Source organism: Neoarius graeffei, chromosome 20, assembly GCF_027579695.1.
Source record: "Neoarius graeffei isolate fNeoGra1 chromosome 20, fNeoGra1.pri, whole genome shotgun sequence".
NCBI lineage: Eukaryota > Metazoa > Chordata > Actinopteri > Siluriformes > Ariidae > Neoarius > Neoarius graeffei.
This window is the reverse complement of record NC_083588.1, coordinates 36128829-36200917: the sequence shown is the minus strand read 5'-3', so window position 1 is coordinate 36200917 and position 72089 is coordinate 36128829. Positions and strand designations below refer to the sequence as shown.

The window sequence follows — 72089 nt, the reverse complement described above, 5'->3', positions numbered from 1 at the left end:
AAGAATGAAGCAGTAGCCTGCCCAAACACCCAAATGTTAACATGCTTAAGTTTTTTTTTTTCTAATGTTAACTAATGCAGTAAATAATGTTAGTTTAGAGAAGAAGAAAGGTTGGGGATTTTTTTTCAATGGATTTATGGAAAATGAAGTTTATCTACCTGTTGATCCATCACACATATATAAGAAGAAAGAATGAAGCAGTAGCCTGCCCAAACATCCAAATGTTAACATGTGTAAGTTTTTTTTTCTAATGTTAACTAATGCAGTAAATAATTAGAGAAGAAGAAAGGTTGGGGTTATTTTTTTTTCAATGGATTTATGGAAAATGAAGTTTATCTACCTGTTGATCCATCACACATATATAAGAAGAAAGAATGAAGCAGTAGCCTGCCCAAACATCCAAATGTTAACATGTGTAAGTTTTTTTTTTCTAACGTTAACTAATGCAGTAAATAATGTTAGTTTAGAGAAGAAGAAAGGTTGGGGTTATTTTTTTTTCAATGGATTTATGGAAAATGAAGTTTATCTACCTGTTGATCCATCACACATATATAAGAAGAAAGAATGAAGCAGTAGCCTGCCCAAACATCCAAATGTTAACATGCTTAAGTTTTAACTAATGCAGTAAATAATGTTAGTTTAGAGAAGAAGAAAGGTTGGGGTTATTTTTTTTCAATGGATTTATGGAAAATGAAGTTTATCTACCTGCTGATCCATCACACATATATATAAGAAGAAAGAATGAAGCAGTAGCCTGCCCAAACATCCAAATGTTAACATGTGTAAGTTTTTTTTTTCTAATGTTAATTAATGCAGTAAATAATCAGAGAAGAAGAAAGGTTGGGGTTATTTTTTTTTTCAATGGATTTATGGAAAATGAAGTTTATCTACCTGTTGATCCATCACACATATATAAGAAGAAAGAATGAAGCAGTAGCCTGCCCAAATATTCAAATGTTAACATGTGTAAGTTTTTTTTTTCTAACGTTAACTAATGCAGTAAATAATGTTAGTTTAGAGAAGAAGAAAGGTTGGGTTTTTTTTTTCAATGGATTCATGGAAAATGAAGTTTATCTACCTGTTGATCCATCACACATATATATAAGAAGAAAGAATGAAGCAGTAGCCTGCCCAAACATCCAAATGTTAACATGCTTAAGTTTTAACTAATGCAGTAAATAATGTTAGTTTAGAGAAGAAGAAAGGTTGGGGTTATTTTTTTTCAATGGATTTATGGAAAATGAAGTTTATCTACCTGTTGATCCATCACACATATATAAGAAGAAAGAATGAAGCAGTAGCCTGCCCAAACATCCAAATGTTAACATGCTTAAGTTTTAACTAATGCAGTAAATAATGTTAGTTTAGAGAAGAAGAAAGGTTGGGGTTATTTTTTTTCAATGGATTTATGGAAAATGAAGTTTATCTACCTGTTGATCCATCACACATATATAAGAAGAAAGAATGAAGCAGTAGCCTGCCCAAACATCCAAATGTTAACATGCTTAAGTTTTAACTAATGCAGTAAATAATGTTAGTTTAGAGAAGAAGAAAGGTTGGGGTTATTTTTTTTCAATGGATTTATGGAAAATGAAGTTTATCTACCTGTTGATCCATCACACATATATAAGAAGAAAGAATGAAGCAGTAGCCTGCCCAAACATCCAAATGTTAACATGCTTAAGTTTTAACTAATGCAGTAAATAATGTTAGTTTAGAGAAGAAGAAAGTTTGGGGTAATTTTTTTTTCAATGGATTTATGGAAAATGAAGTTTATCTACCTGCTGATCCATCACACACATATATATATATATAAGAAGAAAGAATGAAGCAGTAGCCTGCCCAAACATCCAAATGTTAACATGTGTAAGTTTTTTTTTCTAATGTTAATTAATGCAGTAAATAATCAGAGAAGAAGAAAGGTTGGGGTTATTTTTTTTCAATGGATTTATGGAAAATGAAGTTTATCTACCTGTTGATCCATCACACATATATAAGAAGAAAGAATGAAGCAGTAGCCTGCCCAAACATCCAAATGTTAACATGCTTAAGTTTTAACTAATGCAGTAAATAATGTTAGTTTAGAGAAGAAGAAAGTTTGGGGTTATTTTTTTTTCAATGGATTTATGGAAAATGAAGTTTATCTACCTGCTGATCCATCACACATATATATAAGAAGAAAGAATGAAGCAGTAGCCTGCCCAAACATCCAAATGTTAACATGTGTAAGTTTTTTTTCTAATGTTAATTAATGCAGTAAATAATCAGAGAAGAAGAAAGGTTGGGGTTATTTTTTTTTTCAATGGATTTATGGAAAATGAAGTTTATCTACCTGTTGATCCATCACACATATATAAGAAGAAAGAATGAAGCAGTAGCCTGCCCAAACACCCAAATGTTAACATGCTTAAGTTTTTTTTTTTTCTAATGTTAACTAATGCAGTAAATAATGTTAGTTTAGAGAAGAAGAAAGGTTGGGGATTTTTTTTCAATGGATTTATGGAAAATGAAGTTTATCTACCTGTTGATTCATCACACATATATAAGAAGAAAGAATGAAGCAGTAGCCTGCCCAAACATCCAAATGTTAACATGCTTAAGTTTTAACTAATGCAGTAAATAATGTTAGTTTAGAGAAGAAGAAAGGTTGGGGTTATTTTTTTTTTCAATGGATTTATGGAAAATGAAGTTTATCTACCTGTTGATCCATCACACATATATAAGAAGAAAGAATGAAGCAGTAGCCTGCCCAAACATCCAAATGTTAACATGCTTAAGTTTTAACTAATGCAGTAAATAATGTTAGTTTAGAGAAGAAGAAAGGTTGGGGTTATTTTTTTTTTCAATGGATTTATGGAAAATGAAGTTTATCTACCTGCTGATCCATCACACATATATATAAGAAGAAAGAATGAAGCAGTAGCCTGCCCAAACATCCAAATGTTAACATGTGTAAGTTTTTTTTTCTAATGTTAATTAATGCAGTAAATAATCAGAGAAGAAGAAAGGTTGGGGTTATTTTTTTGCAATGGATTTATGGAAAATGAAGTTTATCTGTTGATCCATCACACATATATAAGAAGAAAGAATGAAGCAGTAGCCTGCCCAAACATCCAAATGTTAACACATGTAAGTTTTTTTTCTAATGTTAACTAATGCAGTAAATAATGTTAGTTTAGAGAAGAAGAAAGGTTGGGGTTATTTTTTTTTTCAATGGATTTATGGAAAATGAAGTTTATGTACCTGCTGATCCATCACACACATATATATAAGAAGAAAGAATGAAGCAGTAGCCTGCCCAAACATCCAAATGTTAACATGCTTAAGTTTTAACTAATGCAGTAAATAATGTTAGTTTAGAGAAGAAGAAAGGTTGGGGTTATTTTTTTTTCAATGGATTTATGGAAAATGAAGTTTATCTACCTGTTGATCCATCACACATATAAGAAGAAAGAATGAAGCAGTAGCCTGCCCAAACATCCAAATGTTAACATGCTTAAGTTTTAACTAATGCAGTAAATAATGTTAGTTTAGAGAAGAAGAAAGGTTGGGGTTATTTTTTTTTCAATGGATTTATGGAAAATGAAGTTTATCTACCTGCTGATCCATCACACATATATATAAGAAGAAAGAATGAAGCAGTAGCCTGCCCAAACATCCAAATGTTAACATGTGTAAGTTTTTTTTTTCTAATGTTAATTAATGCAGTAAATAATTAGAGAAGAAGAAAGGTTGGGGTTATTTTTTTTTCAATGGATTTATGGAAAATGAAGTTTATCTACCTGTTGATCCATCACACATATATATATATAAGAAGAAAGAACGAAGCAGTAGCCTGCCCAAACATCCAAATGTTAACATGTGTAAGTTTTTTTTTTTCTAATGTTAATTAATGCAGTAAATAATTAGAGAAGAAGAAAGGTTGGGGTTATTTTTTTTTCAATGGATTTATGGAAAATGAAGTTTATCTACCTGTTGATCCATCACACATATATATATAAGAAGAAAGAACGAAGCAGTAGCCTGCCCAAACATCCAAATGTTAACATGTGTAAGTTTTTTTTTCTAATGTTAATTAATGCAGTAAATAATTAGAGAAGAAGAAAGGTTGGGGTTATTTTTTTTTTCAATGGATTTATGGAAAATGAAGTTTATCTACCTGTTGATCCATCACACATATATAAGAAGAAAGAATGAAGCAGTAGCCTGCCCAAACATCCAAATGTTAACATGCTTAAGTTTTAACTAATGCAGTAAATAATGTTAGTTTAGAGAAGAAGAAAGGTTGGGGTTATTTTTTTGTCAATGGATTTATGGAAAATGAAGTTTATCTACCTGCTGATCCATCACACATATATATAAGAAGAAAGAATGAAGCAGTAGCCTGCCCAAACATCCAAATGTTAACATGCTTAAGTTTTAACTAATGCAGTAAATAATGTTAGTTTAGAGAAGAAGAAAGGTTGGGGTTATTTTTTTTTCAATGGATTTATGGAAAATCAAGTTTATCTACCTGCTGATCCATCACACATATATAAGAAGAAAGAATGAAGCAGTAGCCTGTCCAAACATCCAAATGTTAACATGTGTAAGTTTTTTTTTTCTAATGTTAACTAATGCAGTAAATAATTAGAGAAGAAGAAAGGTTGGGGTTATTTTTTTCAATGGATTTATGGAAAATGAAGTTTATCTACCTGTTGATCCATCACACATACATAAGAAGAAAGAATGAAGCAGTAGCCTGCCCAAACATCCAAATGTTAACATGCTTAAGTTTTAACTAATGCAGTAAATAATGTTAGTTTAGAGAAGAAGAAAGGTTGGGGTTATTTTTTTCAATGGATTTATGGAAAATGAAGTTTATCTACCTGTTGATCCATCACACATACATAAGAAGAAAGAATGAAGCAGTAGCCTGCCCAAACACCCAAATGTTAACATGCTTAAGTTTTAACTAATGCAGTAAATAATGTTAGTTTAGAGAAGAAGAAAGGTTGGGGTTATTTTTTTGTCAATGGATTTATGGAAAATGAAGTTTATCTACCTGCTGATCCATCACACATATATATAAGAAGAAAGAATGAAGCAGTAGCCTGCCCAAACATCCAAATGTTAACATGCTTAAGTTTTAACTAATGCAGTAAATAATGTTAGTTTAGAGAAGAAGAAAGGTTGGGGTTATTTTTTTTTCAATGGATTTATGGAAAATGAAGTTTATCTACCTGCTGATCCATCACACATATATAAGAAGAAAGAATGAAGCAGTAGCCTGTCCAAACATCCAAATGTTAACATGTGTAAGTTTTTTTTTTCTAATGTTAACTAATGCAGTAAATAATTAGAGAAGAAGAAAGGTTGGGGTTATTTTTTTCAATGGATTTATGGAAAATGAAGTTTATCTACCTGTTGATCCATCACACACAGGGGGTGATGGAAAAGGATGCAATTGACAAAATATGACACCAAAGTCAGTTGAGTGTGCATTATCTCGACTGAATGATGTTAAAGTGCAGCGCATTCAGGATGAGTCGCTCCACAGACACAACATGCACATTTTGGCAGTGAGAGCGCGTGCTGCGATTGAAAACTACACAGACTGAGCGCGTGCCACCGAACCCATCCTCACCTGATCTGACTGGCACTCGCGCATGCAGGTACTCATCGCGTCCACCCAGAGGTTCGGGTTCATCTCATTGGGGCACATCCCGGCGTGAGAGTACACCACCTTGGACACGGTCATTGCCCGGACCCGAAGATGCAAGCGCAAAACGCAGACGTGCCCAAGGACAAACCAGATCCATCGGGGAAACAACATCCACCACATCTTCCAGTGTTCAGATCAGCTGAGCCTTCCTCAAGTTCAACACGCACGCTGTGGGAAACAAGCGACGAAAGGACTCGATGTATAGTCACATATAGGTTTGCTCTGAATGGACACGAACGTGCAGGTCCGTGCACAGAGTTAGCGAGGTGGAGAGAAGTCAATGCACCACACCACCTTTAATAGTCCTTTGAGATTAAGTAGCGGTGCATGAACCCTGTTGCTTAAGATCTGGATTTTAGGCTTTAGAAAGGCTGTCTACAGATTACAGCAAATGCCAGGCACCAGTGAAGTTAATTTTGAAGCAGTTGCATGTACTTAATCTTGATTTACACAATGGACATAGTTGAAGTGGTACCCATGACGCTCAGAAACATGTTTTAACCCTTTAATAGCCTTGCATGTATTTGCACAAAGGACTTTATTGTTTAAAAAAAAAGTATGGTAAAACGTTTATTTCTTTCAGATTCTTCCATCATGGTGGTGTAGTGGTCAGCGCTGTTGCCTCACAGCAAGAAGGTTCTGGGTTCAAGCCCCGTGGCCGGCGAGGGCCTTTCTGTGCGGAGTTTGCATGTTCTCCCCGTGTCCACGTGGGTTTCCTCCGGGTGCTCCGGTTTCCTCCACAGTCCAAAGACATGCAGGTTAGGTTAACTGGTGACTCTAAATTGACTGTAGGTGTGAATGTGAGTGTGAATGGTTGTCTGTGTCTATGTGTCAGCCCTGTGATGACCTAGCAACTTGTCCAGGGTGTACCCCGCCTTTCACCCGTAGTCAGCTGGGATAGGCTCCAGCTTCCCTGCGACCCTGTAGAACAGGATAAAGCAGCTAGAGATAATGAGATGAGATTCTTCCATCAATGAATATTACAGAGTTTCTAAAGGTGATTATTTTAATCTCGTGCACACAAGCTAATTAGGGCTTGGTGGTATAGTGGTTAGCACTGTCACCTCACAGCAAGAAGGTTCTGGGTTTGATGCCGGCAAGGGCCTTTCTGTGTGGAGTTTGCATGCTCTCTGCATGGGTTTCCCGCAAAGGCATGCAGGTTAGGCTAATTGGTGGCTCTAAAATTGAGTGTGAATGGTTGTCTGTGTCTATGTGTCAGCCCTGTGATGACCTGGTGACTTGTCCAGGGTGTACCCCGCCTCTCGCCCATAGTCAGCTGGGATAGGCTTCAGCTTGCCTGTGACCCTGTAGGACAGGATAAGCAGCTACAGATGATGGTAAAATGTTTATTTCTTTCAAATTCTTCCCTCATGGAATATTACAGAGTTTCTGAAGGTGATTATTTTGATCTTGTGCACACAAGCCCTCTTGTTGTGCACAAGTCATTATCTTGTGCACACAAGGTAATTAGGGCTTGGTGGTGTAGTGGTTAGCACTGTCACCTCACAGCAAGAAGGTCTTGGATTCAATCCCAGCGGCCGGCAAGGGCCTTTCTGTGTGGAGTTTGCATGTTCTCCCTGTGTCTGCGTGGGTTTGCTCTGGTTTCCCCCACAATCCAAAGGCATGCAGGTTAGGCTAATTGGTGGCTCTAAAATTGACCATCGGTGTGAATGGGTGTCTATGTGTTAGTCCTGCGATGACCTGGCGACTTGTCCAGGGTGTACCCCGCCTCTCGCCCATAGTCAGCTGGGCTAGGCTCCAGCTTGCCTGCGACCCTGTAGGACAGGATAAGCGGCTACAGATAATGGATGGATGGTAAAATGTTTATTTCTTTCAAATTCTTCCATCAAGGAATATTACAGAGTTTCTAAAGGTGTTTATTTTAATCTTGTGCACACAAGCCCTCTTGTTGTGCACAAGTTATTATCTCGTGCACACAAGCTAATTAGGGCTTGGTGGTGTAGTGGTTAGCACTGTCACCTCACAGCAAGAAGGTTCTGGCTTTGAGCCCAGCAGCCGACAAGGGGGCCCTTTGTGTGTCGAGTTTGCATGAGGCATCTAACTCCCAACTGCTCCCTGGGTGCTGTTAGCATGGCTGCCCACTGCTCTGGGTATGTGTGCGCACTCATTGCTCATGTGTGTGTTCACTGCTTCAGATGGGTTAAATGCAGAGAGGAATTTCACAAGTGTGTGATGAATAAAGTTGTGCTTTCTTTTTCTTCCTGTGTCTGTGTGGGTTTCCTGCGGGTGCTCTGGTTTCCTCCAAAGACATGCAGGTTAAGTTAACATGGGGCAGCCGTGGCCTGAAAGTTGGGCTGAAGTGCCCTTGAGTAAGTGCTGTAACATACTGCTCTGGGTATGTGTGTGTGTGTTCACTGCTTGTGATAAATAACAGCTTCTTGTTCTAATTTACTATAAATTATATCTCTAGTTTATAATTAATAAATTAAAGCTACCATATCTTCTTCTGGGCAGCACGGTGGTGTAGTGGTTAGCGCTGTCACCTCACAGCAAGAAGGTCCGGGTTCGAGCCCCGTGGCCGACGAGGGCCTTTCTGTGCGGAGTTTGCATGTTCTCCCGGTGTCCGCGTGGGTTTCCTCCGGGTGCTCCGGTTTCCCCCACAGTCCAAAGACATGCAGGTTAGGTTAACTGGTAACTCTAAATTGAACGTAGGTGTGAATGGTTGTCTGTGTCTATGTGTCAGCCCTGTTATGGCCTGGCGACTTGTCCAGGGTGTACCCCGCCTTTCGCCCGTAGTCAGCTGGGATAGGCTCCAGCTTGCCTGCGACCCTGTAGAACAGGATAAAGTGGCTAGAGATAATGAGATGAGATCTTCTTCTTTTGGTTGCTCCCAATTAGGGGTTGCCACAGCGGATCTTTCGTCTCCATTGCTCCGTCTTCTGCATCCTTCTCTACCACATCTGCCACTTTCATGTCCTCTCTCACCACACCCATGTATATCCTCTTTGGCCTTCCTCATTTTCGTGTACTTGGCAGCTCCATCCTCAACCTTCTTCTTCCAACATGCTCTGCATCTCTTCTCAAGATGTGCCCATACCATCTCAGTCTCATCTCTCTTAGCTTAATTCCCAAGCTCTCCACATGTGCTGTCCCTCTGATTAAATTAAAGCTACCATATAATGGGGAGAATTCAGCTCAAGTTTTATTTTCACTTCAGTATGTCACACAGTGAAATTCTTGCTGCTTTTGCATGTACACATGGGATGGTTTGCTGTGCATACTGAAAGACAACAGGATCAGCAGACAGGAAGGACTACAAAGTGCATAACTTGTTCACACAAGATAATCAAGTTGTGTGCACAAGATATTTTAAAAACCTAAGTTTTCTTATAGAAGAAAGTAAAAGTACAAAAGGATTCAGAGTAGTAAAGAAGTCTCCCTGAACGCATACAGTTTAGTGATGGGTAAATTACTGCCCTTTCACCAAGAAACGTGGAAAAATGCTAGCTAAGGCTATCCAAGAACAGTCTTATTCCTAATCTCTCAAATGTTAGCTAGAATACAAACAATACAAACTACCTAAATGCTAGTGGCTAGCTTTAACAATGTAAACTACCTCGATAAATACAATGTGTATGATGCAACATGTATTTGGTCTCATTCTTGCTGTTATAAAGTTTAGATTTGTTAGGAGTTTTGATCAATTTCTTGAAGCTGTGTGATGCTAAAAAGTCACCGCATAACTATGATATTACAGTTGTGGTCAGAAGTTTACATACAGTGACATGAATGTCATCTTGGATATGAATGTCATGGCAATATTGGACTTTCAGTGAGGAGGTAGGAATCTGAACTGTTCGTTTTCTGTGGCGAAATGATTGTACAATATATTTCTTTAATAGAAAAAAAACCCCATGAATTTGGTGCAGAAGTTTTAATTTATTCTGGGTTTTCTAAACTCAACACAGGGTCAAAATTATACATACACTCAGATTATGAATTCAGAGGTGCTGGAACTTTCAAAATGTCTCTTATCTTGCCAAGGTCAAGGCCTCTTAACTTCCTGTTAGTAATTATGATTGACTAGAGCTGGTAGCTTATTTGTGCCTTCATAAAAAGGGTTTGTTTACAGCACTCATTGGATTGACCAACACACAGTAAAATGGGAAAGCCTAAGGAGCTCAGTGGAGATCTGAGAAAGAGGATCGCTGATATACACATTCAGATGTCAGAATGTCTCTTAGAGCCATTTCTAAACAACTGCAGATCCCAAGATCAGTTCAAACAATTGTATGTAAGTTACTGGGAGGTGTAGTCACTTTGCTTCAAGAAAACCCAAACTGTCACCCTCAGCTGAAAGGAAATTGGTTCGGATGGTCAGGAACAACCTAGGAACCATCATAGCACAGCCCTGCCATGAACTGGAAGCTGATGGATCACTGTCTACAGTTCAGTGAGTTTTATATCACCATGGACTAAGAGACTGCTATCCAAGAAATAACCCCCTGCTCCAAAATTGACACCTTCAAGCTTAACTAAAGTTTGCAACTGATCACATGGACAAAGAAAAAGCCTTCTAGAGGTTAGCTGTATGATCACATGAGACAAAGATTGAGTTGTTTGGCCACAATGAACAGAGGAACGCTGTACCAGCTGGTGGTGGTGGTAGGATCATTATGCTCTGGGGCTGTTTTACTGCCAGTGGAACTGGTTCATTGCACAAAGTGGATGGAATAATGAAGAAGGAAGACTACCTCAGAATTCTTCAGCATAAACCATCAGAAACTTGAACACGACTTGGGAGTTACAACAGGGCAATGAACCCAAACACGCATCAGAGCTGGTTGTGGAGGATAAAGCAGGCTAACATTAAGCTTAAAACAAGTCCTGACTTCAACCCTATTGAAAATATATGGACCGTGCTGATAAGTCGAGTCCATGCCAAGAAAAAAAAATTAATTGAACTCTAACAATTCTACCATGAAGAGTCATGAAATATCCAACCAGAATTCTGCCAGAAGCTTGTTCATGGTAAACAAAAAATGTTTGGTCAAGGTGAATCTTGCAAAGAGACATTTTACCCAAATATTAGGTGTGCTGTATGTAAATTTTTGACTCTGTATGTTTACTTTTGATCCTGTGTTGATTTCAGAAAACCCAAAGAAAATTGTGCACCGAATTCTAGGGTTTTTTTTAATTAAAGATGTTTGCTGTGTAATCATTCTGCCACAGAAAAAGAACAGTTTAGAGAAATCATTGAAAGCCCAAATATTGCCATGACATTCATATTCAAGATGACATTCATGTTACAATATGTAAACTTCTGACTACAACTGTATGTATTTATTGTTCTTTTTTGAACTGGCTATCGCCATACACATGGAGGAATGAGCTCCCAGCTCAGAGTATTGGGTTATCTGGTTAAAAGATACAAACAAAAGGATATTAGGGCTCATGAATTGGGTCTTTGCACAGTATTAGCCTTGACTTTCAAGCATTCAGGTGAGGCATATGTGCCTAAGAAAAGCACTACAGAAATATTTGTTTGTTCATTCAGTCATTCATTCATCTTTAGCAACTGCTTCATCCAGGTCAGGGTTTCAGTGAACACTGGGTGTGAGGGAGGAATACAGTTTTGAATGGGATGCCAGTCCATGATGGGGCACCATGTACATACACACTCACTCACACCTAAGAGGAATTTAGTGTCCTCAATCCATACCTGCATGTTTTGGAGGAAACCAGAGACTCTGGAGGAAACTGACATGGAGAGAAAATTCATAGAAACTCCACATAAACAGAGATCCTGGAGCTGTGAATCTTTATCTTAATTATATTCGTTCATACCATGTAATTCCTTATTCTTTTAATATAAAGAAGACATTAAGACACTGCTAAGTAAATACACTTTTACAGTTTTTTGGTAGGACTTGCATTTCAGGCACAGCCTTGTTAGACTTTTGTAGAAAATTTGTGACTTTCTATATGAAGAGAGCATTTGCCTTAAATCATCCCAAAGGAAACATTTGCAGTTAGTGAGGATACTATGCCCAGTATAATATATGTAAAACCTGTCTGCTCTTCCCAGGCTCAGCTCATGCTGGGTTACTGAGGCCCAGAGTCCCCTGTCCTTAACCTCTTTCAGAGACCCACTGTGTCTGCTCTCTGCACATGCACATACTTCCCTCAACACACAAACAGGGAGAGAAAGAGGCAGTGAAAGAGCACCAGATCTGAACACGCCACATCAACCAGAAACTAGTTTTAATTAATTTTCTTCCTTCTCTGAAAAAAATATGTTGAAAAATTGAAGATTTAAATGGTACACATAACAGATCACAGTACAGTTCTTATCTTACACACTGTTCACCATTAAATGAATCTATCTAAAGCTCTTGCCACTTTGGTTTCAATAGAGTGGCCCCTCAGCCTAAAGACCCTTCAGCCCTTTACCCCGAAAAGCTAAGAGCTAACATTCCTCATATACTGTAGCACTTAGACTATTGAATGTGTGTTAGATATTGTATGTGAGTGAGTGAGTGAGTGAGTGAGAGAGCTCTTACTACAAGTACTGTCTGCAGTCAGACCTTAACTTTCACCACTATCCTACCTCCACTTCTCAGTATCATTATAGTCATTTTCCTTTTTAACCAGGTGATACATCACCACAAAAACTTTTAATGAATTCTTTCATTATCTTTAGGAAATCTCGCTCGCTCTCTCCTTAACTTAAATAATTTTCCCTCTAAATATATACACATACTAAAAGTACAGTAAATCAAAATACACAAAATACATTTTAGTTTTAGAACCCATCATTAAGATAAAATGGATTACATTCAGAGTTCAAACTAGATGCCCTGTAGGAACCATCACATTCTTCAGATTAACCATTCTAGCTTTTTAAAGGGGATATATATATTTTTTAAAAAGGATCTTTAAGAACAAATAGAAACCTTTTGTTGTCAAGCTGACCCAAAGGGCCAAGACAAAAAAAAGTTTTTAGGGGGCGATGTTGAGTGTGGCGGCACAGTGGTATAGTGGTCAGCACTGTTGCCTCACAGCAAGAAGATCCTGGGTTCGAGCCCAGCAGCCAGCAAGAGCCTTTCTGTGTGGAGTTTGCATGTTCTCCCCGTGTCTGCATGGGTTTTCTCCGGGTGCTCTGGTTTCCCCAATAGTCCAAAGACATGCAGGTTAGGTTAACTGGTAGCTCTAAATTGACCATAGGTGTGAGTGTGAATGGTTGTCTGTTTCTATGGGTCAGCCCTGCGATGACCTGGTGACTTGTCCAGGGTGTACCCCACCTCTCGCCCATAGTCAGCTGGGATAGGCTCCAGCTTGCCTGCGACCCTGTACAGGATAAGTGGCTACAGATAATAGATAGAAGGATATTGAGTGCCCTAAGTACCAAGTAATAACTTACCATATACTGTGCAGTCCATTAAAACTTGTTTATTGACCGTGCAATTAGTTATGCACACAAATCAGCTGAATGTTCCACTTCCATATTGCTGATGTTCAGCTTCATATTTCCTCACTCAGAATCTTGGTGACAATAGCAGCACAGATTACTTCAAACAATGACTTGAATGGTCTCTTGTAGGAAAACCGAGAGACGATCCAGTATGGAGAAATGTTAAGAGACATTTAAAGAGTCAAAATTTAGTCACCAGCCTCCAGATCTTTTATAACATATATGAAAAGTGTTAAATGAAGAAAATTAAACAAATGCTATGAATAAAAATTTATTTTAAAAAGGTAGAAAACAGGGTGGCACGGTGGTGTAGTGGTTAGCGCCGTCGCCTCACAGCAAGAAAGTCCAGGTTCGAGCCCTGTGGCCAGCGAGGGCCTTTCTGTGCGGAGTTTGCATGTTCTCCCCATGTCCGCGTGGGTTTCCTCTGGGTGCTCCGGTTTCCCCCATAGTCCAAAGACATGCAGGTTAAGTTAACTGGTGACTCTAAATTGACCGTAGGTGTGAATGTGAGTGTGAATTGTTGTCTGTGTCTATGTGTCAGCCCTGTGATGGCCTGGCGACTTGTCCAGGGTGTACCCCGCCTTTCGCCCGTAGTCAGCTGGGATAGGCTCCAGCTTGCCTGCGAACCTGTAGAACAGGATAAAGCGGCTAGAGATAATGAGATGATGAGATGAGGTAGAAAACAGTAAAACAATGGGTACTGTGTCACACTCTTACACAGTGAGAAGTAGATGTTTGAACCAAAACGTTTACTTGAGTGAAAGTCAAGCTAGGATCCATCCATTATTTGTAGTTGCTTATCCTGTGCAGGGTCACAGGCAAGCTGGAGGCTATCCCAGCTGACTATGCGTGAGAGATGGGGTACACCTTGGACAAGTCACCAGGTCATCGCAGGGCTGACACATAGAGACAAACAACCATTCACACCTACAGTCAATTTATGGCCCTTTTCCACTACCCTTTTTCAGCTCACTTCAGCTCGCTTCAGCTCACTTCAGCCCGACACGGCTCGCGTTTCGACTACCAAAAACCAGCACGACTCAGCTCGTTTCAGCCCTGCTTAGCCCCTAAAACTCGCACCGTTTTGGAGTGGGGCTGAAGCGAGCCAAGCCGTGCCGAGTGAGGTTGGGGGCGTGAGCAGACACTCCCCTGTGCACTGATTGGTGAGGAGGAGTGTCCTCACATGCCCACACACGCCCCAAACACCGCAAACCCGGAAGAAGAAGAATTACGAATTACGAGAATTTCTGAAGCCTTATGCGCCTCGCCTCATCTATACGCTCTTGCCAGTATCTGTCCGCGTTGTCAGTGACAACAAGCCACAGAACCAAGACCAGCAACACTAACGACTCCATGTCCTCCATGTTTATTGTTTACTATTCGGGTCGTGAGACTACCGCTTAAAAGCTCACTGAATCAGTGACATACAGAGCATCGTGGACGAGTTCGCGGAGCGCAAGGCTCGTCGTATGCCCTTCAAATAATGCGCGCAGTAGGCTATTGATGTTTTATTATGAGCCATGTACAGTATGTCGCCTAATGTTTTTTTGTTTCTGAGTTACATGTTCGTTTGAAGGACTTAATGTACAAAATAACATAGTTGCACCCCGTAGTGTTGAAATTGGTAAACACAGTGCATTCAGTGAGGTTTGCACCGCCCTCCTTTTATTTCTGACTCTTCCTGTCACCGTTGCAACCTCTGAGCGCTCATTCGTATGCCCTTCAAATAATGTGCGCAGTATAGGCTATTGATGTTTTATTATGAGCCATGTACAGTATCCTAATGTTTTTTGTTTCTGAGTTACATGTTCGTTTGAAGGACTTGATGTACTAAATAACATAGTTGCACCCGGTAGTGTTGAAATTGGTAAACACCGCAGTTGCGGACATTTTGTAGCCTAAAATGATGTTATGATAAGCTTTAATAAAGGGCCCGGTCATTTGCCCCGCCCCCGGCCCGGCTCTGACTTGTTCCGCCACTGTCACTGATGTCACTGTTTGCGCTGCTTAACGACATCACGTGACGTCCACCCACTTTCGCTAACTCCACCCAATGTGTCCACCCACTTCCAGCCAGCGCGGTTCAGCGCGGTTGTAGTCGAAATGCAACTCCAACAGCCCCGCTCAGCCCGACTCAGCTCGACTCGGCACGGCACGGCTCAGCCGCGTTTGTAGTGGAAAAGCGGCATTAGAGCCACCAATTAACCTAACCTGAAACCGGAGCACCCAGAGGAAACCCATGCAGACACGGGGAGAACATGCAAACTCCACACAGAAAGGCTCTCGTCAGCTGCTGGGCTTGAATCCAGGACCTTCTTGCTGTGAGGCTACAGTGCTAACTACTATACCACCACTGCCCCAAGCTAGCATCAAGGATCAAAAATGTATCTACTGTATATTTAAACATACGCAAGTTGAACATTACTGACTGATCAAAAATGAAAAGTTTTGAAGAGAAATGGGTTTATTTACCTCTAACCTACCTGGAACTTTCTTACCTAACCTCTAAACTGGGATAACTTCTCAACTTGATTTTTTAGACTGACATTTTTTTGAAGTTCACTTTAATGCAGGAGGCAAAGAAGACCAATCATTCTGTTTGAATTACTGATCACTCCAGGGAAGAATATACCAGCTCAAAGAGCACAGTTGTGCAGTTTCATTTGACATTGATATGAATTTGAGTGGATGTGTATAAAGAAGTCTTAAATCAAATTTAAATAAAACAAAGTGAGAACCTGAAACACGTGGGCAAGAAAATCTCATTTTTAGCAAGCATTTTGAAGGTAAAAAACAAAACAAAAAAAAAACCATAAGCAATAGAAAGTATGCTTTTTGTCTTGTAAATTAACTTTTACAAATATTGAATTTTAATAATACTGGAGAAAAATTGAAAGAATCCAATATAGTATTTAAGTCCAGGAACGAAGTAAAGTTACTTAAGTATTTGCCACCCCTGTTAATTATTCAGAAATTAAAGTGTGCTAGAGAGCTGTATGGTAATAGCAATATTTAACAGTAACAGTTTTGATCACTCAGTTCTGTGGAAACCCTCAATATTGCACTTTTTGGAATTTAAGACATTTATACATATTTTGCTTAGTGGGCAGAACAATGGTACAGTGGTTAATACTGTTACCTACCCTCGCGGCCGCCTGGGGCCTTTCTGTGAGGAGTTTGCATGTTTTCCTCATGCCTGTGTGGGTTTCTGCTGGGTACTCTGGTTTCCTCCCACAGTCCAAAAACATGGATTAGGTCAACTGGCTACTCTGACGTACGCATTGGTGTGAACGTGAGTGTGAATGGTTGTTCGTCTCTGCGATAGATTGACGACCTGCCCGGGGTGTACCCAGCCTCTCATCTGAAGTCAACTGGGATTAGCTTCAGCTTACCCCTAACCTTGACAGATAAGCAATATAGATAATGGCTGGATGGATGGATTTTGCTGAATTTGAGCAAGTTTAACATCTCTAACAGCTCAATGAAATGTTTTAGCACCCTCTAAAATGGCAATTTTGCAATTGTTGACTTTAATCTAATGCATGTTAGCAAAAGCTTATGAGAGAGACAACTTTGCAGACTACTCTGAGACACAAGGAGCACTCTGTAGCCTAATTGCTAAATTCTGTCCAACATGGGAAGAATCAGCAGGTAGAGGCAAAAAGGCTTACAGGAGATAGAGTGGCCATGCATGGACCAGTGCATCCTGTTCCAGTGGGCTGTCCAGCTTTACTATTGGAAGAACCACAATAGGTAATAAGTTGATTTGGTATTGGAGAAAACATACACATACACCTTGCCAAACTTGTCCCAGATTTAGGACTCTACTTCTGTGTGTAGACCCCACTCTCCCAGGCATATGCTCTTCCCACATCACCACTGTACACTCTCAGTAGGTCAGTTGCTCTCTGTGAGAATAGCAGTAGTTTGACCCACCTGAGGAGCTTCCATGAAAGGTGAAGATAGCCATTTGACCTTGTTGGCCTTCATTATTGGTTCATCTGACTGTTGCAACATTGTCCGAGTGGACTAACACATGACCAATACCAATAAAAGGAATTTTAGGGTCAATTGGACTGCTTGTTGCGTTTTGAACTCACACTGGAGGGGGCCACACAACCCTTGTGCCCTTAGATGCTGGAAGCATAGAGCTGCAGCTTCCTAAAGCACCCATGCTGTGCAAAAAAAAAAACCAAGGACATACTTTTGAATCCAGTTGCAGGCTGATAACTAACACTGTAGATGCTATACTATATGGCCAAAAGTATCTGACCAATCATACTCATACTGTATGTGCTTGTTGAACTACTCTAGATTTAGTCCCGCTTTTTTGTTATTATTTATTATTATTATTATTATTATTATTATAACAACAGCAGCCACTCTTCTGGGAAGGCTTTCCATGAGGTTTTGGAACATGGCTGTGGGGATTTACCCATTCAGCCACAAGAGCATTCCTGAGATCAGGCACTGATATCAGACAAGGAGGCCTGGCAAACAGTCCAATAGGATCAATTCCACCAAAATATGTTAAGTGGGGTTGAGGTCACTGCTTTGTGCAGTTTGCTTGATTTCTTCCACACTAACCTTGGCAAATCATCACTTTATGAAGTTGCCTTTGTGCACATGGGCAGGGTCATGTTGGAACAGGTTTGCACCCCATAGTTGCAGTGAAGGGAAATCTTAAGACTACAGCATGCAAAGAAACTATAGGACAATTCTGTGTTTACAATTTTCAGGCAAATGTTTGGGGATAGATTATATATGGTTTTGATTATCAGATGGCCAATACTTTAGACTATATAGTGCATCAGCAATACTAGCAACCTCAGTACCACACAACAACCTGGCCGAATCAGAGTAGTGAATGCTAGCTTGGGTGATGAGTGCATGAGTGGCTAACATCTCATTCTCATCTCATTATCTCTAGCCGCTTTATCCTGTTCTACAGGGTTGCAGGCAAGCTGGAGCCTATCCCAGCTGACTACGGGCGAAAGGTGGGGTACACCCTGGACAAGTCGCCAGGTCATCACAGGGCTGACACATAGACACAGACAACCATTCACACTCACATTCACACCTACGGTCAATTTAGAGTCACCAGTTAACCTAACCTGCATGTCTTTGGACTGTGGGGGAAACCGGAGCACCCGGAGGAAACCCACGCGGACACGGGGAGAACATGCAAACTCTGCACAGAAAGGCCCTCGTCGGCCGCGGGGCTCGAACCCGGACCTTCTTGCTGTGAGGCGACAGTGCTAACCACTACACCACCGTGCCAGAGTGGCTAACATTCTTAATAAATCTCACTTCACACAATTAATTATGTGATAAGGTAGGACTATGTGAATTCTATCATGACAGCAAGGAGCACAGAGAGTAAAACAAATGAAGGCTGGTGATGTTTATGAAAAAAAAATGCACTCACTCTGGCAGAATTTAGGAGATGAAAGGAGTCTGCCAGCAGCTGTGGAGGACAGGATACCTGCCCAATCTGTTAAATGCAGAGATCACCATACGGTGTACATGTGGTCCAAAATGTGTACAAGACGAGAAGAAAGGGAGACTTGGCAAGGTCTCTGTACATATACTAGTATGTGCACATCTCAAACAATTAGAATATTGTGAAAAATTTCAATATTTTCCATCAGTTATTTAAGAAAGTGAAAATATATTCTAAACTCATTACACACAAACAAATGTTAAGCATTTTTCTGTTTTAATTTTGAGAATTATGGCCTACAACACAACCTCCCACCACAAAATTTAAAAATATGAGAATAATTAGGCGGCACGGTGGTGTAGTGGTTAGCACTGTCGCCTCACAGCAAGAAGGTTCTGGGTTCGAGCCCCGTGGCCGGCGAGGGCCTTTCTGTGCGGAGTTTGCATGTTCTCCCTGTGTCCACGTGGGTTTCCTCCGGGTGCTCCGGTTTCCCCCACAGTCCAAAGACATGCAGGTTAGGTTAACTGGTGACTCTAAATTGACCGTAGGTGTGAATGTGAATGGTTGTCTGTGTCTATGTGTCAGCCCTGTGATGACCTGGCGACTTGTCCAGGGTGTACCCTGCCTTTCGCCCATAGTCAGCTGGGATAGGCTCCAGCTTGCCTGCGACCCTGTAGAAGGATAAAGCGGCTAGAGATAATGAATGAATGAAAGTTTGAGTAAAATACAATATAAAAATACTGTGCATCTCTTGGTTGAGTTCAGAACATGCAACCACATTCATGGGGAAAACTGTTGACTTGACAGTTGTCCAGAAGATGATCATCGACACCCTCCACAAGGAGGGAAAGCCCCAGAAGGTCATTGTTGAAAAGGTTGGCTGGAAAAGGTGCACAAGCAACAAGGATGACCACAGCCTTGACAGAATTGTCAAGAAAAGTTGATTCAAGAACTTAGGAGAGCTTCACAAGGGGTGGACTGAAGCTGGCATCAATGCATCAAGAGCCACCACACACAGATGTCTTCAGCAAAGGGGCTACAACTATCACATTCCTAATGTCAAGCCACTCCTGAACCAGAGATGTCAGAAGTGTCTTAACTGGACTAAGGAGAGAAAGAACTGGACTGTTGCTCCATGGTCCAAAGTCCTGTTTTCAGATGAAAGTAAATTTTGCTTTTCATTTGGAAATCAAGGTCCTAGAGTCTGGAGGAAGAGTGGAGAGGCACAGAGTCCAAGGTGTTTGAAGTCCAGTGTGAAGTTTGTGCAGTCTGTGATGATTTGGGGTGCCATGTCATCTGCTGGCGTTGGTCCACTGTGTTTTATCAAGTCCAAAGTTAACGCAGCCGGAGATTTTAGAGCATTTCATGTTTCCATCTGCTGACAAGCTTTATGGAGAGGCTTTTTTCCTTTTCCAGCAGGATTTGGCACCTGCCCACAGTGCCAAAACTACTACCAAATGGTTTGCTGATCATGATATTACTGTGGTTGATTGGCCAGCCAACTCGCCTGACCTGATCCCGAGAGAGACTCTATGGGGGTATTGTCAAGGGGAAGATGAGAAACACCTGACCCAAAAATACAGACGAGCTGAAGGTCGCTATCAAAGCAACCTGGGCTTCAGTAACACTTTAGTGGTAGCACAGGCTGATCGCCTCCATGCCACACCACATTGATGCAGTAATTCTTGGTAAAGGAGCCCCAAACAAATATTGAGTGTATAAATGAACATACCTTTCAGATGTTGGACATTTCTGTATTGTAAATCCTTTTTTATTAACCTTGGAAAATATTCCAATAATTTGAGATATTGGATTTCTGATTTTGGAGCGGCACGGTGGTGTAGTGGTTAGCGCGGTCACCTCACAGCAAGAAGGTCCGGGTTCGATCCCCGTGGCCGGCGAGGGCCTTTCTGTGCGGAGTTTGCATGTTCTCCCCGTGTCCGCGTGGGTTTCTTCCGGGTGCTCCGGTTTCCCCCACAGTCCAAAGACATGCAGGTTAGGTTAACTGGTGACTCTAAATTGACCGTAGGTGTGAATGCGAGTGTGAATGGTTGTCTGTGTCTATGTGTCAGCCCTGTGATGACCTGGCGACTTGTCCAGGGTGTACCCCGCCTTTTGCCCGTAGTCAGCTGGGATAGGCGCCAGCTTGCCTGCGACCCTGTAAAGGATAAAGCGGCTAGAGATAATGAGATGAGATTTCTGATTTTCATGAGCTATAATCATCAAAATTAAAACAAAAAAAGCTTGATATATTTCACTTTACATGTAATGAATATAGAATATACTTTTTCCACAATATTCTAATTGTTTGAGATGCATTAGTGTGTGTGTACACAGTGGGGCAAAAAAGTATTTAGTCAGTCACCAATTGTGCAAGTTCTCCCACTTAAAAAGATGAGAGAGGCCTGTAATTTTCATCATAGGTATACCTCAATGTGGCAGCGGGGGCGTGGTCAAGCGCCGGTCTGTGACAGGAGGGCGGAGTCAGGGAAGGTAAGTGGCAGAATCACTACACCTGACGACAATTAACCTGTGTTTGTGTGCGTCTTCCCAGTGACCGCGCCCTATTTAAGGAGGGAGAGTGAGAGCGGAGGGGAGCTTTTTCCCAGACGAGAACACTACAGTGTGTGTGTGTCTCTATCCTTGAAAGTTGTCAGGCTGAAAAGTGCGTCAATAAAGCTCTTATTTACCCCTGATCTCTGTCCTGCCGTCCTCTGTGCTCCACCCACACGTAGGGAACGTTACGAGGGGATCATCGACCAGGTGGTGCTGGAACAATTCATTCATCGCCCGCTTACCAGCAGGAACCACGGAGTGGGTCCAGTGCCACCGCCCGGCGTCGCTGGATCAGGCAGTCGAGCTGGCGGAGGATCATTTGGCAGCTGTTCCGGCGGCAGGACAGCAGACGACGTCGACCCTTCTCTCCTCTTCTCTCTCTCCCCCTCCTTCTGTGTCCCGTCCTCGCCCCATTCCCCCACCACGGAGACGGGGGCCGGCTACACCCCAGCCGGCCCGCCGCACCCGCGGTGCCCTCCCGTTTCTCCCTTCTGTGTCTGTCTCTCCCCCCCCCCTCAGGTGAGTGAGCCCCAGAACACTGGTGCAGAGGGAAAGCCCGGGCTGGTTTGCTGGCACTGCGGGGAGCCGGGCCACCTTCAACAACAGTGCACGGCAATGGAAGTGGGCGCGGTGGTTCGGATCCCCGACACGCCAGAGGCCGCCCTCGATCGGGCCGGAGCGTATCGCATACCAGTGAGTATCCAAGGGGCTACATATCAGGCGTTGGTGGATTCTGGTTGTAATCAGACCTCAATCCGCCAAAGCCTGGTGCAAAACGAGGCATTGGGGGGAGCACAGGGGGTGAAGGTGTTGTGTGTGCATGGGGATGTTCATAGCTACCCTTTGGTGTCGGTCCACATTTTTTCCAGAGGGGAAAAATTTATAGTGAAGGCGGCGGTTAATCCTCGCCTTACCCACTCTTTAATTTTGGGGACTGATTGGCCGGGATTTCGGGGTTTAATGACATGCCTAGTAAAGAGTGGGTCCTGCCATTTGACAGGGGGAGGTCCCGGTGTCGCTTTGGCGGGAGTAGCTGTCACAGAGCTATCTATGTCATCTCCGCGTCAGAGTGAGGAGCCGCCGGCTCCTCCTCTCTCTATTGGGGAATCCCTCGCCGATTTCCCATTAGAACAATCGCGAGACGAGACTCTGCGACATGCGTTTGACCAAGTGAGAGTAATCGATGGTCAAATGCTCCAGCCGAACTCCACCCCATCCTTCCCCTACTTCGCGATTATGAAGGATAGATTATACCGAGTGACGCAGGACACTCAAACTAAAGAGCGAGTCACGCAGCTGTTGATTCCAAAGAGCCGCCGGGGATTGGTATTCCAGGCGGCTCACTTTAATCCCATGGCTGGACACTTAGAGCAGGATAAGACACTAGCCCGAATAATGGCCTGATTATATTGGACGGGGATTCGCGCGGCGATGTTCGTAGGTGGTGTACGGCGTGCCGCGAATGCCAGTTAGTAAATCCAGCGGCCATTCCAAAAGCGCCTTTGCGCCCTCTTCCTTTGATCGAGACCCAGTTTGAGAGAATTGGGATGGATCTCGTCGGGCCATTAGATCGGTCAGCACGAGGGTACCGCTTTATATTAGTTCTGGTGGACTATGCAACGCGATACCCGGAAGCAGTGCCTCTGCGCAATATCTCAGCCCGCAGTATTGCGGAGGCACTCTTCCGCGTCATCTCCCGAGTCGGAATCCCGAAAGAGATTCTGACTGATCAGGGCACTACATTTATGTCACGAACACTGCGCGAACTGTATGGGTTATTGGGGATTAAGCCGATCCACACCAGTGTGTATCACCCACAAATGGACGGTTTCGTAGAACAGTTCAACCGCACCCTCAAAAATATCATTAAAAAATTCATAAGTGAGGACGCACGTAATTGGGATAAGTGGTTCAAGCCCTTGTTGTTCTCAGTGCGAGAGGTTCCCCAAGCCTCCACCAGGTTCTCCCCGTTTGAATTATTATATGGGCGTAAGCCGCGCAGCATCCTAGACGTGCTGCGGGAAAATTGGGAGGAGGGACCTTCACAAAGCAAGAATGAAATTCAATACGTTATGGACCTGTGCGCAAAACTCCACACGCTCACCCACCTAACCCAGGAGAATTTGCGGTAGGCCCAGGAACGGCAAGCCCGCCTGTACAACAAGGGTACGGGCCTTAGGGAGTTCACACCGGGAGATAAAAGTACTCATACTGTTGCCCACGTCGAGCTCCAAATTGATCGCCAAGTGGCAAGGGCCCTTTGAGGGCACACGGCGAGTCGGGGACATCGACTGTGAGGTTAGGCGAACGGACAGGGGTGGGGCACTACAAATTTACCACCTCAACCTGCTTAAACTCTGGACTGAGGAGGTCCCCGTGGCGTTGGTGTCGGTGGTCCCGGAGAAGGCGGAGCTGGGACCGGAGGTTCAAAAGAGGGCATTAGCATCACGCACCTCTCCGGTCCCCTGTGGAGACCACCTCTCCCCGACCCAACTCACGGAGGTCGCCCAGTTGCAAGCCGAGTTTTCGGACGTGTTCTCGCCCCTGCCCAGTCGCACCAACCTCATAGAGCACCACATAGAGACGCCCCCGGGGGTGGTAGTGCATAGCCGCCCTTACAGGCTACCCGAACACAAAAAAAAGGTGGTTCGGGAAGAACTTGAGACCATGCTCGAAATGGGCATCATCGAGGAGTCCCACAGCAACTGGAGCAGCCCAGTGGTCTTGGTACCCAAGGCCGACAGGTCGGTCCGGTTCTGTGTGGACTATAGAAAAGTCAACGCGGTGTCTAAATTCGATGCGTACCCGATGCCTCGTATTGATGAGTTGCTCGATCGACTTGGCACTGCTCGCTTTTATTCGACGCTGGATTTGACAAAGGGATATTGGCAGATCCCCTTGACTCCACTGTCCCTAGAGAAAACGGCCTTTTCCACACCGTTTGGTTTACACCAGTTCGTCACCCTTCCGTTTGGGCCGTTTGGGGCGCCCGCTACGTTTCAGCGGCTGATGGACAGGGTCCTCCGCCCGCACGCCACTTACGCGGCCGCATATCTGGATGATATTATCATCTATAGTAATGACTGGCAGAGGCACCTCGAACATCTGAGGGCCGTCCTTAGGTCGCTGAGACGAGCGGGGCTCACAGCCCACCCAAAGAAGTGTGCGATTGGGCGGGTGGAAGTACGGTATCTGGGCTTCCACTTGGGCAATGGGCAGGTGCATCCCCAAATAAATAAGACCGCAGCGATTGTGGCCTGCCCGAGGCCCAAGACCAAAAAGGGGGTGAGACAGTTCCTGGGGCTGGCTGGCTATTACCGTAGGTTTATACCTAATTATTCAGACGTCACCAGCCCGCTGACTGATCTGACTAAAAAGGGGGCACCAGATCCGGTCCAGTGGACGGAGCAATGCCAGCGGGCTTTTTCTGAAGTGAAGGCTGCACTGTGTGGGGGGCCACTTTTACACTCCCCTGACTTTTCTCTCCCCTTTGTATTGCAGACCGACGCATCAGACAGGGGGATGGGGGCTGTTTTGTCCCAGGAGGTGGAGGGGGAGGACCGCCCCGTCCTGTACATTAGCAGGAAGCTGTCAGTGCATGAGGGGCGCTACAGCACGATTGAAAAGGAGTGTCTGGCAATCAAGTGGGTGGTCCTCGCTCTCCGTTACTACCTGCTGGGGCGCCCTTTCACCCTCTGTTCAGACCACGCGCCCCTCCAGTGGCTCCACTGCATGAAAGATGCCAACGCGCGGATCACCTGTTGGTATCTGGCACTCCAACCCTTCAATTTCAAGGTGATCCACAGGCCGGGGGCACAGATGGTCGTGGCAGACTTCCTCTCCCGTCAAGGGGGGGGGGAGTCGGCTGCAGGCCGGATGGCCGCCCGGCCTGAGTCGGGCGGTGGGGGTATGTGGCAGCGGGGGCATGGTCAGGGAAGGTAAGTGGCTGAATCACTACACCTGATGACAATTAGCCTGTGTTTGTATGTGTCTTCCCAGTGACCGCGCCCTATTTAAGGAGGGAGAGTGAGAGCGGAGGGGAGCTTTTTCCCAGACGAGAACACTACAGAGTGTGTGTGTATCTCTATCCTTGAAAGTTGTCAGGCTGAAAAGTGCGTCAATAAAGCTCTTATTTACCCCTGATCTCTGTCCTGCCGTCCTCTGTGCTCCACCCACATGTAGGGAACGTTACACTCAACTATGAGAGACAAAATGAGAAAAAAATCCAGAAAATCACATTGTCTGATTTTTAAAGAATTTATTTGCAAATTATGGTGGAAAATAAGTATTTGGTCAATAACAAAAGTTCATCTCAGTACTTTTTTATATACCTTTTGTTGGCAATGACAGAGGTCAAACGTTTTCTGTAAGTCTTCACAAGGTTTTCACACACTGTTGCTGGTATTTTGGCCCATTCCTCCATGCAGATCTCCTCTAGAGCAGTGATGTTTTGGGGCTGTCGCTGGGCAACACGGACTTTCAACTCCCTCCAAAGATTTTCTATGGGGTTGAGATCTGGAGACTGACTAGGCCACTCCAGGACCTTGAAATGCTTCTTACGAAGCCACTCCTTCGTTGCCCGGGCAGTGTGTTTGGGGTCATTGTCATGCTGAAAGACCCAGCCACATTTCATCTTCAATGCCCTTGCTGATGGAAGGAGGTTTTCACTCAAAATCTCATGATACATGGCCCCATTCATTCTTTCCTTTACACGTATCAGTCGTCCTGGTCCCTTTGCAGAAAAACAGCCCCAAAGCATGATGTTTCCACCCCCATGCTTCACAGTAGGTATGGTGTTCTTTGGATGCAACTCAGCATTCTTTCTCCTCCAAACACGACAAGTTGAGTTTTTACCAAAAAGTTCTATTTTGGTTTCATCTGACCATATGACATTCTCCCAATCCTCTTCTGGATCATCCAAATGCTCTCTAGCAAACTTCAGACGGGCCTGGACATGCACTGGCTTAAGCAGGGGGACACATCAGGCACTGCAGGATTTGAGTCCCTGGCGGCGTAGTCTGTTACTGATGGTAGCCTTTGTTACTTTGGTCCCAGCTCTCTGCAGGTCATTCACTAGGTCCCCCCGTGTGGTTCTGGGATTTTTGCTCACCGTTCTTGTGATCATTTTGACCCCACGGGGTGAGATCTTGCGTGGAGCCCCAGATCGAGGGAGATTATCAGTGGTCTTGTATGTCTTCCATTTTCTAATAATTGCTCCCACAGTTGATTTCTTCACACCAAGCTGCTTACCTATTGCAGATTCAGTCTTCCCAGCCTGGTGCAGGTCTACAATTTTGTTTCTGGTGTCCTTTGACAGCTCTTTGGTCTTGGCCATAGTGGAGTTTGGAGTGTGACTGTTTGAGGTTGTGGACAGGTGTCTTTTATACTGATAACGAGTTCATACAGGTGCCATTAATACAGGTAACGAGTGGAGGACAGAGGAGCCTCTTAAAGAAGTTGTTACAGGTCTGTGAGAGCCAGAAATCTTACTTGTTTGTAGGTGACCAAATACTTATTTTACCGAGGAATTTACCAATTAATTCATTAAAAATCCTACAATGTGATTTCCTGGATTCTTTCCCCCCATTCTGTCTCTCATAGTTGAAGTGTGGACCTATGATGAAAATTACAGGCCTCTCTCATCTTTTTAAGTGGGAGAACTTGCACAATTGGTGGCTGACTAAATACTTTTTTGCCCCACTGTATATATCTCACACACACACACACACACAGTACCAGTCAAAAGTTTGGAAACACCTCTAATTCAGTGGTTTTTCATTATTTTAAAAATTTCTGAATTGTAGATTAATACTAAAGTCATCGATATTATGAAGAAATATATATGGAATTATTTGGTAAACAAAAAAGTGTTAATCAAACCAGAATATGTTTTATATTTTAGATTCTTCAAAGTAGGCACCTTTTGCTTAGATGACAGCTTTGCACATCTTGGTATTTTCTCAGTCAGCTTTATGAGGTAGTCACCTGGAATGGCTTTCAGTTTACAGCTGTGCCTTGTCAAGAGTCAATTTCTTGAATTTCTTGACCTCTTAATGTGTTTGAGACCATCAGTTGTGTTGTGAAGTGGTAGAGTTGGTATACAGTGAATGGCCCTATTTGAGTACTGTTCTAATCCATATTATGCCAAGAACTACTCAACTAAGTAAAGAAAAATGACAGTCCAGCATTACTTTAAGAAATGAAGGTCAGTCAGTCCGAAAATGTTTGGGATGAGTTGGACCGCAGAGTGAAGGCAAAGCAGCCAACGAGTGCTCAGCACCTCTGGGAACTCCTTCAAGACTGTTGGAAAACCATTTCGAGTGATTACCTCATGAAGCTGATTGAGAGAATGTCAAGAGTGTGCAAAGCTGTAATCAAAGCAAAAGGTGCCTACTTTGAAGAATCTAAAACATATTTTGGTTTGATTAACATTTTAAAGTTTACTAAATGATTCCTTACGTGTTGCTGCATAGTCTGGATGACGTCAGTATTAATTTACAATGTAGGAAAAAAAATAAAAACATCGAATTTGAAGGTGTTTCCAAACTTTTGACTGGTACTGTGTTTATATATATATATATATATATATATATATATATATATATATATATATATATATATATGAGAGATAGATGCAATTATAGTGAACACAGCGTAACTTCAAGGTCGACTGCCTTTCAGATTTTTCAAGTTTAGGTCATAAAAAGAATTTTCCCTGACACCAGATTATTTTTGTTTCATGGACCGAAAGCTACTGAATTCGAACGACAGACTTCCAATTTTTTTTTTAAATACAACAATCAATGAATTTAGGGCCACATGGCCCTAAATTCTCCACTATTTTTTTCCTTGCTTCACCATGACCCAATTCAGGATACTACATCATGCATCACATGGTGGGCTTTCCCTGTTCGTGCAAGGCATTGCGGAATACAAATTTGAAACAGGAAAGAAAAATGGAGGACGCGAATGAAACGTGAAAGACTGACTACAGTAATGGAAAACAAGAAGAAAAGACGTTATTTTGCAAAGGAAAGGAAAACGCAGGACCAAACTAATAAATATTGGCAGTCAGCGAGCACCTCGGTGTGATCAGCTGTTCATTTAGCGACTGAATGATGTAACTGTCAGTGCACGGTCAAAGGTAAACATGTCGATGGCAGTAATGCAACACTGGATGCCAGCTGCCGTAAAACCCAAAAGAAGGAGGAAAGGAAGAAGGAAAGGAAGAAAAACCTTGCGCATGCGCACATCGGACTCCTCTGTCTGCTTGACTGCACGAAGTGAGCGATTTCATGTACATTATTTGCTAGGAAATCTGCTCAAATTAAATAACTTCCCAGCCACAGAATGGCCTTTTTTATGATCTTGCATAAATAATCACAATTACCAAATGTCACCGATTTTATGAAATCGAAAGGCCATCTAGCTTTAAACATGTTTCCCATTTAAATTTACATTTTTGAGTTGATTGGAGTGTGTAGGAACATTCAAGCTGCAATTCATGACTTCCTGATTAACTGGGGAACAAATATGAGGTGACACAGAGGCCAAATTCCTTTAGTTATCCATCAACATGGGAAAGATAAGAAAACACACAAACCAAATGAAGGAGAAGTGTGTTGACCTTCATTGGTCAAAAAAAAAAAAAAATTAAAAAAGTACTCGCCTGAAAATGACCATTTCTACTGTTTGGGCAATAATTAAAAAAAGTGGATGCTAGCTGGAACTTTATCCTCTTCCAGGCAAGTTTGTAAAAGGATGTAAGAGAGGTTAAGAAAATACCCAAGAATTATCCCAAGGATTGGTGAATTACAAGATAAAAGTAAAATCTTGGGGTTTCCAAAACCACCATCAGACGCCACCTCCATGCCAACAGATTATTTGGAAGGTATGCCAGGGTTAAAAAAAAAAAAAATCCACAGCCAAGCCTTTTCTGTCAGTTAACCACAAATGTAAGCATGTGAAGCTTGCAAAACATTATGACAACTTTGACAGAGACACAAAGAAGGATGGCTATAATGAAAAGAACCCGATCCCAACTGTAAAACATGGTGGAAGTTGTGTGATGGTTTGGGGCTGTTTGGCCTCCAAAGGCCCTGGAAACCTTGTTAGGGTACATGGCATCACGGACTCCATGAAATACCAGGACATTTTAAATAGAAAATCTGGCCGTCTCTGGCAGGAAACTAAAACTGGGTCGTCACTGGCTCTTCCAGCAGGACAATGATCTGAAGCATGTGTCCAAATCAACACAAAAATGGGTAAGATAGCTAAGATTAATTCATTTTCATTGGAGTAAAGACAAGAAAATCCACTGAAAACATATATGCAATATCAGACTGTGGATGCATAGGTTAAGTCAAACTGTATTCATCATCCTGAACATGACCAGTTAGTACACCGAGTTTTTCCACAGAGAATTTCAAATGCCTTACATCAGTCAGAATCTTTGCAGCTTTCTCCACCTTGTGAATAGTCAGCATTTTCATGAGTATACAAAACACAACTGATACAGAGACAGACAGACAGAAATGCTTGGCTCCATTTCAGATGTCCTGCGCTCTGGATCTTTCTTTCTACAATCAAATTTATAAAACAATATATAAAATAAACTCACAGTACAGAACAATACAATATTTAGAGGGACTAAAGTTAAAGCTGAACAGTTTCTGCATTTTAAGCGGGCTTTTATATTAAGACATTTGTTTTAGAAAGGTGTCTAACAAAGACAAAAAGAGTTTCAAATTAGTGTGCTTAAAAAAAGAGAGAAAAAAAGTCACCATGCCATCTCCATTTATGCAGTTGTGCCTGCTTTTGAATTTCCTACATTTATACTGTACTTCCTGACTATCTACAGAACTAAAAAGTTTGTGAACACAACTCAAAGAAATGAAGCACATCCCCAGGTCTACATGTGCAATGTGTCTTTTGGCCCATATACAAATTTTATTTAGATAAAAATGACAAAAATATTGCAAATTTATCTCAGGAACTGGGACCACAATACAGAGCCTTCGAGAATTACTTACGTCGAACGGCACTGTTGTTAAATGGACCAATCAGTCATCAAGTATGAATCCTGCTTCTTAAATATAAAACCTGTGCTGCAATTAAGTCCAGAGAACAATATCCATTATAATAACTTCATCCCTCTTATTACACCTATTAAACTTATAAGAAGAAGAAAGTGTTTGTCGAAGCTCACATTCATTAAACCCTGTTCTTGAATCTTTCATTCCTTTAAAAATTAACATTTAAATAAAAACAGCAATCTTTGCTACATTATTCAGTGCAGAATGAAAAATGACTATTAGGCCTTGATACAAGATCATGAGGATAAGTTTTTCGACCAAGTTTTACTAGTTTTTGGTTTGTAGTGACTGAAGGAGCAGCAATGGCGCCAAACCACACCAGCGAAGGATTTATTTAAAAAAAAAATATATTAGAAAAGCCCCGTGTTTTTTTTTTTTTTTAAAGTACCTTCTATTTGTCATCATTTTTAGTGTGAGGGGGATTATCTGGAAAATACACAGAACATGAAAAACACCCCTCCTTTTTTAGTTTCTGAAGCTGCTGTATTTTAGTACATCAAACTACAATGGCTTTCCCATGTGGAACTTTATTTAAAAAAAAAAAAGCCCCCACTAACATAATTTAAAGATGTTAGCAATGAAGTGAATTGGCTGTGTGCTTTGCCAGTGCAAATAAATTATTCTGTACTGGGAAAGGAATGCATATATGTTAATAGCCATAACTGACAATAAGAAGTGCTGGTACAGGTCACAACTGTCCCTGTGAGCTGTGCTCAAAACCACACAGTGGCCTCATAAGCAAACACAGCAGTGAGGCAGATCTGAAAACTTCACGTAGGTCAGCAGCATGGGAAGTGACAGATTTGTATATACGGCCTAAAGCAGAGCGAGAACATTTTGAATATTCAAAACAAGTGCCTCCGAAAATGTGTCGTCATGACCATGAAAGACACTGAAACCAAAGACTTGTGAAGTGGGGGGACCCACACCACTAACAAAGTGGAGGAGGGGAGCCTCACATCGTTCTTTGGATAGCTGTGGGACCATGCAGGGGCAAAATATTGGCTTGGGAGAAAAGGCATATGGCTAACATTGTACACAGACTGAGGAGGGACATGGAAGAATGGCAGCTGATCTGTCAAATGGCAAAAACAGAACCTAGGTATGAATTAGGCATTTTGAAATACAGTCCCAGATGGGGCAGCAAACGAGTCTGCCTCATGCTGGGTCTTGAGGCAGGAGCTAGTAGGTGAGCCTTGAGGCTTTCATATTGTAGCAGGGCCTGTCGTTCAACCCTCCTGGGCCAGAGAACAACGACAAACTCTCCGCCTTCTCCAACACCACCTCCAGTTCCTGGAAGTCCTGAAGCCGAGCCACATCTTTGTCCTGACACAGCAAGACAACAATGATAAAGTTTGTACTATAAATTCCAAAAATATCACACTCGATGATATGTAAAGTGCTAAAGTCTATATTCAGCAACCTCTAAAATGGGATGTTTGTATAATTCATTCATTGCCTAAGCAAAAGTAAAGACATGCCAGCTATTAGTCCTTCAGCCAAAAATGTCACGCAATGAGATCTAGTTCAGTCCAATCTTAATCTGATAAAAGCAGCTAATATAATAAAACATGAACTTTGATCACATGCTACGCATTCAGACATGTGCGTCCAGAAGCCATTAATACGACCAACTCCTTTTTAACTTGCTTTTAAAAACAAAAAGTGTGCGCACACACCTTTCTGAGCATAGTGTTGGGGAGTTTGCGTATTTTCTCCACATGCTCAGCGCTAATGTCCAGCTCACGGCAGCAGACCCGCAGCAATGCCCGGTACGTCAGCTCCTGTCTGTCCAGCTCCACCTCGATGAAATCATTTTCTCTGGCATGTGGGTTCTGGATTCGCACCTTCAAAACGAGTTCTTGGAGACAGAGAAAGAGAGGAAGAGCAAGGGCGTGAAAAAAAAAAAAAAAGCATTTATTTCAAGACACTATGCTAGAACAGCTAAAGGGCTACTGAGCTACCAGTTTTACAAAAGTCAATATGTGCTTCCAGGCAGATCTCTATGCTACATACCTCGCACATTTACAGGGAAGGTGCTGGTGAAGAAGAAGGGCTGGAAGGCAGGCATAGAGCCCCCAGGCTGAGAGCCATTCAGCTGATGGGGGAGAGACTGTTGCCGAGTAATGGTGGGGTTAGAGCCTGCACTTGCGGAAGGGATTGGGGGACAAACAGGGCTGTTCTGGGCAATGCTGTGATTGTGAGTGTACTCGTTATGGTTGTTGTGATGCACCTCTGGGGAGACCTCCACGGACAAGGTCCCATTAGTCACCTGGTTTGGCACAATGCTGCTCGGCTCTACCATGGAGACGTAGGACAATGCCGGTTGGCTTTGGCCATCCGAGTACAGGCGCTGCTGCTGCTGCTGTATGGGAGATAAAGTGGCTGGCTCTGAGACTACAGTTTCCAAATGGTCACTGGTGCCATTCTGGGAAACATGTCGTGCTACACTCAGGTCACTCTTTTCCATCTTGCAATACAGGAAAGGTGGGTTCGTCAGATAGTTTGGAATAATTGGCAGCTCTGCTTCCTTTACTTCAGACGCATCTTCCTCTTCCTCTACTACAGGAATAACACAGATTTGCAGCTCTATTAAACAGTCGATAAAAACATCAAACGGATTGTATTAATAATACAAAATAGTTGGTTAGATAATAATACATAAGCCTTATTTCAAGCTGAACTAGTTTTTTTGCCTAAGATGATGATGATTACCAACATCTGTGATTTGAGGGAAGGAAAGGAAAGGAATATTTGCAAGTTGGAAAAAATAATAGTTTGTCAAACACAGAGCTCTCTCAGTAACAGGAATTCACATCACTGCAATGCAAGAACTAAATCAAGTTAAAACTTGGCCATGAACCATATATTACTGGAGTCTGAATATGCCTGTTGCATAACACCATCACGCATTAATTCCAGCTACATGTAGTAATTTGAGCAAATTACACACACGTAGTATGAGTGTCCCGTGTGACTCAGGCAGTCAAATCCATTATACAGGACATTACTAAACCTCCTGTTCCAGCACAAATAAATAGGGCTTAAATGGGAGGCATTTTGATTAGACAACATACCTCCAAGCAGTCTTCTGATCTCAGGTTTGGAGGTCAACTGAACAGCTAACTCATCTTTTGCAGTGAGAATTTCTTTGTCGGCCCCAGAATTCAGAAGATATGCCACTATGTGTTTGTGGTTTCTCTTGCATGCCCAGTGTAAACATGTCCTGGGTAGAAAAATATACAACAGACAAAGTTTACCACAAACGTTTTGGTGCACAAAGACACTTTAAATTCTCAGTGCGACAGGAGATTTTTAAGGTTCAGTGTTATCAGCTGAGAGATTTTGTTACAAGATTTGTTGACTTTTCAGACCCTTTAAGTCACTTTATTTAAAAGAAAATAAAATAAATAAAAAAGGGACCCAGCAGCTTTATGAGCAGATGGTAGCGACTGTCCTGCACACGATACCACAGCTTATTCAACCCACCTGTGCAAAACCCATGGGGGCAGCCATGGCCTGAAAGTTAGAGAAGCAGCCTTGGGCCCAAAGGGTTGCCAGGTCGATTCTTGGGACTGGCAGGGAATTTCCCCTCCCTCTGTATCATGGCTGAAGTGCCCTTGAGCAAGGCACCTAACCCCCAACTGCTCCCTGGGTACTGTCACTATGATTATGCCTTCTCTTTTTTGTTACTCAAGTTTGACTCAGAAAACAAAACTGCATATTTCCCAGAATAAATTGGTTTGTTTTACTCTAAATTTACAGCCAAGAACATCATTACTCACTGAACACTTCAAAATTTTAGGGTGGCTCCCTAGCCGAGAGAGAGCAGAGCAATTAAAACTAAATCATATGTACCGAGCGCTTGATGTGATGTCTTCCAAGTACCTTTCTGACCAATTCCGTTCAATATCAAGAAGACAGACATTCTTATAATACTCGTTCTAGTCAACATTCGCTTGTCATTCCTCATTTTGGTGCTTTTGGTAAGTTTTCATTTTGCATCACTGGTGCTCAGTTATGGAATAGTCTGGAACATATATAGTGACTTCCTAATAGTCTGGAATAGTATGGAACAGCCTTCCAAGTAATGTCGGGAATCAGACACAGTCTCAGCATTTAAGCCTAGGCTGAAAACATATCTGTTTAGTCAAGCCTTTTGTTAATGGTGTTTATGAGGTAAAGGAGTAGATCTGGAGGGTCCTCAGACAGAGTGTTTTGGTAAACTGGGATGTATGGATGCTGTCAGCCCCCACTCGCTTGCTCACTCGAGTTTGTTGACGGTGTAGTGGCTGGCTGCTTTATGTCCCGGGGCTCCCTCATGCCTGTGTTACCTTCTGGCTCCTTTTAGTTATGCTGTCATAGTTAGTTGCCGGAGTCCCTGCTTGTACTCGGTGCAATATGTATACTGTTCCTACTTATTCAGGTGACATTGGGCATACCTAACAACCTGTGTTTTCTCCCCCCCCCCAAATCTGTTCCTCTGAGTTACATGGAGTCAACAGGAAATCTTTTGGTGGAGAGGGTGGAGACCTCGACTGGCTATTGTAGCCTGCAGGGAATCGGCCGTCAGACATTCTGTCGCATGTCCCAGACCCGGTGAAATGTAACTGAATTGTCTTGGCCAGGCCTAAGGGTCCCATCTGCATCTCATCATTGCTGAGGAGTGTGCTCCCATCACCCAATCAAGCATCCAGCCAGAGCAGGTCATGATATTTTTTACCATATTAACATGCCATTGTTGTGCGTTATGCCTGATGTAAAGACTCTCGTCTCTGCGAGCCTACCACACAGATTTAATCTCATCTCATCATCTCTAGCCGCTTTATCCTTCTACAGGGTCGCAGGCAAGCTGGAGCCTATCCCAGCTGACTACGGGCGAGAGGCGGGGTACACCCTGGACAAGTCGCCAGGTCATCACAGGGCTGACACATAGACACAGACAACCATTCACACTCACATTCACACCTATGGTCAATTTAGAGTCACCAGTTAACCTAACCTGCATGTCTTTGGACTGTGGGGGAAACCGGAGCACCCGGAGGAAACCCATGCGGACACAGGGAGAACATGCAAACTCCGCACAGAAAGGCCCTCGCCGGCCCTGGGGCTCGAACCCAGGACCTTCTTGCTGTGAGGCGACAGCGCTAACCACTACACCACCGTGCCGCCCCACAGATTTAATACTTGTCATTTTTAGGGCATACCTAACAACCTGTGTTTTCTTTCTCTCTCTCTCTCCCCCCCCCCCCCCCCAATCTGTCCCTCTGAGTTACATGTTGATCCTGGGAATTAGATGCTGGCCTCTTCTGCCCCTCGGACCTGCTTGATCCATCCTGGTGCCCTGTGTCTGGTCGGAGTTTTATCGCACCGCTCCTGTGAAGGACGGCCCCATGAGGACAGTTGAGGGTTATACCTGTTAAAACTGTTAATATTATAGTCAGGCTGTCTGTTGTTGCCCAAATGAGGATGGGTTCCCTTTTGAGTCTGGTTCCTCTCGAGGTTTCTTCCTCATGTCGTCTGAGGGAGTTTTTCCTTGCCACCGTCGCCACAGGCTTGCTCATTGGGGATAGATTAGGGATAAAATTAGCTCATGTTTTAAGTCGTTCAAATTCCGTAAAGCTGCTTTGCGACAATGTTTATTGTTAAAAGCGCTATACAAATAAACTTGATTTGATCTTCCTTCTATTTTAGTCAATCTTTGTTAAATTTTAAGACAAATGTTAAGTCCATCCATCCATTATTCTGTAGCTGCTTATCCTGTCCTACAGGGTCGCAGGCAAGCTGGAGCCTATCCCAGCTGACTACAGAAGAAGAAGAAAAAGAAACCTTTGTCACATGCACACTTCAAACACAGTGAAATTCATCCTCTGCATTTAACCCATCTGAAGCAGTGAACACACGCACACACCCAGGGCAGTGGGCAGCCACACTAGAGCACCCTGGGGTTAGGTACCTTGCTCAAGGGCACTTCAGCCCAAGGCCACCCCACATTAACCTAACTGCATGTCTTTGGACTGCGGGGAGAAAGCCATGCAGACACGGGGAGAACATGCAAACTCCATGCAGAAAGGTCCCTGCTGGCCGCTGGGTTCGAACCCGGAACCTTCTTGCTGTGAGGCGACCATGCTAACCACGACACCACTGTGCTGTCCATGTTAAGTCATACATCTCTAGCCGCTTTATCCTGTTCTACAGGGTCGCAGGCAAGCTGGAGCCTATCCCAGCTGACCACGGGTGAAAGGCGGGGTACACCCTGGACAAGTCGCCAGGTCATCACAGGGCTGACACATAGACACAGACAACCATTCGCACTCACGGTCAATTTAGAGTCACCAGTTAACCTAACCTGCATGTCTTTGGACTGTGGGGGAAACCGGAGCACCCGGAGGAAACCCACACGGACACGGGGAGAACATGTAAACTCCGCACAGAAAGGCCCTCGCCGGCCATGGGGCCCCGAACCCAGACCTTCTTGCTGTGAAGCGACAACGCTAACCACTACACCACCGTGCCACCCTGTACTGTCTTATTGCCAAATAAATAAAATCCTGTAGCATAGCTGCCCACCGCTCTGGGTGTATGTGTGTGTGCATGCATGCATTCACTGCTTCAGATGGGTTAAATGCAAAGAAGGAATTTCTCTGTGCTTGGGTGTACATGAGACAAACAAAGGTTTCTTATTATTAGGCCGAATCCCATTTCACCCCTTGGACCAACCCCTTGGCCCTTCCCCTCCATTTTGCGCGTTCACGTGAAGGGGTAGGGGTATCCCAATCCCAGTTAACGCGGAGGGGTAGGGGAAGGGGTAGGGCTTCTGTACCCCTCCAAACGGAGATTTTCCTGGAGCTGACTCCGAACGAAGGGGTTTGAGTGATTTCCCACAATGCCATGCGGATTTCAGCGAGATTTCATGCGGATTTCAGAAAGATGGCGGTTCCCGTGGCAAAAGATTGTCATAAATGTATTTTCTCCATTATTTACGTGTTTTAAGTTGTTATCCAGAGGAAACACGCCGCTTGATTCGCTTTCGAGCTGAGAATGAGCAGCGATTTCTGAAATCCAAGCTGCTGCTAAAAAGCTTTGGGAGTGAGTATTGTTTTCGGTTGCTTGACTGCGTACATTTTGTTCTGTTATTCTCGCTTTTATTGTTTACATGAGTGTTCTGACACCTCATTCTGTCGGATGTGGTGCACGAAGCGCCAAAGATATCCCATTCAGTGGTGTTAGTTAACAAATCACACCCTGCCAGCAGAGATTTCTGGTTCTGCCTCTGGCTCTGACTGTAGCGGCTGGTCGCAGCCAATGACGCATTTGGTCGCGTTTTGCTAACGTAAACGCTGACGGAGGTACGCGATGACGTATGCGATCGTTGAAGGGCTATCCCAATACGTAAGGGATGAATTTCAAGCCCTATCCCTTGTAGCTCAGTTTCAAGGGGAAGGGCCAAGGGGAAGGCGGAGGGGAAGGGGGAGGGGTAGAAATTAGAATTGGGATTGGGCCTTAGTTTTCATTTTATATTCTTGGTTTGCCAATACACCATTTACAACTAAACAAGGCATGTTAATCCTCCATGCCTCTTTCCTAATGACTCACTCCCACTGCTGCTTTTTAATAACATGCTTGTTAGAAATGATAGCATTCTGCAAATATGTAAATAGGTTTGAGCATATAAAACAATTTGTGCTGCGGGCGGCACGGTGGTGTAGTGGTTAGCGCTGTCGCCTCACAGCAAGAAGGTCCGGGTTCGAGCCCCGTGGCCGGCGAGGGCCTTTCTGTGCAGAGTTTGCATGTTCTCCCCGTGTCCGCGTGGGTTTCCTCCGGGTGCTCCGGTTTCCCCTACAGTCCAAAGACATGCAGGTTAGGTTAACTGGTGACTCTAAATTGACCGTAGGTGTGAATGTGAGTGTGAATGGTTGTCTGTGTCTATGTGTCAGCCCTGTGATGACCTGGCGACTTGTCCAGGGTGTACCCCGCCTTTCGCCCGTAGTCAGCTGGGATAGGCTCCAGCTTGCCTGCGACCCTGTAGAACAGGATAAAGCGGCTAGAGATAATGAGACGAGATGAGAATTTGTGCTGCCTATTACAGACTTCTCATTTTATATTCTGATAAAACTCGATTCCATGTGACGTGTCTTCAGAAAAAAAAAAAAGTTTTCCTTTTGTATGTAACAAGTCTGATATGCAAATATTCACGAGGAAATCATGAATATGCAAATTAGTTTGTAACTTCGTTTGGCGACTTTCCGGCGCGTGCACGAGCTCCTCGGCTTCCGCAGCTTCACACGGACTTTATCTGTCGCTACGCAACCAACAGAAACGTACAACAAGTACAAACAGCTCTTACACTATAAACCCGAACCAATCCATTTCAACCTCAATGGCGGAAAAAAAAGCACCTTTTGCTTCTATAAACATTACGATTACCAAAGTATGAAGTGGAAACCAGTTATCTGGGTAAACTACAAGTGCTCTGAGCACCACAGAGTCGGCTTGGCTTAGCCAGTGAGCTAGCTTGCTAATCCTAGGGTGTAGTTCGTATTGATTGTATTTCCAGGGCAACGAGCTTTAAGCTAACGGTGGAGTTAGCAGACCAGATTGGTGAATTGGCTGAACATAAACACCCAAATTCCACAGAGATGTTAATCACAAAACCTACCATCCATTGATTTCATTCTGGGAGTTGATGTTTACTCCGCTCTCGACTAGATTCCGCACTTCATCAAGGTCTCCAATAGCACTCGCCTCTCTTAAGCTCTCTTGCAGTTCTTTATCCATAGACAATGTGGACATAATTCAACTGGCAATCAGCACCTGACTTTCATACAAACAGCTCAGTTAAAGCAGCGATGCTCGCCGTCATCCGATTACAGCGCGATGTTGTTGTTGGCTAGCGGGTAGCAATATTTCTTTAAAAAAAATAATAATTAAAAAAAAAACTCTAAACGTGTTCTTCTACAGGCTAATATCTAGATCTCAGTAAAAACAATAACTAGATAAATGTACTTGCGACAGCTTTAGATTAAAAAGTACTCCTTCGCCGACTAAACAAGTCCTCTATCGACAGTAAGTACTCGTTTCATGGTGGGGGTCACTTTTAACTGTAACAACAGCAGACAAGACATTATGGTTCCTACTTGAACAAAGTTTTTCTTCTTTTGCTTTTAAAAAGTTTAAGTTTAAACTTTTTAAATTTACACTTAGGGTGGAACAGTAAGGAAAATGCCCGTGATATTCATATAACCCAATATCACTCCTTACAACGTCGCCTTTTTAAATCATGTTAATGAATGACACACTGCAACAATGCACGTAGAGATGTTCAAAATGCACGCGCCTTATTAAAGGTGGGGTATGAGATTTTTTTCAGGAGTATTTTTTACCATATTGCTTGAAAAGCTCCTCACACCCATGTTGCAAGCAGTACAATAGAAGGTTTGACCCAAAACCGAAATATTTTAATCCAGTCTACAGTGTAAAATAAAGGAAAAACGCCATCCAATCATATCGAGGTACCACCTCAAAATGATTGGATAGTGACACGTCAATCAGACTGAAGCCCGCGAGCAGCCCGGCCCTTCTGTGTGAGAGAGCGAGCAGAGTGTCACACAGAGCGCAGGATTTTCTCAGTGCGCTCCCTCCAAACAACGGGGATTTACACGAAAACGGAAGGAGATATTCACAAAATTCTTTCACAGTGAGCGCCACAAGGATCTCCTGAACACACTGATGTAATTTTTTTTGTCTGTAGTGTAAAAAATGAGGTCACTAGAGCGAGTTAAAAACGAGTGACTTTTCTGCCAAGTTTATAATGGCAGTCTATGTGGCTGCGCGGCTGTCCTTTCTTCACTTTCAGGCTTCTCATTCAAAAACTGCAAGTCCTATCGTGTAGGTAGACACATTGTGTGAATCAGGACAAGTGTGGCTACTACTTTTGAGAAAATTATGTGTGTGGAGTGAAAATTGGGGCTGAAAACACAGTTTAAATGAGAAAGTTTGAGCTATTTTTCCAAGCTCTCTACACTCTGCTCCACTGGTGTGTAACGCAATAGACACCCATTATAAAGGCTGATTTTCTCAGGCTTTATAAGGGGGAGGAGGGGTGGAGACGCGGGGGGTGGGAGCATGGCGAGGGCGGGCGTGTTTCTTTTCAAAATATGGCTTGCGGGAACCGTTATTCCAAAATCTCATACCCCACCTCTAACATCTGGAATAGGGATGGCATCTGAACCGTGTTTAATAATTAATGGATTCTTTTTTAAATAACCCATTTTTAATTCTGTGTCATTCAGGGGGTATACATCAAATTGCTTATTATAGTCATGATATATTAGAATACTGCCCAACCCTGGACCTGGGGTACCCACTGTCCCCCCCCCCCGTGTGTGTGTGTGTGTGAGAGAGAGAGAATGACGGGCCAGAATCAGAGAACCTGTGTATTAAAGTGCTTTGACACTGGGATCCAATGTGTATGAATAAAAAAAAAAAAGTGTGTGTTTTTCTTTTTTAATGAGTAAAGTTGGTAAAGTCCCACAACATGAGAGTGTTCTGGGTCCCTGCATGATGTTTCGAGCTTTCATTAATTCTTAGTAACTGCTTTATCCTGGGTAGCACCACTGTGGTTTTAAATGACTAATTTGTGCATATATATCTCATCTCATCTCATCTCATTATCTCTAGCCGCTTTATCCTTCTACAGGGTTGCAGGCAAGCTGGAGCCTATCCCAGCTGACTACGGGCGAAAGGCGGGGTACACCCTGGACAAGTCGCCAGGTCATCACAGGGCTGACACATAGACACAGACAACCATTCACACTCACACCTACGGTCAATTTAGAGTCACCAGTTAACCTAACCTGCATGTCTTTGGACTGTGGGGGAAACCGGAGCACCCGGAGGAAACCCAAGCGGGTGCATATATATATATATATATATATATATATATATATATATATATATATATATATATATATATAAATAAAATATATATATATATTTTTTTGGAAACAGTACTAATTAAGGTAGCAAGTACAAAAATAATAACAGTGGGAGTGGGCTGGATTGGTCATTCTTTAGGAAGTGGGTGGGATTGAAAAACAGTTCCATACAAGCTTCTACATTAGATTGTTTTAATTTCGACCCAGAACCAAAGTTCCAAAAGGTCTTTCCAAAAGTTTGCTAACTTTATCTTTTGGTAATAGACTAGTTTCCTTTCAGTATTGTACAGTTTATTTTGAGTAGATTGTAGCACATGGAGGACTTTAACATCAGCAGTCTAAGAAAACATTTTGCATGTTTGGCATTTGTTGGGCCTGAAACCTGTATTTCAGGTGCTCATATTAAAATTTCTAAAATTCTTTTCCCCCACCAAGTATAACTGCATTATGATGTTGCTCCTCCTGTGTGTGTGTGTCATAGTCTTGAAACCAAAGATGATACTGATCAAAGATAACGCTTCAGCTGAAGAATGCATAGGTGGATGTGTTGAATACTTGGAGAAATCTAAAATGTTTTTTTCCTCTCCACTATTTCCACAAAAAAGAGGCTTTGCAAGAAAACTATGATTAGCCACTTTATTAGATACACCCATACACCTGCTGGTTTATGCAGTTCTCTAATCAGCCAATCCTTTGACAGGAGCACAATGCATAAAATCATGCAGATACAAATCAAGAGCTTCAGTTAATGTTCATTTCAAACATCAGAATGGGAAAAAATTGTGATCTCTGTGACTTTCACTGTGGCATGGGTGTTGGTTTGAGCCAGCTGGACTGGTTTGAATATTTCAGAAACTGCCGATCTCCTGGGGTTTTCACACACAACAATCTCTAGAGTTTACACAGAATGGTTCAAAAAACAAAAAATATTGAGTGGACGACGGTTCTGTGGGTGGAAACGCCTTGTTGATAAGAGAGGTCAGAGGAAAATGGCCAGATTGGGTCAAGATTCCAGGAAGGACATAGTAACTCGTGTAATCACTCTTTACAACCGTGGTGAGCAGAAAAGCATCTCAGCATGCAACAGCAGAAGAACACATTGGGTTCCACTCCTGCCAGCCAAGAACAGGAATCTTAGAATCAAGAACAAGTTGCTATTAAAGTGGCCGGTGAACGTACAATACCTTTTTGTTGAAAATAATTATTTCTTGATGAGGGATTTGTTTGTTTTCTGAATAAAGTTATTTCAATTAAAGGTTGGATTTTTCTAATTTTTTCAGTGTGAGATGAAGCTACTTTACCAAAAGGTGGATTTTTTTCCCCCCAACCCTTTTTACTAATATTTACAAGGGGCACTAATAATCGTGGAAGGCACTGTACCTCCTGTCCTCCCTGTCTATTCATCACCAGGCAACCACTTTTGGAGTTGGAGGAATTTGTACTGAGTAATATGTCTTTTGGAAGTGTTCATTTTCACATTCTAGAGTTCTACACACTACTGTTGGGTTTAGTATGGAGTGGTGTACACAGGAGCAGTGCATATACAAAATTGAAATCTAAATATGGCATGGGAAATATCAGAGCCATGAGTCTAGCTGTTTTAACAGATTAGGCCTCGAAGAATGTGTTTTCTGTATCTGTGCACCAAGGAACGGAGAATTTTCTTGGTCTATATGCACAGATACAGAAAACACATTCTTCGAGGCCTAATCTGTTAAAACAGCTGGACTCATGGCTCTGATATTTCCCATGCCATATTTAGATTTCAATTTTCTGAGAGCAAAGTGCAAATTTTTTGTAACACAATTTCTTAATAAGGGCAATCATGTTTTCTTTAATACAAAAACACTGTTCACAATTACAGTACTGGACAATTTGTTGAACATCTTTCCTCTGAAGGGTTAGGTTTTGTAAAATGTGTTTTCAGCGCCCCCTGGTGGACAATATCAAGAAGCACTATAATTGTGAACAGGTTTTATTTAAAATAAAATAAATCAGGGTGCTGACCAGCTAAGTTAGTGTAGAAATTGAGTGCTGTGGTTTTGATCACAAGTGGTACTATTCAGTATTCAGCTAGTTGTAGAGAAGCTCCAGCTGTTTATAAGAAACACAGTAAAAACTTATCATGTCACTGGGGGGCAGATTGGCAAAGCAATTTAACAAGGGTCGCTTTACTCTCTAGCTTGTACGAGATATCAGACATCAGAAATAACCCAAGTCTTTAGGTTATATAACTTAGAGAAACACAGTGCAGTCATTTTTAGATATTTTATTAACGTAACATCCAATGTTTTAGAGAGCGGCATGGCGGTGGAGTGGTTAGCACTGTCGCCTCACACTAAGAAGGTTCTGGGTTTGATCCCAGTGGCCGACAGAAGCCTTTCTGTGTGGAGTTTGCATGTACTCCCCATGTCTGCATGGGTTTCCTCCTAACCTGCGTATCTTCCCCCAAAAATATGCAGGTTAGACTAATTGGTGGCTCTAAATTGACTGTGCGCGAATGGTTGAGAGGAGAAAACCTCTATAATAATCCAGCAGAAAGCAACGGGAAACCACTACTGTAATGTTCCCTAGAGACTTTGATAGCTGAAGCCGTCAGAGCAACCATGTCACTGTAATGATATGCCAAAATGGATGGAGTCTGGTCCATAATTACTGATTGATTAAATTTTAAACCTGCCATAACTTGTTAAATAACATGTTAAAGGGATATTCCTGGGAAATTATGTAACTGGTGTCATACACTTCTTTGTAATGAGGATTACATACATTTATTAAAACCTGCTCCTTATTTTCAGGCAAATGTAACATTAAGTAATGAGAATGTCAATGAACACACCTTTCTCATCTCATCTCATTATCTCTAGCCGCTTTATCCTTCTACAGGGTCGCAGGCAAGCTGGAGCCTATCCCAGCTGACTACGGGCGAAAGGCGGGGTACACCCTGGAAAAGTCGCCAGGTCATCACAGGGATGACACATAGACACAGACAACCATTCACACTCACATTCACACCTACGGTCAATTTAGAGTCACCAGTTAACCTAACCTGCATGTCTTTGGACTGTGGGGGAAACCGGAGCACCCGGAGGAAACCCACGCAGACACGGGGAGAACATGCAAACTCCACACAGAAAAGCCCTCGCCGGCCACGGGGCTCGAACCCGGACCTTCTTGCTGTGAGGCAACAGCGCTAACCACTACACCACCCTGCCGCCCCGAACACACCTTTCATTAGAAGAAAATAAAATGACAAATTTCATTTAAAAGCATTGCGAAACAACTGACTGCTTACTGACATCCCTTTATTGTTATTTTTTAAAATTATAACCACAAATTCTACATGGTACAGAATATACATGGTATATTAACATTCTATAAAATGTTCCACATCTCACAGTATCATAATCAAATTAGAAAAAGGAGACACCATGGCATACTCATTATTATCAGTAACTAACAGCAAAGGACCCATAAACATGTACTTTTAAACCTTTAAAAAGTACTAATAGTTTGAAGAATAGCAATTTGTTTTATATTGTTTTAATGTAAAAAATACATGCAAAAGTAATTCCAGGACCTATGAATAAATATGCAATATGCAAACCAGCTAGTTGGTTAGTAAACCATCTTAAGATTCCCACACAAATGGGATTTCAGTATCAGAATCTTGAACTCTAAACTGTATATCCTATGTAACACTCCCTGAATATATATATATATATATATATATATATATATATATATATATATATATATATATATATAAATAAACAGAAAAGCCAACATAGCGCCTGTTTTTAAAGTGAAGAATTTACACTTTAACAAATTTGACCTAAACACATTATTTTACATTACAGGCATTTAGCAGATGCTCTTATCCAGAGTGACGTACAGCATACCCAGAGCAGCCTGGGGAGCAGTTTAGGGTTCAGTGCCTTGCTCAAGGGCACTTCAGCCATTCCTGCTAGTCCAGGGAATCAAACCGGCAACCTTTTGGTCCCAAAGCTGCTTCTCTGACCTTTAGGCCATGGCTTCCCCACCAATCCGTATAACTAGAATCAGCTCAAAATGTTGCAGTCTGGTATTCAGGGGTACAAAATCTCTGATGCAACACTTCTGGTGTTAGCACACATCCTAAACTAAGCTAGCGGCATGTGTTTACTGAAGCATTTCATTGCCTTTTGCTATTAACATTTAGCTGAGATTACTATGCTGATTATGTATTGCAAAGAAAAGGGTCCAGACAAATAATACAAAAAAAAAAAAAAGGCACACAAAGCCATTTAGACAAGCCTAAGAACTGTAAAAATTTATAATGGAGTTCATACATAGGGAGTTAAATAAATAAAGTAAGATGTGATTAAACAGGACAATAAATTAACATTGAATAGCTAGTAGAGAACTAGCGACCCCTTTCTCTGATGTTAGCTCAGTTGTAGGCAGGGCTATTATGCAGTTTATGGGCACTCTCAATAAATTACAGATTAATAAACCAGTTCATTTACGTATAAATGTAACCAAGTAATTCCTTAAAAAGTAAGTAGTTTGATCATGTGCATTTTCAAATGTATCCTTTTAGTTTTTGTGATTAAACTGCGTGAAGTCCGTTACACAACACTCCTTCGCAGACATGGCACCACCTACACTAAGCCTGGATGTGCTTTAGATCACCACTTCCAGATGCCAGTGACCATAGTTGGCAGCCAATCTCAGAGACATGTCCATTCATTCAGCTCACCTCACTGGACACAAGACAGTAATGGACCCTGAATGGGTCGCCGGTACATCGCAGGACACTACATACATTCCTGCACTCATTCCCAATCCAGCATGTTTCTGAGAGGTGGGAGGGAATTTGGGAACCAGGAGGAAACCCACCAACTTAAATTCAGCATCAAACCGGGGACCCTGGGGCTCTGAGGCGGCAATGTTACCCACCCTAGACGTGGCAAGTATTTATTTAGTCATGTTTGTCCTGCCTTAAGGACAGTTTGTGAGGACTGAATAAAGCCTATACATTCGAAAATGAGACTGTTATCTTTGGGCACTGAAAGGACCACAAAACATTTGGACATCTTTAATGCCCAAATCAAGGACAGCCATAATGCTGCTCTTTGTAGAAGATATCTAATAACTTGGTGCAAGTGAGAATGATATTAAATCAGTGCCACAAACCTAAAACAAGAGTCAGTGGGTCATTTCAAGGTTGTATTATGCATTACACAGTACCCCTACTCACTTAAATAAAAACACCCCAACCCACAATACTATATTCTGACAATGAAATAACCCCAGAGTTTTAAAAATGTGCAAGGAGGACAGAGGATACAGCACCATATAAATAAAATATAAATCCCCTTACGTAAAGCATAATGGCACAAACCAATCCACTTGATGCTACAGATCGCTGATGGTGGATATTAGCTGTGGATGATTGTGCTCCTGTAAAACACTATAGTTGTGAGGACATGTGGTCATTAGATGAAGGTTTCACAGAGGGAAGCCTCTCAGCTGCTTTTGCTCTGCCTGCCAAAAACCTATCAAACTCTGCAGGAAAGAGAAGGAGAGAAGGAGAGGTCTGTAATGAACTGTTTTTGTTTAATTGCATCTTTGGTAATGGAAAATGAGAATAAAAATGCTGCTACTGGTTATATAAAATTGACGCTCTTGACTGTTGTCTATTACACATTTACTACAGTCAGTCTAAAGTCACCCACTTTTACTTGTTCGACTGATTATTTACTGTTTTTCTTTGAAATTTTAAAGGGAAATCTAAGAAGTTAATGTGTTGAAGAAAAACACACCTTCACTAGTGACACCCTCATCTGCCAAGTCATCATCCTGCATCACAGAAACAAGCAGAAGTGAAGTTATTTATACACTGCAAATATCCGGGAAACACCAAAAGAGACATTATTACATTCTGAAAACGCATCTAGGATCTAGTACAATATCGGAAAGAGAATGCTCTCTCTCATTTCCTGTTGACAAATATGAAAGATTCTGTGATTTAAACCCCCCACCACCACCACCACCACACACACACACACACACACACTTCAAACATGGAATGGATTTCTGCAGGTTATATGTCTAGATCTGTGTTGATCTGATACTTTATAAAAACCAGTCATAATAAGGAGCTATTAAAAATATCTTTAGAAACTCTGAATATTTAACTTTAAAATCACAGATGCATGTACATTGATATCTTTTAACGTGATTACGGCCATTAATACAGTGTCTTGCAAAAGTATTCATCCCCCTTGGTGTTTGTCGCATTATAAGCTGGAAATTAAAATGGATTTTTGGGGGGTTAGCACCATTTGATTTACACAACATACCTACTACTTTAAAGGTGAAAATTGTGGTTTTATTGTGACACAAAATAATTAAGATGACCCCCCCCCCAGAAATCTGGAGTATGCATAGGTATTCACCCCAAAGTCAATACTTTATAGAGCCACCTTTTGCTGCAATTACAGCTGCAAGTCTCTTGGGGTACGTTTCCCTTTAAAACCACTCCACTGTAGCTTTAGCAGTATGTTTAGGGCCATTGTCCTGCTGGAACGTGATCCTTTGTCCCAGTCTCAAACCTCTGGCTGACTTAAACAGGTTTTCCTCCAGAATTGCCCTGTATTTAGTGCCATCTATATTTCCTTCAGTCCTGACCAGCTTTCCTGTCCCTGCAGATGAAAAATATCCCCACAGCATGATGCTGCCACCACCATGCTTCACTGTAAGAATGGTGTTCTCAGGGTGTTGGGTTTGCACTACACATAGCATTTCCCATGATGGCCAAAAAGATAAATTTTAGTCTCAATTGACCAGAGACTTTTCTTCCATGTATTTGGGGAGTCTGCCACATGCCGTTGGGCAAACTCCAAACACATTCTCTGAAGCAATGTTTTTTTTTCTGGCCACTCTTCCATAAAGCTGCACTCTGTGGAGTGTATGGCTTAAAGTGGTCCCATGGACAGATAATCCCATCTCCGCTGTGGATCTTTGCAGCTCCTTCAGTGTTATCTTTGGTGTCTTTGTTGCATCTCTGATTAATGCCCTCCTTGCCTGGTCTGTGAGTTTTGGTGGGCGGCCTTCTCTTGTCAGGTTTGTAGTGGTGCCATATTCTTTCCATTTTGCTATAATGGATTTAATGGTGCTCCCTGGGATATTCAAAGTTTGGGATATGTTTTATGACCCAACCCTGATCCATACTTCTCCACAACTTTGTCTCTGACCTGTTTGGAGGCTCCTTGGTTTTTATGTTTGCTTAGTAGTGTTGTAGAGTCAGAGTCCTTCCAGAACAGGTTGATTTATACAGACATCATGTGACAGATCATGTGACACTTTGATTGCACACAGGTGGATCTTAAATCAACTAATTATGTGACTTATGAAGTGAATTGGTTGGACCAGCTCTTATTTAGGGGTTTCATATGAAAGGGGGTGAATACCTATACACACACGCCAGATTTCTGTTTTTGATCTTAATTGTTTGTGTCACAATAAAACAACAATTTGCACCTTTAAAGTGGTTGGCGTGTTGTGTAAATCAAATGGTGCTAACCCTCCAAAAATCCATTTTAATTCCAGCTTGTAATGCGACAAAACAGGACAAACACCAAAGGGGGATGAATATTTTTGCAAGACACTGTATAAACCCTAAAATCCACTTACTGTATAGGCAGAATAACTAAAGCTGTTTCTCAGTATACTGAAGGACAATGTATTCAACAGGACAATTACTTTGCATCTGCAAGGACAGGCCATGCAAAAGTAAAGCTACAGTCACACTACAGCTTGCGACGGGCTATCGATGAAAATGAGGCATTTTGGTAGCAATGCATGGTGATATATAAGCAAGCTAAAAGTTGTGGTCACACAGCAGGCAAACACTTGACTGTCACGCCTTCGCACGTTCGAGCAGCCACGCTCACTCACAGGACCCAGTCATTATGGGAAACACCTGATGCTGATTTGAGAGCAATCGGCACACGCATATAAGGATGCTGTTTTCACCGAAACTTTGCGAAGTATTATCATCATCGTCATGTTTGTTTCTAGCCATTATTACTGCTTTACGACTCTGCTTTCTGTTTTGCTTTTGTTTGTTTTGTTCCTCCGACCTTGCATCATGTTTTGTTTTTGTAAATATCACACCTGCTACAACACGCTCTCCCTGCACTTAGATCTGTCTACCGCTGCTTACCTGACAGAATACTTTGCAAAGTCTCTGAAAACAGCGTCCTTATATGCATGTGCTGATTGTGCTCAAATCAGCATCAGATGTTTCCTATAACAAACGGGTCCCAAGCATGTTCACAATGCACTCCGAATGATCCCCGAATATAAAATGCACTTTAAGTCTCGGCAAAGGTTAGGCTATGCTGAGCCGCTGTGTTGAGGTTCCTGTGAGCACTGGGGACATGGATTCAAGACAAATACATCTCTAGAGGCTCCCTGAAAGTTCCCTGAGCTTTGGGAAGTATTCCCAAACCCATCTGCGAGCATTCGCCACTTAGTTTGCCAACAAAAACATCACCACCAAATTTCAATGCATCCATTGAAAATTTTGTGTGACATTTTTGGCCACTCACAAGGCAGAGACACACCAAAAAAAAACAACTCGTGAAGCTCAGAAAACATTTGCCATGCATCGCATGATTGGTGGCGATGTGACCAATTATTCATCGACAAGTATTCACAAACCCATCGTGACCTGTAGTGTGACCAGGGCCTAAGCTAGAACTAAAAAGGAAGCAAAGCACTAGATTGATGGAGTAGAAATTTCACATTAATTAATTTAATTAAACATTATGAGGTTTATGACACAGTTGGCAGGTGTTAAGTTTCGAGTGCCCATTTACTTGAATGTTGTGGTAAAGAATTTATCAAAACTAGCAGTTGCACATCTGCCAACTGAGTGTTAAGGTTTGCTTCATCTGGAATCTGGTGTTTAAGCGGTTGCATGGAACAAAACTTTACACCCAAACGAACACTTTCTGGATCATGACCCTGCACTCATGTGGCACAGTTCAGAGTGCAACAAGCACTGCTTTAGTGTTTTGTTCGGAGCTCATGCCAAATAGTTTTGCTTTGACACATGCCTTTGTGTGGAATCTAGTCTTTCTAGCTCAGCTGTCAAGTCAAGTCATTTGTATAGCGCTTTTAACAATAAACATTGTCGCAAAGCAGCTTTACAGAATTTGAATGACTTAAAACATGAGTTAATTTGATCCCTAATCTAAATTGTGTCAAGGTGTTCAGTACTAAGCCTGTAATTAGTTTGTCTGTTTCTTTATCTTATTGCGCAGTTGTGTCATTAAGTCCTAGGTTTGTTGATTATGCCCGTTCTTGGAGTGGATTAATAAACAACATGCTACATTTATGCACTTAAATCCTGCCTCTCACTACAACACATTACATACTCATCTTAAAGCATATTATAAAGTGTTTATACTGTTTGTTTTTTCAATTATTCTATTTTTATTTATTGCATTGCCTGTTTGCACCGTGGGTCAGAGAGGACTTAAATTTCATCTGCGCTGTATGTCGAGCATGTATAGCACATTTGACAATAAATTTGACTTGACTTGATATTATTTAATAACTACTATGAACTATTCATTAACCACAGGGAAAATAACAGGGAATGTACAGTGGATATAAAAAGTGTACACACCCCGTTAAAGCGATAGGTTTTTCTGATGTAAAAAAATGAGACCACGATAAATAATTTGAAAATTTTCCCACCTTTAATGTGACCTATAACCTGTACAATTCAATTGAAAAACAAATCTGTTAGGGGGAAAACAAAAAAACGTACAATAAGCTAGTTGCATAAGTGTGCACACCCTTAAACTAATACTTTGTTGAAGCCCCTTTTGGTTTAATTACAGCATTCAGTCTTTTTGGGTCGGAGTCTATCGGCTTGCCACATCTAGACTTGGCAATATTTGCCCACTCTTCCTTGCAAAAGCTCTTCAAATCTGTCAGATTGCGAGGGCATCTCTTGTGCACAGCCGTCTTCAGGTCACCCCACAGATTTTCAATTGGATTTAGGTCTGGGCTCTGGCTGGGCCATTCCAAAACCTTTTGGGGGTCATTGTCATGCTGAAAGATGAAATTTCTCTTCGTCTTCAGCTTTCTAGCAGACACCTGAAGGTTTTGGGCCAAAATTGACTGGTATTTAGAACTGTTCAGAATTCCCTCCACCTTGACTAAAGCCCCTGTTCCAGCTGAAGAAAAACAACCCCGAAACATGATGCTGCCACCACCATGCTTCACCGTGGGTATGATGTTCTTTTGGTGATGTGCAATGTTGCTTTTGTGCCAAATATACCTTTTGGAATCGTGGCCAAAAAGTTCAACCTTGGTTTCATCAGACCAGAACACATTTTCCCACATGCTTTTGGGAGAGTTGATGTTTTTTTGTTTTTTTTGCAAAATTTAGCTGGGCCTGGATGTTTTTTTTTGACCCTGCCTCATAGTCCAGACATATGGAGAATACGAGAGATCGTGGTCACATGTAGTACACAACCAGTACTTGCCAGATTCCTGCAGCTCCTTCAGTGTTGCTGTAGGCCTCTTGGCAGCCTCCCTGACCAGTTTTCATCTGGTCTTTCTTTTCATCAATTTTGGAGGGACGTCCAGTTCTCGGTAATGTCACTGTTGTCCCATATTTTCTCCACTTCTTGATGACTGTCTTCACTGTGCTCCATGGTATATCTAATGGCGTGGAAATGTTTTTGTCCCCTTCTCCTGAGTGATACCTTTCAACAATGAGATCCCTTTGATGCTTTGTAAGCTCTCTGTGAACCCTGGCTTTCGCTGGAGGATGCAACTGAGTAAATGTCTGAACTTTATTTGGGGTTAATCAGAGTCATTTTAATTGATGGCAGGTGTGAACCCAAAAAGACTGAATGCTGTAATTAAATCAAAAGGTGATTCAACAAAGTATTAGTTTAAGGGTGTGCACACTTATGCAACCAGCTTATTGTACTTTTTTTGTTTATGTTTTTCAATTGAACTGTACAGGTTATAGGTCACATTAAATGTGGGAAAATTTTGAAATTATTTATCGTGGTTTCATTTTTTTACATCACTTTAACGGGGTGTGTGCATTTTTTATATCCACTGTATATAGTTTAATTTGGTAGCAACAAACCTTTAATCACCATATGATCTCTCAAAACAATGAGTATGTATACTGATATGTGGTATAGTGAATAGTTAGAAACCTAACACTCACATCATCCACATCAAGCCACTGCTCAATGTTGTCCATCACTTCACTTTGATTGACAGGAATCTATAGAAAAAAGTTAGCTGTTACTGCTGGGTGGTGAAAAATCATGTGATCATTACTTTCAGGTTTACAGTATGAGCCTCAGAGGAGAAAACAAGACACCCATCATGCCCAGGAGCTAAGTGCTACTACACAAAGCATACAGCCCATGTATGGGGGGGGGGGGGGGGGGGGGGGGGGGGGGAATGATGAGATCCATTCAGCAAATGCAGGAGTGATTAAAGGAGAGAAGTGCCACCTGCAACCTTAGAAATACACTCAACACAGCAGGAAATGATTTGTACAGCTCCAGTTTGCATATTAGAATAAAACCGATTCAGCCACTCCTATAAGAAACCACATACAAAATAACCCTTTTGCAAAAGGCGTGCAGGCTCAGCAACTCCAAACACACACTGCATGCTGAAGACCCACCATTCCCTTTTCCACCATCCATTGAAACTGAGGTGAGGAGCCGAGGAGGGTAGCGTCTGGGTCGTCAGCCTTCACGTAGACAGACAGGTTTTTCAGGGACAGACATGCACAGATACTAAATCAGACACAGCTAGACAGTCAAATGATGGCTATTCTAAAGCATTCTGCATTCCTGCAAAAAATGGGTTTGAATTCAGTTTCATCGCAAACACAAACATGCAAAAGCACTAATGCTACAAGCTACTACTCAAACCAGGATGTCTAATGTTAGTAGGGATTTCATAATAAAATGTATTAAGAAGTTTAGAAATACTCTACACAAATCAGTGCTACTCACCACTTCAGCATTGTGACTGCTTCCTGCTGCAAGTTCATCTAATACAGAGCTTTCCTGACTGTCCCTGACACACAAACATATACGTATATCATTTTTACAGACCGAAATTAATTATATAATTTCACATTAATGCCTGATTATACTTACTTGATTTGACATCCACAAAGGTTGCTCCACTCAAGTCATTAAAGCTAGACGGCCTTTAGATTTCATAAAATCAGTGAAATTTAGGTCCCTCTGAAATTTGGTCATTGTGATACATGTTTATTTCTGTAATATCTCACAAAATATCAGGCCATTCTGTGACTAGGAAGTTATTTCATTTGAGGGGATTCCCTAGCAAATAATGTGCATGAAATCGCTCGCTTCGCGCAGTCAAGCAGAGGAAGTCTGTGCGCATGCTTCTTCTTCTTTTGGGTTTTACGGCAGCTGGCATCCAATGTTACAATACTGCCATCGACAGGTTTACCTTGGCCGTGCACTGACAGTTACATCATTCTGTCGCTAAATGAACAGCTGATCACACGGAGGTGCTCGCTAACATTTATTAGTTTGGTCCTGCGTTTCCTTTCCTTCGCAACATAATGTCTTTTCATCTTGCTTTCTGTTATTGTGGTCAGTCTTTCATGTTTCATTCGCACGCTCATGTCCTCCACTTTTCTCTCCTGTTTCAAATTTGTATCCCACAATGCCTTGCATGAACAGGGAAAGCCCACCATGTGATGCATGATGTAGTATCTTGAATTGGGTCATGGTGAAGCAGGCAAAAATAGCAGAGAATTTAGGGACACGTGGCCCTAAATTCATTAATTGTTCTATTTATTTAAAAAAAAACCCTAATAAAATTCTAAGTCTGGGATTTGAATGCAGTAGCCTTCAGCCCACTAAACAAAAATAACTGGGTGTCAGGGAAGATTCTTTTTATGACCTGCACTTGAAAAATCTGAAAGGCAGTCTACCTTTAAATAAAGCTAAAAGTAAATAACTGATTTAATATTTTACCCCTTTTGAAGTTTCCCTGAAGAGTTACTTCTCTGAATACCATCCTTCTCCTTTGTGCCTGCAGAAAACCATAATTAATGATGTGCTATTAATATGTCCAGTAAGTTATAGGAAGATAATGGATGATTGGGTGGTATAATGGGGAGGGCCATTACCACCCCAAAATTGAGCAATATTCTTATAACAGCATATTTCAACATGTTTTATTATCTTTTTTTTTTTTTTTACTTATTATAGTTACAATCTTTTGAAACATCTGCAAAACAAGCTCCTGATATCACTTACTTGACAGTAACACCTACTGTATAAACAGTGATTCCCTCACCATCATCGCTTTTTTCTCTTTCTTGAAGCTACTTAGACAAAATGATTCAGCTTCTCATGCCACTAAGAAACTATAACACCAGAAGATTTTCCTGTGTTGGAAAACCTAAAATTACTGCTTTACCTCTGACTGTTATGATGTGCCGACACTGAAGACTCCTTCCAGAAATGCGAAATAAAACATCTCCACATGGAAGGCTACACCATATCAAAAAGTACACGGTTTTTTAAAGCAGTTTGTATGGAGCATCTGCCATGAACATCTTTGTGGAGGTTGTTACGATCGAAACAATAAGATATTAGAACGAGTGCCTTTATATAAACCTATGCTTTGGTTTGCAGCCAGCACTGCTGTCAGAACTGCCATTATAGAAAATTAATCAATACCTTCCAAACAATCAGTATTCAATAAACACTGGTATTATCAAAGTTTAGCAAAATATTAGTACATACTCAGACAAGCCATGTGACTTGACAGACTGCTGACTGTTTGACTGACTGCTTCACACACCGGAGTTTCCAGTTGTGATTGGCTTTGTGGTTTACAGGGAGCTTCAAGGTCAATGAGGTTGGCATGCTTAATTAAAATCAAGAATGAGGAAAAAATAAATAAATATACACAACACCCAATACAGTGACTGAAATGAATTTACGAACAAACTTGAACTGAACATCCTTACCGATTGTTCAGAATTCTGCCTGTCAAGACGTTTCTCCAAACTGGAAACCAAATGATTGTCAGTAATCAATCACTGACATTTTGTGGATAAGATCACAATAAATGCTTGATTAGAATCTTCTAAAAACACCCCCTTGCTTGAAAGTTTCTTCTTCTTGTGCACAGTTTTCATATTGCATTAAATAGGTGGTATTACTAGGCATCATGTCTATAACCTTACAATTATTTAATAATGGAGGTTCTTCAATAATCACCTGTGATATTGTGTGAAGGTTGTGTTCATGTCATCATTAGCAACCAGCAGCTGCTCTATCAGCGTCTCATCAGTTACTCTGGGAATGAGATGAACTATTTGGTCCTGCATCTCCTTACATTTGGAGTACAACTGCTACTGACAGGGACAGAAAAAAAAATTATCAACAATGTGATGATGTCCATTTCCATTCACATACATGGAGAGATGGGAAATAAAGATTATTGCCAGAGCTAAGATGTTAAAGCATAAGGTCTTTGTTGTTTTAGATTATTATATGCATGTTGCAGAATGTATTTATGTTCTCTGACCTTCAGTAGCTCTATGTTTGTCCGCTGAATGCACCCAGAATCCATCTGACTCATTATTGCTGACATCACTTTAAGGTTATTCTGAGCTTTTTCCAGGTCAAACGTCAACTGTGTCACCTGAAATATGAACCAAGATCATAAAATCAGTTCATCACTGAGAGATCACTGAAAGAAGAGAATATAAACCACACCCAAACTACACCGAGTTGCTAGTTTAAGCCTACCTTGTAGCTACACTCATTTATAAAGGTAGAGTAGGTACAGAATTACTGACTGTACACAATGTGTTACCCTGGACAGCTTTATCAGCCATTCTAGAGCCATCCATCAGTAGAAATTAATCACTTGGGAGTGCCAATGACTAGATATTATTTGGATAGGTAGTAGTTTTGTTTTGTCCCTCCCCAAAAAACAAACAAACAAAAACCCTCATTTAGGTAACACCGTAGTCAAAATTCTTGCATGTGATTTCTACCACCAACACAACTATGTTCCTCAAGCACATTTTGTTTCAAAGCTGATCATACTCAAGTTCTGAACCAAATGGATAGAGGTTTAATCGGCAAATTAGACACTATATGTTCAAAATTATGTAAACACCCAACCATTGCATCCACATGTAGTTCTTCCCAAAACTGTTACCACAAAATTGTAAACACACAATTGTCTCGAATGTCTTTGTATGCTGTAGCATTACAGTTTTCCTTAACTGGAACCAAGAGGCCCAAACTTGTTCCAGCATGACGATGCCCCTGTGCACAAAGTTAGCTCCACAAAGACATGGTTCTTCATGTGGAAGAACTAGAGTTGCCCGAGCCCTAACTTCAACCCCATTGAACACTTTTGGGATGAATTGGAACACCAACCATGTGCCAGACCTTCTCACTTGACCAGCGGTGCTCAACCTCACTAGTGCTCTTCTAGCTGAATGAGCACAAATTCCTACAGCTGCATTCCAAAATCTAGTGGAAAGCCTTCTCAATAAAGTGGAGGTTATTATAATAGCAAAGGGTGGACCAACTCCATGTTTGTCAGTGGGTTTGGAATATGCCCCAAAAGGTTTGATGGTCAGGTGTTCACTTACTTTTGGCCATATAATGTGACTATTATAGCTAAGTGATAAACAGTATAGTATATTTGTATGCAAATCAAAACCCTAAAACTTATAGTATTTATATAATCAGAAATATGAAGGTTGAGAGGGTGTGCTGTGTATAAACACACCGTCCATGGGATTGCTATAGCACCTGTATGTGAGGCGTAAAGCTGCAATGAAACAGGCAAAACACACATTTGCATGGGGCTACAAAGCATTTCACCATCCTCCTGTAGCCACACACGGACTTAGAGTACATTCAAAGATGGGGAGACTTTTCCTTCCACATTATTCACCATTACTTAACCTCACACTAGAGGCAAAATGTTTGTGATCAAAGTTATTTTTCTGTTATAGTGGTGTAGTATATAGTGTTCTATGTTATAGCATTATAGTTGTGGTTTTTTCTATACAATAAAGGTGACTGAGTGTTCCTGTAAGAAGAAAACTAGTGTTGGTGCTTTGATGAAATCATGAAATGATGTGTGAAGATCTTTGTGAAAAAAATGAACTTACTAATGAATATTGCTTGTTAACAAATATATATAAAAACTTGTAGTTAACCCTGGTTTCAAACAAAGCTAATGAGCGATTCATCAGTTGCCTACTTCTCATCTCATTATCTCTAGCCGCTTTATCCTTCTACAGGGTCGCAGGCAAGCTGGAGCCTATCCCAGCTGACTACGGGCGAAAGTCGGGGTACACCCTGGACAAGTCGCCAGGTCAGCACAGGGCTGACACATAGACACAGACAACCATTCACACTCACATTCACACCTACGGTCAATTTAGAGTCACCAGTTAACCTAACCTGCATGTCTTTGGACTGTGGGGGAAACCGGAGCACCCGGAGGAAACCCACGCGGACACGGGGAGAACATGCAAACTCCGCACAGAAAGGCCCTTGCCGGCCCCGGGGCTCGAACCCGGACCTTCTTGCTGTGAGGCGACAGCGCTAACCACTACACCACCGTGCCGCCCCAGTTGCCTACTTTTGTTGGAAAAAAAAAATCCACTAAAGCACATGTTTGCCAGATGGTTTGCCTCATTCCACTGGATGTGTGTTTGATACCTGGGCAGATGATAAAATGACTGGACCCTCTGTGTTTTGCCAGGGGGATGTCTGCTGTTGGGTCCGAGTTTGGTGTGTGGGTGTGAGAGAAGCCTCACATCCAGTTGCAGGAAAAATATGCTAGTGAGGAAAAAAAGAGCAAGTGAATCATGGACATGTACCACAAGTGAAACGGTACACATGAGTCATGTTTCATGTCGAATATATCCAGACAGGTGACAAATTAAAGGAAAAACCAGGTGTCAGAGACATTTTACTGACATGGGTTGAGTCCTCTTTTCTGCTTAAAGAGAAAGGTGGTGCAAAATGAAGAGTTATTCTGACCGACACCTTTACCATATGTTGAAACATTTCTCTCCTGACAGGAGTGGTCTCTGCCAGGATCACCCTGCCCCCATCCACAGGGCATGAAAATTATGTAAATTATATGCTAAAGGTTATTGTCTTCACAGTCACCAGAACTCAAACCAATTAAACACCTATACGAGATTTAGGGCCGACATGTTAGACAGCACTCATAATAAGGTATTTTGTTTATGTTGTTGATTAAGTCAGTTTATGTTTTCAGTCAATTTGTCACCCCTTCAGTGTATTTAGTATGTTTCAAAGTAAACTACCGAGAGCAATTTTATCTCAAACAATCACAGTACACAATTAAGGTGCTCCAGCTTAAGTAAGAGGTATAACTACGGTCTAATTATTTTGAAGATCATTGAAGGAACAGAGCATAAATCACAATGGTAAACAGGTAAAAAGGTAAGCTACTGCAAACTTTTCCTCATTAGTATCGGCTATAATTGCTCTTTTAATAAAAATTATGCTGCCAGCCTTCTTTCGGTTATTCAGTCTGGATTCCTATAAAAGAGCACGTTCACAAAGTGTTTTCTCCTTTAACTCCTAGCCCTAGGACTCGTTTCCCTTTGTAGTTAACCAATCTCTAATGCTTGCTTTAAATCTTGGCTAAGAACACACCTTTTCTGACTTTTTAAAACTATCCTTACTATAACCTCTGAGGTTTGTTGTCTTTGTTCGCCATCAGAATTGGTATTCCATGTTGAATTTCTTTTTACTATTATCTGTATTGTAAAGCATATTTGGGATACTCAAAAAAAGCATTATATAAGCTATAAACCACAGAACAAATGATATAAAACAACAAACACGTAAATTGGAAAAACAAGCATCAGGTTGCAGGCTTTACAGTTTTAGACAACAAAATGATCAGAAGTGATACAGTATAGGTACTAAATATGAAGAGCCGTTTATAAACTAACCTATCCTGTTAGGTCTAAATATTCTTTTTCAAAAACGATACGACTCTGATACTGACATGCTTACATCAAGTTAACTCTCTTCATGCTTTTGTCACCATGTTGATAGGCTTTTTATGTTCCGATTTTGGATAAGAGCATAGTTATTTAACTTGCACTGCCTGTCAAAAGTTTTAGAACACACTGTATTACACACTGTATGCTTCCTCACTGTCCCCCCACTTATAACCTTGACCCTATCCCCTAATCTCTCCTCCAGACATCCTCCCATTTATCACCTCCCTTGTCAACTCTCTTTCCTCTGGACACTTTCCCTCCAGCTTCAAACAAGCCCACATCACCCCTCAGCGGGGGGGGGGGGGGGGGGAACCCCAGACTCCTCTGTCATCCAGAACTACCGTTCGGTTTCTCTTCTCCCCTTCCTATCAAAGATGCTTGAATGCGCTGTTGCTAACCAACTCTCCTCTTTTCTCTCTCTGAACAACCTCCTGGATCCTCACCAGTCTGTATTCCAAGCCAGACACTCAACGGAGACTGCGCTTCTCTCAGTCAGGCACTTCATGCAGCACGTGCTGCCTTCCTCTCTTCTGTCTTGACTCTCCTAGACCTTTCTGCTGAATTTGACACTGTGGACACTTCATCCTCCCATCATCCCCATCAGCTTTGGGGATCTTTAGGACAGCCCAGGATTGGTTCAAGTCCTACCTCTCCAGTTGCTCCTTCCAGGTTACCTGGTCTGGTACCATATCAGCACCGCACCCACTTATCACTGGTATCCCTCAAGGTTCAGTCCTTGGACCACTTCTCTTCTCCCTCTACACCCAGTCTCTCAGCCTAATTATCACTGGTCATGGTCTATCCTACCACTGTTATGCTGAGGATACTCAATTGTTTCTCTCTTTTCCTCCTTCTGACACACAGGTCTCCACTTGCACCTCTGCTTGCCTGCATGACATCAAGAGCTGGATGAACAACCATCACCTGAAGCTCAACCCAGGCCAGACGGAGATGATCTACATTTCCACTCCATCATCTACACCCCTGGGCTTCATCATCTCTCTGGGGGACATCTCTAGGTCACCTTCACCCAGTGCGAAGAACCTGGGAGTGGTGTTTGACGATAGACTCCCCTCCTTAGCATTGACCCGGATGTATAGATTCCTCCTCTACAACATCCGAAAGATTCGCCCTTTCCTCACCATCTACTCTACATAGCTCCTGGTCCAAGGACTGATCCTCTCCTGCTTGGACTACTGAAACTCTCTCCTTGCTGGCCTTCCAGCATCTGCCATTAGACCCCTGCAGCTCATCCAGAACACTGCAGCCTGCCTGGTCTACAACCTCCCTCGTTCTTCCCACGTTACTCTTCTGCTTGCTGCCCTTCACTGGCTACCTGTCACAGCTCGCATCAAATTTAAGACACTGGTGCGAGCTTACCAGGCAGTCATGGGGTCAGGTCTACCATACCTCCAGAGACTGATCTGACCCTACATGCCAGCCAGATCCCTATTCTCCACTACTTCTGGTCACCTGGCCCCTTCTTCTCTCCACTCCTGCCCAGCCTGCTCAAGTCTGCTGCCTGTGCTGGCTCCCCATTGGTGGAATGACCTTCCCATTGAGGTCAGAACTGCCAACTCCCTAACCACCTTCAAGCGCAGACTGATGACCCACCTCTTCCAGCTGCACCTCTCCCCTGCATAATCACATAGCGGTCTTGGCCAACCCAGGCTGTGTATGGCAAGCCTGGGGTTAGCCGTTGGGGTTTTATTTTTTATCTATTTACTTGTACTTTGTCAGCTCATTTATCTGGTTGAATTGTTTTCCTTGGCTGTTTGCCAATTGTTGGTACTTCAACAGAACATTACACTAGGTGTTATTCTGTCACTTGTTCAGTTGGCACTACAACTTTCTTGTCTAGAAGTTCAGCACTTCTTGTCCCTGACTTTTGTACTTGTTGTACGTTGCTGTGGATAAGAGTGTCTGCTAAATGCCATGTAATGTAATGTTTTAGTGTTTTATGTTTAAACTTGAAAACAGCTCAAGTACTCAAGAATGAGAAAATCTAAGTAAGGAACAGGTCTAAGTGAACTGAGAAATGTTTGTGACTTATTTATTGTGGAATAAAAATCTAGATATAAACTAGAAAATGCTGATCTAGATCATGCTAAAAGTATCAAACAACATATTTATCGCACAGGCTTTAATAAAGCACTAATTCTGAGTCCCATTAGAGTGACAGTGAACCTTGAATTAAGCCTTACATACAAAGGTTTAGTTATTTGATGGAATACGTGATTAGAGTTTTGCTTTTTAAATTTAATTGGCAATAGTGCGTGAAGTGTAATAAAATATATTAAAAAGTAAAATTTAAAAAACACACACACACACACACAATCACACACCAACAAACACCACCACACAACTTCCACATATCCAAAACCTTTTACTGCCACTGTATGTACCTTGCTGGGGGTGTGTATTGGGCTACACAACTCAGCCACAGGAAACTTTATCCCTTTCCTCCGGAGAGCCTCATACACACAAACTACACCAGTTAAATCTGGAGAACTACGGAATGCATCAGCCCAGGCCTGGAGAGCGAGAAAAAGAACATGATGGGTGAATGGACACACCCAGCACTTTGTCTATCACAACACTCACTACAAAAGTTCTTTTGTAAAAGTTCTTTCTTTATGTAAGCAATATTGCAAGAGTGCTGTTGTACTGAATATCAGCACAGATGTGATTCTGCCAAAGATAATCACAGACATGCTTAGATTCAGTACAACAGCATGATCATGAGTGTGATATGGCTTTTATACAACAGTTTTATAAACAAGAAATTAATATCGGGTGACATTTTGAAAAAAAAATGGACAAAAAACTTGGTTTATTTTTGCTCCATTAACAATATTTCCCAAAGACGTTACAGATAGATATTGTGTTGTGTGTTATGCAGCACACAGATTGACCAACAGCCCATAGTAACGGTTTCAATGTAACATACTATTGCTAGAACTGGAATTTTAGGAAACATAGCGAACACATAAGTGGAGTGATACAAACAGTGTGAAATGTGTCAGTTCTGTTATACTAAATATTAGTATTCCTGGAATGCCACTTGTCTAATTAAATTTGTGTACCATAGCAAACTATTGTATAAATTAATAATAATAATAATAATAATAATAATAATAATAATAATCTACAATTCAAGCCAGATCCTCACCTGTATAATAGTCAGTATTCGGTCATAAACAACCAATGGAGGATCATTTCTAGGTAAAATAGTTTGGACCAAAACCCCTTCTACAAACTCTCTGGTGGACACCAAGACATGGAATCTGTAACCACAGTTTTTCACACAGGCCTCCAGAACCTGAGATATGAACAAGGGGAAAATGTAATTGTGTCACAGTGACTGAAAACATTTTCACAATATATAGTGTGTATCATGTTATTTAGGTTTGTCAGAAAAACAGTTGTGCCATGTTACAAGTCTCATCTCATCTCATTATCTCTAGCCGCTTTATCCTTCTACAGGGTCGCAGGCAAGCTGGAGCCTATCCCAGCTGACTACGGGCAAAAGGCGGGGTACACCCTGGACAAATCGCCAGATCATCACAGGGCTGACACTGAGGCTACGTTTACATTACGTCGAATCAGCGGATCATCAGATTAACGTTCTTAAAACGATTCGCGTTGACACTAAAACCGTTAGCCGTGCACACAGCAACACCAATACGCGGATACGCTCGGCTCCGCAGGCATCCTGCGCTCCAAATCACTCCGCCCTGAACAGCGAGTGCCCTCTGGAGGGTGCGCACTCCGGCCCTGCGCAGCTCACACAGCGCGCGAGTGAAGTGAACAAGCCACGATTCGGGACTGAGCCGCTGTGTGTGAGATCCCAGCGCACATCACTTAGTACTTGCAAGTGGAAGGATGGCAAGCCTAAAGACAATCATAACTACACAATGGGCAGTATTTGCATCAGTATTTGCAGTATTTGCATCAGTATTTGCAGTATTTTCATACTTTTATACTCTTTAATGAAAGGTGATACAAGGCGGAAGTCTGCGCCGTTTTTCAGCAGTCGCGTCACATGACCAACGCCAGCGAATCAGGAAGGTGGATGTCACAGTGACGTTGTCCAATGAGACGCCAGCTAGAGCTCAGCACAGCGTATTCGCGTATTCTCAATGTTTACACAGCACCGGAGCTGATACGATCTGGATTGAATACGTGGACGCTGGCGGATTCCCGTTTCCCCGCTTTTTCAGGGGGGTTAATGTAAACGGACAGTGCGTCCGCGAAGAAAACGAGACAGATACGGTCTAGTGTAAACGTAGCCATAGACACAGACAACCATTCACACTCACATTCACACCTACGGTCAATTTAGAGTCACCAGTTAACCTAACCTGCATGTCTTTGGACTGTGGGGGAAACCCACACGGACACGGGGAGAACATGCAAACTCCACACAGAAAGGCCCTCGCCGGCCACGAGGCTCGAACCCGGACCTTCTTGCTGCGAGGCGACAGCGCTAACCACTACACCACCGTGCCATCCATGTTACAAGTACTTCATTAAATTAATTTTGTCTCATTAATTGTAAATGAGAATGAACCATCTGGCATGCGTGTGTGTATACACACACACACACACACGTTTATATTATTACATTCTACTTGTGACATCTGTGAAACTTAAACCTTAAATTTCTTTAACTTCTTGATTTTATCCTTGGGGTGCTCTCTCTTTCTCTGTCATTATGTGGACACACATAAAAGTGAGATACTCACTGTTAATGCCAGCATGACCTCCTTAAAATTCTTATTCCCCACAATCCTCTTTTTTATTGCTCTGACTGCATCTTTAGGTCTAAAAACAGAATAATAATTTAACTTTAATGCACGATGTGACAAATACAAGCAAATACTAAAACATAAAGCATTGTTGTAAAATTACTATGATCTATTCCAGTGCAAACAAAACAATAAAATCTGGAATTGACAGGACACACACCCATCTTCTGTCTCACAGATGATGTCACAGATCTCCATATTGAGTCCCCAGTCTTCTGACTGCAACTTTGTAGCATATTCTAACACACACATGTAAACCATCATAAAGAAACCATCCAAATTCACAGATTCACACATGATGAAGGTAAACACAGATAAAATAAGATCATAACATCATGAGGGAGGGTAAAATAATTTCCAAATTCAACTTCAGTAAGTAGCCTTGGGCATCTAACACTGCATGTGGCCTGCAGCAAAAGTGAAAGCTCATTTTGCGCAGGCGTCTTTTCCCCTTAGCTCATTTATGCCAGCAGAAGATCACATTACAACTTACTCATCCAAGCTGTGGCTGCAACCCTGAAAAAGCACTGAACTGTTGGGTGCAAAAAGATTAACCCAGAACAGCTGGATCACATATGAGTTAGTCCAACAAAACTTATGAGCATATTGCACTTGAAAAACACATAGTCCAGAGGGTGAATGAGTGTTTGCTTAATGATAATGAAGAGAGATTCTATGATACATACGGCTATAGGGCTGTCAATACTTCACTCAGAGGCTACAATTTACAGCCCATTTGATTACACTTCTTACTCTTGTTTTATATTGATTCAGAGAAACCAACTCCCAAACAAAAGGCTTAACTTTTGCTATCCGGCTTGCTCAGGTTGATCTGGGATTTTAGATTGTGCCAAGCCACCGTTGTGTTGCTTAAATTCATTCTTTGTTCATTAGGTTCGGTTCATTCTCTGCTATTGTCAGCTGCCTGGGCACATTGGTTTATTCAGGCAAATTAAATAGAGCAACTGAAAGGGATGGGATGGTGTTGGAATGTAGGAGAGGGGTGTGTAAGACTTGATTAGATTGTTAGATTAGATTCTTGGACTTATTTTAACTATGGTGCATAAGAGCTTTATCTCACAACCACGACTGTATTACTACTGCTGCTACAACTATTATTATTATTATTATTATACTAATCGTTCTGAGTTTGCATGGTAACAAATGAATCATTTAAATCACCCTTTGGTGTCTTATCAGAGAGTTCATAGCCAAAATTAGGACAAAACCACCCTAATAAATAAAGTCTTTTGCAGTAAATACATAAACACCTAAATCCAATGCTCTTTGACAGCGAACGAGTCCTAGTGCTCCAATCAGAAACAGAAGTGCAGGATTTAACCCCGCCTCCTCACTGTGATTGGACTCATGTGGTGTCAGTCTGAGCTTAATCCACGCATTTGCTGTCAAGTTTTATTCAATTCATAATACTGTGTATTTTTTTTACCTAGTTGTGAAACTGTAACTCAGAATATAAGTTTTTTATATAACATGACATTCTTAAAATTATAGAAAATGTCGGTGTTATACGTGCTAAGTGTAATGGGCTAATATTAAAGCAACAGACTCGCTAACTGACGCGTCCAGTATTTTTATTTAAAGTGTTTCACTCACCTATTCGCTGACCTACAGGTGTACAAAACGGGTTTCCTGTTAAAAACTCCATTTTGTCTGTTCAGTATCGGATTTCTGAAGGATACCTGACGACACCGAGAAAAAAAAAAAAACAAATAAATAAACACGCCTCTTTCTGAAAGGATTTTACCCGGCGAACTGGAAACTCAGCGAGGTGACGTCATTATTTAAAGGAGACGCACCAAAACGTGCATCCTGTCTTTCTTCCTTTTTTCACTCACTCACTCGAAATTATTTTAGAATGTCTCATCTCATCTCATTATCTGTAGCCGCTTTATCCTGTTCTACAGGGTCGCAGGCAAGCTGGAGCCTATCCCAGCTGACTACAGGCGAAAGGCGGGGTACACCCTGGACAAGTCACCAGGTCATCACAGGGCTGACACATAGACACAGACAACCATTCACACTCACATTCACACCTACGGTCAATTTAGAGTCACCAGTTAACCTAACCTGCATGTCTTTGGACTGTGGGGGAAACCGGAGCACCCAGAGGAAACCCACGCGGACACGGGGAGAACATGCAAACTCCACACAGAAAGGCCCTCACCGGCCACAGGGCTCGAACTCGGACCTTCTTGCTGTGAGGCGACAGCGCTAACCACTACACCACCATGCCGCCATTTTAGAATGTGTTAATCACTAATATTAATTTGAAAAAAGCACAGCTTCTGTTCTCATCTCATCTCATTATCTCTAGCCGCTTTATCCTGTTCTACAGGGTCGCAGGCAAGCTGGAGCCTATCCCAGCTGACTACGGGCAAAAGGCGGGGTACACCCTGGACAAGTCGCCAGGTCATCACAGGGCTGACACATAGACACAGACAACCATTCACACTCACATTCACACCTACGGTCAATTTAGACTCACCAGTTAACCTAACCTGCATGTCTTTGGACTGTGGGGGAAACCGGAGCACCCAGAGGAAACCCATGCGGACACGGGGAGAACATGCAAACTCCACACAGAAAGGCCCTCACTGGCCACAGGGCTCGAACCCGGACCTTCTTGCTGTGAGGCGACAGCGCTAACCACGACACCACCATGCTGCCATTTTAGAATGTGTTAATCACTAATATTAATTTGAAAAAAGCACAGCTTCTGTTATATTCTGCAGTATTTGCCCCCCTCCAAAAAAAAAAAAAAGTTAGCTAAGTTTGAAGATTCTACACAATATACAGGATCCACACAGCAGATGTGATGGAAAAAGGTGAGAAAAAATCTCCCATGCAATTTGCACCTGGTTTCATGTGTCATTATAAAAGACATTGCCATTGGTTGGAAAGACTTCACGCACTAAATATCATGGTGAAGGGAAGGAGCTTCTAATAGTTCTTAGAAATAATACAATTAATTACCCTTCACGGAATCCAATTAATTGTTTTTGTTTACATACAAGTCACTGGATTTTGAAAACACATGATTGCTTCTTCTTTTTAGTGTTCTGCCTGACGGCAGGTCTGGCTCTGATGGCCATCATAGTTTCCAGGGAACATCACAGTAGTGCGCTCCTGCTGCCTTCTACTTGATAGAGCAGGGCTTTCCCTAAAGCGTGGATACAGTATGTGTCACTCCACCGCACTGTGCAAAGTCAGCACCGCGCTGTCACTTGCATGCCCCCCCAAAAAAATAAAGACCCTATCTATCTATCTATCTATCTATCTATCTATCTATCTATCTATCTATCTATCTATCTATATAAAAAGTCTAGACTATCCTGGTACTCAACCCAGAAGTGAAAATAAAGGGTTTCACTGCATGCACTGACTGCCATTCGCAACCATACATAAAACCATGTTCAAGGAGCTGGTTGCTAGATGATGCTGTTGTGTGATTTGACCTGGGTTCTGTTCCTGGCAATATACTGCAGGCTTTTGCATGTGACTTTTGACTGTTGGGTTGCAGTTCTGTAGTTGACAGCCGTATTGCTAATATCCTAATTTCAGGTGGTATATTATTCAATATTATGCATTTTTTATTGTGCAAGAAAATTAAATATTTCTCTGAATCAACTGTTTCTAGTGTTTCATTTCAAATCTAAGTTTGCCCCTTGCATATTTGACAAGGGAAAAAATAGCAAATTTAATAATGTTGAATTGTGGCTAAATCAGCCCTAGATGCCACCAGAATGCACCATTCGAAGTCTCTAATTTCAAAATTTTCCGGGGTAGCATGTTGGACCCCCAACAATTGGCCGTTTGGGGCCATCCAGGCGGAGCTCCACATCAGTAGCACCGCCCTGATTTTTGTTTTTTCAGTGGAAAGCCCTGTGTGTGTGTGTCACGGGCGATTGCTCTGAGACAACGAGGGAGGCTCAGCCTCCTCTAAAAATGACGAACATCGTGTAGGATGAATTGCGCTAGGCTTATGTTATAGCCGACCTTATAACATTGCTATTTCAGATCCAGAATCATAGAAATATATGTGCTCAACCCAACTACAGTGCAAAATCATTCCGTTATAACTTTCCCCAGCTCGCCTAATGTGTGCGTGAGTTTCTCCCCCTCGTGACAGCGCGATGCAGCCCAGCCTCAGTGGATTGGGAGCTATGTGCTTGTCAATCTCAAAATGCAAGACGATTATTGGACAAATATTGCGAAAATGCCCGCCCACGGAGTCTCACGGACTCCCAGCCTCAATGGACTTCAACGGCATTTGGGAGCTCTGCGCTTTTCAATCTCAAAATGCAAGATGATTATTGGACAAATACTGCGAAAATGCCCGCCCACAGACTCCGAGCCTCACATGGGAGGGACATGGCAGTTTCCGCGAGGAGACTGGTGATTGGTGAAAGCGGCCGGATATTTTCTTTGATTGACAGCTCATTTCAACTATAGACAGGCAGCGGACAGTGTTACCAGATTGGGCGATTTACATTTTGCATTTTGGCGGGTTTTGAACATATTTTGGGCTGGATAACGTCAGCAGTATCTGGCAACATCAGTTCAGTCCCATGCGGATTCGCAAGTGCTGTGGTGTATTGTAAGAGATCGGCTTACATTTTGATTTCATTCATTACATACGGTTTCTACCAGCTTTTTTAGTTTGTATATATTTTCATTGTAAATAAAGTGTAAATATAGTGTTGTCAAGTTTGCTATCTTAGTTCCAGAAATTTTGTTTATATGAGTGACTGAACTTGAACTTGAGGGGGCTAGTCAGCTAGCAAGAAAGCTGCGCATGGATGCGAAGCATTGCTGATTTAATTTTGGCAAAGCCATTTGCTAGTCTTCCTTTCGAGGAAAAAATTAAAATTAAAGAGCAGGGTAGACCAACGCCTCAAATTGACTTGGTGAAAAAGGTAGGGAATAATACTCGTTCCTTTCAGCTCTCCTGGTATGAGAAAGTAAATTGGTTAACAGCAAGTGACCCACATCAACAACAGTAAATAGGCTACTTTAGTAATATGTCATGGATGGACCAAAAATATAGAATCTATTTAAAATGTTTATGCTGAGTATATTATATTGGAATATATATTTCTCTGGATATGAATTAAACACAGCTACAATTTGGAAAACATTTTTAAACAAAAACACAGCCAAGAACATTGCACACTACAGACCTGGATTAAAAGTGAAGGGTTATCAAAATTGTCAATAAAACATTTCTCAATCAAAATAAGTAAAATATAGGGAAAGTGTCATTGAATGAAATGTGTGGCACCCAGCTCTACTGCTGAGGTTCCTGACAAAGAGCTGCTTACAATAATGATCAATTTTTAAACAACATGCCACAATTTTAAAATATAAAATGTTAAAATATACCCCCCCAACACCACCATCATGTATATTGGACAGTAGGCTAATGGGCCAAAAGAACCTGTTATTTCACAGTTTGTGACGCTGCCAACAATCAGCCAGATCAGAGGCAAGAGTATGGGCAAAATTGATGTTTTTTCTTTTAAAATCTGGAAATATCGTAACCGACCAGCCTCCCCTGTTTGAAAGACTACCAGCCGCCACTGGTGTGTGTGTGTGTGTGTATATATATATATATATATATATATACATACACACACACATGAGGGTAAGTCAAAAAGTTCTCATCATTATCTCATTATCTCTAGCCGCTTTATCCTTCTACAGGGTCGCAGGCAAGCTGGAGCCTATCCCAGCTGACTACGGGCGAAAGGCGGGGTACACCCTGGACAAGTCGCCAGGTCATCACAGGGCTGACACATAGACACAGACAACCATTCACGCTCACATTCACACCTACGGTCAATTTAGAGTCACCAGTTAACCTAACCTGCATGTCTTTGGACTGTGGGGGAAACCGGAGCACCCGGAGGAAACCCACGCGGACACGGGGAGAACATGCAAACTCCATACAGAAAGCCCCTCGCCGGCCCCGGGGCTCGAACCCAGGACCTTCTTGCTGTGAGGCGACAGCGCTAACCACTACACCACCGTGCCGCCCGTCAAAAAGTTCTAAGACAGATATTATAATTTCAAAAGGTGTGAAAGACATCCCCCAGAATTCTACAAGGAAGGAATACTCCAATGGAAACACCGCTTGTAGAAGTGTTTAGACTTAAATGGAGGATATGTAGAGAAATAGCTTTGTTATTTTCATCAGTAAAGATTTTTTTCAATTTGTCTTAGAACATTTTGACAGGACAAACACCTGGGTGTTAGTCCTGTTTGTCCTGTTTTGTTGCATTACAAGCTGGAATTAAAATGGATTTTTGGAGGGTGAGCACCATTTGATTTACACAACATGCCTACCACTTGAACCAATTCACTTCATCTCATCTCATTATCTCTAGCCGCTTTATCCTGTTCAACAGGGTCGCAGGCAAGCTGGAGCCTATCCCAGCTGACTACGGGCGAAAAGCGGGGTACACCCTGGACAACTCGCCAGGTCATCACAGGGCTGACACATAGACACAGACAACCATTCACATTCACATTCACACCTATGGTCAATTTAGAGTCACCAGTTAACCTAACCTGCATGTCTTTGGTACTGGCGGCTCGTTAATAGGGGCGATTTGGGCGACGCACTCCCAAACAGGGAGGGAGGTTTTTTTTTTTATCTACTCCTACTACAGGGGTGTCCAAACTGATCCATAAAGGGCCGTGTGGCTGCAGGTTTTCATTCCAGCCATGCAGCAGCACACCTGACTTGGCTCATTCAATCAACTGAACTGTCTTCACACAGTCAAATACTTGCAGCCACACCCACCCTTGATTAAAGGGTGGGTGTGTCAGTTGATTGAATAAGCCAAATCATGTGTGCTGCTGCATGGCTGGAATGAAAACCTGCAGCCACACGGCCCTTTATGGATCAGTTTGGACACCCCTGTCCTACTACCAACAGTAATGTCATTGTCCAATCAGGCTAAGGTCGCGCCTGGTGTAGCCACGCCCTTTTGGGGTGATTTCTGTCAGGTTCAGATTTGCCCCAAAATCTCCCATTGACACTAATGGTACGTACGTTTTTTTCGAAAATCCTGCTCCCAATGCATTTTCTATTGGGTTTTATGTGCTCGCACAAGCAGCGTGCTTACGTCATACGCCTGTTGTGCCGCGCAAGTGTTGCCAGATTGGTTTTAAGTGCACTTTGGCGGGTTTTGAACATAATTTTGGGCTGGAAAACGCAACTTGCGCGGGAAATGTGTGAACATTCTATGAAGATGGCGGTGAGTGTTGAGTGCAACAATACGATAGCGTCTCTGAAAGAAGTTCCCTTTAGTCGTCGTACCAATGAGGAGAAAACGGCAATCAAACAGCTAGGACCTCCTAGACCGAATTTAAACATCAAGCAAGTGTCTACGAAGGGGGAGAAGACCTACTCAAGAGGTTTTAACAAGAACTGGTACCACCGGAAAACTTGGCTAGCTGGCTGTGATGTAGTCAATGCTCTTTTTTGCTACCCTTGCATTCTCTTCCACCCTGGAAGTAGCACAGCAGACGGTACAGTGATATCTGATATTTGAATTTACTAGGCAAAAGTTGTGTGTGTGTGTTACCAATGGCAGTTTAACATTGCCATGTTTTTGTTTTACCAATGGCAGTTTAACATTGCCATGCTTGGAATATTTCAGTAGCCTCAAGTTCTCTCTGACTTGGTGTAAATTAAGCATATTTTTAGTTTTTATATATTGTACAGTATGTGTTCATTGGGCGGCACGGTGGTGTAGTGGTTAGCGCTGTCGCCTCACAGCAAGAAGGTCCTGGGTTCGAGCCCCGGGGCCGGCGAGGGCCTTTCTGTGTGGAGTTTGCATGTTCTCCCCGTGTCCGCGTGGGTTTCCTCCGGGTGCTCCGGTTTCCCCCACAGTCCAAAGACATGCAGGTTAGGTTAACTGGTGACTCTAAATTGACCGTAGGTGTGAATGTG

General features: G+C 42.2%; 3 protein-coding genes across 4 annotated transcripts in view; all 3 read right to left on the bottom strand.

Moving 5' to 3' along the window:
* Window positions 1–5824, bottom strand: part of wfikkn2a (info WAP, follistatin/kazal, immunoglobulin, kunitz and netrin domain containing 2a) — a 10447-nt gene extending 4623 nt beyond the window's left edge. The window contains exon 1 of the mRNA XM_060902398.1: window positions 5627–5824. Within this exon, the coding sequence (XP_060758381.1) occupies window positions 5627–5824 (198 nt within the window). The remainder of the gene's footprint in view (window positions 1–5626) is intronic.
* Window positions 5825–29487: 23663 nt separating this feature from the next.
* Window positions 29488–39316, bottom strand: ankrd40 (ankyrin repeat domain 40). Its single transcript, XM_060902594.1, has 5 exons — window positions 38893–39316; window positions 33311–33459; window positions 32250–32795; window positions 31913–32094; window positions 29488–31559 (listed from the first exon to the last, which is right to left on the bottom strand). The coding sequence occupies exons 1-5, from the start codon at window positions 39024–39026 to the stop codon at window positions 31416–31418; spliced, it is 1155 nt and encodes a 384-aa protein (XP_060758577.1). The 5' UTR covers window positions 39027–39316; the 3' UTR covers window positions 29488–31415.
* A 4251-nt stretch (window positions 39317–43567) lies between these two features.
* Window positions 43568–65821, bottom strand: tom1 (target of myb1 membrane trafficking protein). 2 transcript variants are annotated; one of them, XM_060901595.1, is made up of 16 exons: window positions 65723–65821; window positions 64269–64347; window positions 64046–64124; window positions 62470–62619; window positions 61703–61831; window positions 57970–58089; window positions 55802–55918; window positions 55492–55625; window positions 55239–55278; window positions 55012–55135; window positions 54235–54292; window positions 53233–53296; window positions 52896–52964; window positions 52425–52484; window positions 46978–47014; window positions 43568–46720 (listed from the first exon to the last, which is right to left on the bottom strand). In XM_060901595.1, exons 1-16 carry the CDS (start codon window positions 65772–65774, stop codon window positions 46626–46628), a joined length of 1407 nt encoding a protein of 468 aa, XP_060757578.1. In that variant the 5' UTR covers window positions 65775–65821; the 3' UTR covers window positions 43568–46625. The 2 variants fall into 2 exon arrangements, with proteins under 2 accessions (XP_060757578.1, XP_060757579.1); XM_060901596.1 differs by lacking the exon at window positions 52896–52964.
* Between the last annotated feature and the right edge of the window lie 6268 nt (window positions 65822–72089).

What these genes read in the sequence shown, in the direction of transcription:
- ankrd40 (XM_060902594.1), bottom strand. Translation starts at nt 39,026, where the DNA reads ATGTCCACATTGTCTATGGATAAAGAACTGCAAGAGAGCTTAAGAGAG. An exon ending in CAGAATGAAATCAATGGATG is followed by an intron (nt 33,460 to 38,892) that starts GTAGGTTTTGTG and finishes TTTTCTACCCAG; the next exon opens with GACATGTTTACACTGGGCAT. An exon ending in CTTCCCTGTAAATGTGCGAG is followed by an intron (nt 32,095 to 32,249) that starts GTATGTAGCATA and finishes TCTGTCTCCAAG; the next exon opens with AACTCGTTTTGAAGGTGCGA.
- tom1 (XM_060901595.1), bottom strand. Translation starts at nt 65,774, where the DNA reads ATGGAGTTTTTAACAGGAAACCCGTTTTGTACACCTGTAGGTCAGCGA. An exon ending in TCATTTTATCATCTGCCCAG is followed by an intron (nt 55,919 to 57,969) that starts GTATCAAACACA and finishes TTCATATTTCAG; the next exon opens with GTGACACAGTTGACGTTTGA. An exon ending in GGATGGTGGAAAAGGGAATG is followed by an intron (nt 52,485 to 52,895) that starts GTGGGTCTTCAG and finishes TTTTTTCTATAG; the next exon opens with ATTCCTGTCAATCAAAGTGA.